This window comes from Lathyrus oleraceus, chromosome 5 (genome assembly GCF_024323335.1).
Source record: "Lathyrus oleraceus cultivar Zhongwan6 chromosome 5, CAAS_Psat_ZW6_1.0, whole genome shotgun sequence".
In the NCBI taxonomy this organism is placed as follows: Eukaryota; Viridiplantae; Streptophyta; class Magnoliopsida; order Fabales; family Fabaceae; genus Lathyrus; species Lathyrus oleraceus.
This window is the reverse complement of record NC_066583.1, coordinates 121623697-121695785: the sequence shown is the minus strand read 5'-3', so window position 1 is coordinate 121695785 and position 72089 is coordinate 121623697. Positions and strand designations below refer to the sequence as shown.

Genomic DNA, 72089 nt, shown 5'->3' with positions numbered 1-72089 from the left:
TTCATCTATGTGCAACAAGCTGGAAATCTCTCGAGCAGACAGAATACTCTCTAGGCCACTGAACGGCACCTGATCCAGAATCGGAATCCCAATGAGGTGAGAGTATTCTTCCAAGGTTGGCAATAACTGGAAGTCCGGGAATAAGAAGCAATGATAGAGCGGATCATAGAACTGAGCAAGAGTGCTCATCAATCCCTCATCCACTTGAGTAGTTAACAGCGGCAGAAGCTTCCCATATCGAGCCTTGAAACCCAAGGGATCTAATACATACGATGTCAGATTCCTTAACTCTTTTACATCAGGCTGCTTAAAGCTGTACTTCTTCGTATGCCTTTTCGGTCTTTCCATGTCTGAAAATTTTGCAAATAACCCTTTAAGTTCCTTGAAAATTTTCTCTTTTTTGATGACATGAATGTGGATGAATGCGTGAATGCATGAATGCAACAAACACACTCAAGGATCAAACAAAGCACACCAAACAAAGGTCGTGGGAAAGCTCTATGTATCCCTAATATCAATCATCCATTTTGGTGGATTTAGGTTTTCACCTTATCGACACCCAAGTTCCATTGATATTAACGGTACACGAACCGGTTCAAACATTCCTAATATCAACCAGCCGCTTTGGTGGATTTTAGGTTTTACACCTGATCCGGGATCCATTGATATTAACAATGTTTGAACGACTCAACCACGAATCACGGGTTTGTTGAGAGTCACGAGCATGGAGTCTCGGTTAAGAACCACCCAAAGGGAGTGTACTAGGGTTTAAACCTGCCAGACATGTTCTATCAGAGGTTCCCATAATCATCGTTCCATCTTTCGAATATTTTCGGAGGAACGAATACTCGTAGTCCAAGAATATTCTCAAGAGAAACTCTTATGAGTGTAGTATCGCGTGACAATCGTATCAGAACTGACATCTGAACGACCTCCGCACTACGGTCCTAAAAATAGGCCAGGATGGGTTTGGTAAACTAAGGTCCTTGGCTTCTGCGGCACATGATTGAAAGAATAATGCCTAACCACAAATAACTTGTGTGACATTATTAGTTCAACATGACCTCCACCAAGTGAATGGACTCGCAAGTCAACCGGCTAAGGACTACTCCACACCAGTCGACAAGACTATGCCATTCTCCTATCCTAGAGTGCACTCGAGTTCGGGTATAGAACTCATCTCACAGATCACCAAAGCAAACAAGCAAATGTATATCAAGCAATTCACACATTACAATCAATACAGTCATCCCAAATTGTACAAAAATATGTCAGATAAACAATAACAATATAGCACAACAAGGGTGAAAAGTAGGCAATACCACCAAGGATTCTGGTGAGATCTCCCCAGCAGAGTCGCCACTTTTCTGTAGCGGTGTATTCGTCGCTATATGATCTATCGATTAAATCATAAGCTAAGAGATACATTGAAAAATTTCGAGTCGCCACCGCACTTTTATTTATCCAAAGGACTGGCTAAAAAGCGAACAAAAGCCTAAGAAGTTTTACACGTAGAAAACTAATAAAAAGATCAGAGAGTCTGGGTAAGGGGTAAATTACGCAATGGGAAGGTGTTAAGCACCCACTACGTCCTAGGTACTCCTAGGGAGCCCTTTTCACACTTGTTATGCTAAATTATTATTTGTTATGACAAAAGTATTGTGCAAACATGATTGGGATGATGGGAAAAGAATATACATTTTTATTATTATTGGGTATTGGGTTCGAACGGATGAACCCGTTGCCTACGTACCTTCCATCAAAGGTAAGGATCAGAACGCCGTAGTTCGGCTAAAAGATTTCCAAAAGTGGGTTAGGTTCAATTTTAAACACGAACCCTAGGTCTTACGTTATCCACGGGAGAAAACTCAACCTTATACAAACAACAACGTCCACCATGTGAGAACAGCTTCAACTTGCCAGGGAGGGGTTAGCCCTATAATAGGCAAGGAAGGCTTACAATTCAATCACTAAAGACAGAAGGTGAGATTAACATCAACCACTAAGATAAATCAAACCTATAGCTCATGTATGAAAACAATAATGGACAAAGCCAAAACAAGTGAATGAGTGAAGTTACTGATTATGATTATAAAAATGGAGTCAAAGTATGATTAAGATCAATTTAAATAAGTATTATGAAATGGAGTTTTGAAAAAAAGGTCAAGGACTTGAGTCCAGGTTTTTAATTTGAAAACATGAAGATGTTTGCACAACACTTATGTCAAATTTAAAAGATAAAGTGTGAAAAAGTCTAGGACATAATGAATGATGAATGGATGGAGATGGATAGTAAAACTTCTTAGAAGGTTCACTTCTTGAAATCATATAGCAGATGATTCAAGTGTGTCCTTTGGAATAGCAATGGGTAATAATAAACAAACAAAGCAAAGGCGGATATCGGATGCCAATCAATGGTCTTATACCAATCTCCTAAAACAAAATGGGATATCAGATGCCACTCAATGGTCTTATACTAATCTCCACAGGTAAAGAAATAAAAAGCGGATACCGGATACCAATAGATGGATTTACACCAGTCTCCTAAGACAGAATAGGATATCAGAAGCCACTCAATGGACTTACACCAATCTCCTCAAAAGAATAACAAAGACGAAATATGAAAGTCAACTGCCAATCTATCTGGACTTAGGTCAACTCCACAGTATGGTCCTAGGAAATCCAATGCCACGTCACTGGGACTTATAATGGATCCTCACATACAAGAACAAAAACAACGATATGATCACAGGAATGCAAATGCCAACTTACAGGGACTTATAATTGCAACCTCTCACACAAACAGATGAAACAAACTATGATCACAGGAAAGCAGATGCCAACTTACAGGGACTTATAACTGCAACCTCACATACAAATCAAACAGATCAAATTATGATCACAGGATAACAGATGCCAACTTACAGGGACTTATAACTGTATCCTCACATACAAACAGATAAACAGAAGATATGAGTGACCAATGAGGTCTTACACTCTATCCTTCCATATCATAGGAGCAAATGCCAAAGCAATGGACTTACAATTGTCCTCAATGGGCAAACAACAATGATAGCATCACAAAACAAATGAGATGATCATGCATTAATGGCAATTGATGATGATGATAAATGCATAGCATATAGGCAAACAAGTGCACATGAAGCAATCAATCAATCAATGAATAACAAACAGCACACTCTATAGCCAAACAATGGGGGCTCACACAAGAGGGTTTGACTTTAAAAGTCCACTGTAATAGGTAAGAGTAGCTCTTAACCTGGCCATTGAGGGGCTCAGGTGAAGCAGATGAATAGGAAATGAGGGGTGTGCCTCATTGCTTCTATCTCAAATCAGAGAGAGCATAACAGAAAGTGTGGGAGTTCAGAAAGTAGGAACTCTCTCCACATTATTGACTCGATTAGATCTTGGGTATTTATCTCATTGCTTCAACCAGGTACTGGGAGCAAAGAGAGGACACACTGAATAGTGGGGGATAGATTACTTATCCCTACCTTCCACCAATTGCCTTACTTGAAGGACTTTTCCTGCTTGGGACAAAATTAAACACACACAGGCATTGCCTCTTAAGGAGGACTTCAGACAGTTTGCCCGGTCAAATAACAGACCGGGTCTCCAGACTACATGAAGAAGAATTATTTATACCTCAAAGCAAATGCTAAAAAGCAAAGCAAGCAAGTAAGTTCAAAGAACTTAGGCAACTAAAGTACCTGAAAAAGTCAAACTCATTAGTAAACAAGTCAACAGTCAAAACCAAAAGGAAATGAACCAATAGTCACACAGAGGGACCAATTGTGCAAGGCACAAAGACTCAAGTATGAGTCATCTACAAAACAAATTGTTAGCACATGATAAACAAACCAACTCAATCAAAATTGAAAGGTCTTTGGGGCATTGATGCTCAACCTGAAACAGATGAACTCAACATAAGCTTAGAAGACCACTAGGACTAGCCTAGGGTCAAAGATGAAAGAAAAAGGTCAAGGCAGCAAGAAAAAGTCAACCCAAACCAAGTCTAAACATTCAAGAAGCATTCTCAATTGGATTCATAACCAAATCATGCATCATGGTCATTTCATATGCAAAAGGATGCAAAGCATGGCAAGAGAAGCATACAAAAGTCAACAGCAAAGACTTCATTCAAAAGTCAACTCAAACATTCTCAAAAATTATGAAATAAATCACACTCAATCCTAACATCTAACATGGTATACATGTAAAATTTCATGGCATTTGGATGAGAGGAAGGCAGTCAATTAAAATCATGAATTCAAATCAAATTCAAGTAAGCATGGTGAAAGTCAACAAGCATAGGTCTACTTCAAAAAATCATATCAATTTGAAAACAGAAGATAAATGAATGAGAATAACACCAATGCAAAGCTTGAGATGTCTAGTTATCACATATGAAATTTCAAGGTCATACAATAAGATTTGAGAATTTCACAAAAGATTTGGCAAGGCATAGCACAAAAAGTCAACAAATGACCACATATGGAAGAAAATTCTTAATCAAATGGAAAAACAGCAAGATTAATTCCAAGAAAATTCATACATCAATTAGACATACAAGGGATCATTCATGCAAAATTTCAAGTGATTTGGATAAGAGGAAGCATGTGAACAAAAATCATACATTTGCAAATCATTGGTGTGACACAAATTGTCACACCCTAATTCAAAAATTCATATCTATCAAACCACAAATGAGAAATCCACAAACTTTATATGGAAATGAAGATCAATGTGTCTAGTTTTACCACAAAAATTTCAAAGGCAATGGATGTAATATGACAATTTCACAAAGAGAATGGCACAAGGTATTATTTATGCATACATGTCAAGAAAATAATTATCAATTAAAAACCAGCCAATGGAAAATTCATTAAAAATCACAATTAAATGAAGGACACATTCATGATCATGAGGAAAAAATTTCGTAATTTTTTGATGAAAATTGAATGAGAAATAAATTTGTGAAGTTGGATGAAATAATGATGCAAACATGAACAAGATGGTATGGCAATTGGTCAACATGAGAGTCAATGATGGCAGACTTGTAATTTCTGCCAACTTAAGTGAAACGACACAGCTTTGGCAAGGCAAATAAAATGTTGTGATTGGTTCTCATATCAATAGAACAGTGGCATGCGCATGGAATCAACAACAACAACCAATCAGCTCCAACATTCTGGGAATTATCATGCATTTAGGGTTTGGAAAGCATGGCATTAACATCTTCATGTTCATACAACATTCAACCAGCATAAAACCAACAACATGCAATTAAATTCAAACACTAAACACACGACAGCATAGTATTCATGATGGTGTTCACACAACAAACAGACAACAGTAAGACATCCTTATGATATTTCCAAAATCAACACCCAAAACTCGATTAGCAGACAACCTATTCATGAGATTTCCTGGCAGGGTTTAGGGTTAGGACAGCAGCATGCTTCATCAATAATGTTTATCATCATGGACTCAGTTAAAACAAACATCAAGCAAGCAGCATTTCATGTTCAGTTTCATGATCATCAACCAAGTTCAGCATCACCAAACCAAACAAAACAAGCAAATAACAGCATATCATTTAGCAGCATATAACCACACAATCCTCATGCAAAATTCTGAGCAACAACAGCAACAACATGGTAGTAGCACAACAGCAGAATGGCATGTTCAGGTCACTACCAACATCAAAAAAGAATTCGACCAACAGACAAACAACATGGTGTTGGTGCAGGCAACAATATGCAGCAGCAAAGCACACATAAACATAGGCATTCTCTGGACAAAAATTACAGTTGCAAAACAACAGCAAGTATCATCATCTGACAGGTTTTAAGCACAAACACATAACAGCATGGCCTTGGTACAGCAGATTCATGTAACACACAAACAGCACAAACCATATGGATTTTTGGGAAAATATGTTAGGTTTCATGAACAACAGCAAGTATGTTCAAGCTATCAGCATCATTCGACCAACAAAACCAAAAACAGCATGGTATTCATCAACATGTAACCAAACAAAGCAAACAAACAAACACATAGCAGCATAGCAGGTTCACATAACAGCTTCCAACATGGTTCATGTGAATTTTCTAAGCATGTTCAGGTTCAGCATACAAACATCATCATCATGTTTCATCATACACAACAGCAAGCAGCCAACAGGATATAGCACAAAACATGTGGTTTTTTGGGTTCAAGCATAACAGCAGCTGGGCATGCTTCATGATATCATATCAAACAGAACAACAGCACACGACAGCATGTAAACAGCATGAGAAAATTACTGAACAGCTCAAGGTTAATCAGCAGCATATTATCATCATTCAAACATAAACCAATACAACAAAACAACATTCATATTCCAAAACTGTATCAGGATTTTAGCTAGCATGATTCATGTTATCAACATTGAGGTCATGGCAAGTTTCGAAACAACAGCATTAGCATCAAGGCTCATCATCAAAGAAAAAACGAATTCCAACAGTACCACATAAACAAGCATGGCCATGAACAATCGTGCAATCATCAAACAGCCACAAACAAAACTAAATTCATGCAAGGTTTGGTCAAGACAAAGTTTCAGCTGCAGGGTGTTATCATCATCAACATCATAATATGAGCAAAAGCCAAAGTGACCAAAACCCAAAATCAAGCATACCAACATGGTACCACAAACATGATATTCATGCAGCATAGAACAACATCAGCTAACAACAAAAACTAGGAAATGGCTCTAGAATTTCAGCAGCAAACATCATGTGTTCATCATTATAAAACAATCTTCAAACAAAGTCATACAATAACATAGCATTGGTGTTCAGGCCACAACATTTAGCAACAACCAAACACACACACCACATGAATTTCTGGACAGAAACATGGATTATGCAACAGCAGTACTCATCATCATCATGTAAAATCAGCATGACCAAATAGGCCCAAAGAATGAAACTATACCCACCAACATGTCAAACAAACATCATTCATGCATATTCTAGCAGCTATCATCACTAAATCGAGCTAAAACAACAAAAACATACCAAGGCAACTTTGGACATATTACTTTGAAATCAGATTTTTCATGTATAACTCTACTATTTTTCATGCCACAAATTGCAATGGGCTCAGCACATCATGAACAATACAAGGCATAGCATGGATTTAGAAAATGAAGGATTCGAAAGTTTACCAATGTGAAGAGCAGAAGTAGAGGCAATGCTGTTTTGGTTGATTTGAGTGCAAACAGGTGCAGGTCCACGTTTATGATGATGCTGCTTGAAACCTCTTAGCTCAACAAAGCTTGATTAGGTCCAAATCTCAATCTGTCATTGGAGTGCTCTTAGAGAAAACAGAATTCGATCTGCAAAACAGGTGGTGAATCATACTTGCAAAAGGTTCCAGATGATGGTTATGTCGTGGAGGAATCAAGGGTATTTGAGGTTTGTTGATGGTTTATGCAGAAAAAAGCCAATTGCCAAAAATGCAAGAAGAGAGAATGAGGGTTTTTGGTCTGTGGAGGCTGTGAACTCTAGGGCTGCAAATGTCAGAAAAGAGACTTTATATGTCTGTTTAAGTTTTGCTAATGATGTACTATCAAGGATTAGCTCAAATGGAAACAATTGCAATTTTACTAATTTGGAAATGAGTGAGTAGGGAGGTGTAGTGGCTGCACGATTTTGGGCCTGCTACAGCTGCCAAGGACCTTGCCAATTGCTGTTTTTAAACTGCTGCAGAATGCTGTCCTTGTTGTACTCTCTTTTACTCTTATGCTCTCCTTTGCAAAACCAACAAATTATGCACTTTTGCCAAAATTATGGTATAGTAATGGTATGGACATGAATTTGGGATTGGAGCAAGTCACAAATATGGTTTAAAGCATTTCCCAATTGGCCAATTTAAGAAAAAGTCAAAAACTCAAAAAGTCAAACTTGAGTCAAACTTGATTTTAAGGTCCAAAAATGCCATTTTGAATGGTGAGGTTTTAGGTCATGAAATTTATATTTTTGGAAAGAGGATGAAAAATGTGGTTTGTAGGAAAAAACCCCACCAAATTTGGCCTTATGGTTTGAGAGTTATGGCTTGTTGAAGTTCAAAATTTGGTGAAAATGATTTGATCATATCTTGACAACCACACATGAGATTTTGATGTTCTTGGACTTTTTGAAAATGGGAAGACAAGATCTTCAACTTTCATGTTGGGCAAAAATTCATTTGGAGCTTGTATCATGATGCAAGTTTAAGATCAAGAAGTTTCCATTTTTGGCAGTTGAAATTACAGGTCCACTTTCTATTTCTGGAAAATTTTCTGATTTGACTTGATTTTCTTCCATGATGAGGTTTGGCATGATATATGAGGCTTGTACAAGCATGAATGAACTCCTTCAAATCAATTCTATCCATCAAATCTTGATTAAATCAATAGTTGACCAAGTTTGACTTTCTGTTGACTTTTCTAGGGTTTTGGACTGATTGAACTTCTTCTGATGATTTCCAAACCCTAATTCCTTGAGAACTTGACTTCAAATGATGTCTCAAGATGTATGAACTTTTGATTATTGATCATGATGCCCAAATTCTGCAAGAATGGCCACCATCCATTGCTTTGACTGACCAATGACTGATTTTGACCTAATTGCTGATGATTGCTTCCACTGCAAGCAACAAGGTTAAACAGACAATATTTTTGTACTTTTTGAATGATAAACATATGAAAGCAAAGATATACAAATGCAAAGAATGCTTGGTGATCAAGAAATCAACCCACAAGGCAATCTATCCACTAAGAGGAAAGCAAAGGCATGCATTGATCTTTGAGGTTATGATATGAATGATATGGGCCATGAGGGATCTTAGGGCCCAAAATTGGGGTCTTACACACGGCTGACGAAGTCCAATTATGAGAATTGGAGCATCCAGATGAAAGCGTTGCTGGGCTCATTGGATGCGTGGGAAGTCACCAATGATGGCTTTGAAGATCCAGGTAACACAACAGGTCTCAATGCCGCCCAGACGAAGGCGTTGAAAGAGACGCGGTCGAAAGACAAAACAGCATTATACATGCTGTTCAGAGCAGTGGACGAATCAGCATTCGAGAAGATTGCTGGTTCAACCACGTCGAAGGGGGCCTGGGACACTTTAGAGAAAGCGTACAGAGGAGCAGACAGAGTGAAGCAAGTTAGATTGCAAACTCTTCGAGGGGAGATGGAGAGGATGAAGATGAAGAAGACAGAGTCCGTAGCGGACTATATTACGCGCGTGCAGACAGTGGCGAATCAGATGAGTCGAAATGGAGAGGCAATGACAGAGGGCCGAATTGTCGAAAAGATTCTAAGATCTTTAACGGACAAGTTCGAAAACATTGTGTGCGCTATAGAGGAAGCAAAGGACCTTTCGACAATCACTGTCGAAGAGGTTGCTGGGTCGCTCGAAGCACATGAGCAGCGAAAAATGAAAAAGAAAGAAGAGGCAATCGAAGAGGCAGATTCGAGCAGAGATGAAAAGGCACTTTTCTCTCAAAACTGGAGAGGGAGAGGACGTGGTCATGGAGGACGTGATGGCGGTCGAAGCTACCAAAACTATAGTTTCGACAGAGGACAATCTAGCCAACAAAACTGGCATGGTAGAGGTCGAAATCAAAGAGGTGGAAGAACAAATTACAACAGTATCGAATGCTATAAGTGCAACAAACAGGGGCATTACGCGAAGGATTGCAATTCCTACAGTTGCCACAACTGTGGAAAGATGGGACATCTTGCTAGAGACTGTCGATCGAGGAGGAGAGTTGAAGAAACGTCTAACTTTGCCCTAGAATCAGAATCGAATGAAGGATTCTTGTTAATGGCGCAGAAGGAAGAAGATGCAGAGAGTGACACAATGTGGTACCTCGACTCAGGTGCAAGCAATCACATGTGTGGTCACAAACACCTGTTCAAAGAATTAAAGACTGTCGAAGATGGACACGTCTCATTTGGAGATGCCTCGAAGGTGAAGGTCGAAGGAAAAGGAACTGTATGTTTCTTACAGAAAAAAGGTGTAGTAGGATCAATCGAAGGAGTCTACTATGTACCAAACCTCAAAGCAAATATCTTGAGTTTGGGACAACTAACAGAGAAGGGGTATTCGATACTCATGGAGGATCGAAACCTGCAGCTGAAGGACAAGACAGGACGTCTAGTTGCCTTAGTCGAAATGGGGAAGAATCGAATGTATAAGCTGAACCTGAAGAGCATTCGAGAGAAATGCTTGCATGTTAATGTCGAAGACCAAGCATCCCTATGGCACTTGCGTTTTGGACACTTACATCAGGCTGGACTAAGAAGACTGTCGAAGAAGAATATGGTGCATGGACTACCAGACGTGGAGTTCGATGAAAAATTCTGTGAAGACTGTGTTTTTGGCAAGCAAACCAGAACATCCTTTCAAAAGAAGGCAGAATATCAGGCAAAGAAAATTCTGGAACTAATCCACACTGACATATGTGGACCAATCACTCCAGAATCATTCAGTGGCAAGAAATACTTCATTTCTTTCATCGATGACTATTCGAGAAAGACTTGGGTGTATTTTCTGAAGGAGAAGTCTGAAGCATTCGAGACATTTAGAAAGTTTAAAGTGATGGTTGAAAATGCAACTGACAGACGCATCAAGGCGCTTCGATCAGACAGAGGAGGAGAATATACTTCGACAGCATTCATGAAGTACTGTGAGGAACAAGGCATAAGAAGATTTCTGACCACAGCATACTCACCTCAACAAAATGGAGTAGCTGAGAGGAAGAATCGAACAGTGCTTGATATGGTTTGATCAATGCTGAAGAGCAAGAACATGTCGAAGGAATTTTGGGCAGAAGCTGTACAATGTGCAGTTTATGTCCAGAATAGATGTCCTCACTCGAAGCTTGGAGACATAACACCTCAAGAAGCCTGGAGTGGACAGAAGCCAACTGTGTCTCACTTTAGAATTTTTGGAAGCGTGGCTTATGCACATGTGCCTGATCAAAGGAGAACGAAGCTGGAGGATAAGAGTCAGAAGTATATACTTATTGGGTATGATGAGAAATCGAAAGGCTATAGGCTTTTCGACCCAATAAACAAAAAGGTGATTGTAAGCAGGGACGTTCGAGTAAATGAAGCAAGCAGATGGGACTGGAGCAGTTCGATTGAAGCTCTCGTCGAAGAAGAAGAAGCAGCACCAGTTGTTGTGCCAACAGACACTTCGATAGAACCTGAAGATTCCGATGATGAAAATGAGCCTTCACAACCCAGATTAAGAAGTCTGCAAGATTTGTATGAAAACACAGAAGAGGTACACCTTGTATGCTTGCTGGCAGATACTGAAGATGTAAGTTTCGAAGAAGCTATGAGAAATCGAAACTGGAAGAATGCAATGGATGAAGAAATCAAAGCCATCGAAAAGAACAATACTTGGGAACTAGCAGAGTTACCAAAAGGAAGTCAGACTATTGGCGTGAAGTGGGTATTTAAGAAGAAGATGAATGCTGAAGGCGAGATCGAAAGATACAAAGCAAGGCTGGTAGCGAAAGGCTATAAGCAGAAAGCAGGAATTGATTATGATGAAGTGTTTGCGCCTGTTGCCAGAATGGAAACTATTCGATTACTCATTTCACATGCAGCTCAATACAAATGGCCAATACAACAGATGGATGTCAAGTCAGCGTTCCTGAATGGTGTGCTCGAAGAAGAAGTGTACGTCGAACAGCCACCAGGATATATGAAGATCGAAAGCGAAGGCAAAGTGCTGAAATTAAAGAAAGCACTCTATGGGCTGAAGCAAGCGCCAAGAGCGTGGAATACTCGAATAGACACGTACTTCAAAGAAAATGGATTTCAGCAATGTCCTTATGAACATGCTGTATATGTAAAGAAGGCTGGAGAAAGATTGCTGCTTGTTGCCCTCTACGTCGATGACCTGATTTTTCTGGGCAACAACAAACAGTTAATTGAAGAATTCAAAAGAGAAATGACACAGGAATTCGAGATGACAGACTTAGGTCTGATGAAATATTTTCTTGGACTGGAGGTTCGACAAGAAGAAGATGGCATTTTTGTCTCTCAGGAAAAGTATGCCAAAGATATTCTGAAGAGGTTCAACATGGATAGCTGCAATCCAATCTCGACACCAATGGAACCTGGAGCAAAGCTTTCGAAATTTGATGGGGGAGAACGCGTCGAAGCGAACAAATTTCGAAGCTTGGTTGGAAGCCTCCGATACCTTACTTGCACAAGGCCTGACCTCTCACTAAGTGTGGGAATTGTGAGTCGATTCATGGAGGAACCAATCTATGCTCACTGGAAAGCTTTAAAGAGAATTCTTCGATACGTCCAAGGAACTGTGTCACTTGGAATGTTTTATTCGAAGGCAGAAGAGTACAAGCTAACTGGATACTCAGATAGTGATTGGTGCGGGGATGTTGATGATCGAAAGAGCACCTCAGGCTATGTTTTCTTCATGGGAAACACTGCTTTCACATGGCTTTCGAGGAAGCAGCCAATTGTGACTCTCTCGACGTGTGAAGCTGAATACGTTGCAGCATCTTGGTGCGTGTGTCATGCAATTTGGCTAAGGAGATTGCTAAACAAAATAGAATCGAAACAGGAAGACGCAACATTGATAAGAGTTGATAACAAATCTGCTATCGAACTGGCGAAGAATCCAGTAAATCACGAAAGGAGCAAACACATTGACGTCCGCTTCCATTTCATTCGAGAACACGTGAAGGAAGGAAGTGTCGAACTTAAACATGTTGCAAGCAAGGACCAAGCAGCAGACATTTTGACCAAACCACTATCGAAGGAGCTGTTCGATAGAGGCAAGAAGATGTTGGGCATGATTGATCGGAAGAGCATTTAAATTTATGGGGGAGTTTTGTTGGAATAAATTTAAATGTGTATGGGGGAGTTCAAAAGTTTATTCTCTTGGGTAATCAAACTATCCTAGGGACCTGATAGTATCCATTACTGCATTTAATTACTTGTCCTTTCTTGTCTGGCCCTATCTCTATATAAGGACCAGACCTCTTTGTAAAACATTAAGACATTTGAATATAAGTGAAGATTGTAGAGAAAAGTCTGTTCCTCCTCCCTCCGTCTAAAACCCTATATCTTGAGTCTTCACTTTTGTCCCCTAAACCTATTATATATTTTACGAGGTTGTGAACCTTCAAACTTAGCACTTAGTTCTCTTCCTTCAGCAACCACTTGGTCAACGGTTTTTCGGTTAATCATGGATGGTGTAATATCAGCAAGGGGTCTTCTTAAAAACTTTGTAGTTGGTGTGAACATGGTATGATCCATAGCAATTGGAAAATGAGAAGTTGGTGCTTCAATGTTGATACTCATGGGATTTGGCAATTGTAGCTATATAATAGAAAGCAAGAACAACCTCAACATGTTGATGTGAGCATGAACAATAAATTGCATTAAATAACATGATTTTACATATGGAAAGCATGTTAAAAAGTTCAGGAAATAGGAAGCAAACATGTAAAAATTGTCATCTTGCACCTATTAAAATAATACAATAGATAATGCATATTCTGAAAATAGCAGTAGGATTATGTGGCTTTCTAGTACTGCTGCTATGACAGTCTATATATACATTGATGAGCAACTGTAGTATATTTAAATTATACATCAGACAATGTATATTGAGCTGCATAACAAAAAAGTATAAAGCAATTTCCATAAGAGATTTTTATGGTGATTTCCAGAAGATAGCACAACTCTTGATTTACATGTTATGCAATGGTTAATATTTTAAAAGAACTTTTTTTTACAATAATGTGCCTATTTCAAGCAAAAATCTCCAACCATTTCTGGTTTACATGTGAAATGTCCAATATACATTTCATAACAGACATGTCCAAATCGTGTGTTTCATTTAATTTAAATTTGTAATGTATTTGAAGAGTTGTAAGATTACTTGGATAGAAAAGTATAAATGGTCTTAGAGAAATCTATACACTTCTTTCATGATATCTCTCCACTTGGCAGATGTCATTCCAACAATTAGGATACAGTCTTTGTCCCTAAACATAAAGGTACAAACATAACTGACATGTTGAACATCAATTTCAATTTTATATCTACAAAATTCAATAGTGACAATAAGTATGAAGCAAATATAGTTGAGACCATAAGCATAAATTATCAGTTGAGGGTTTACTTTGTGACTTCGATGACATTCTGACCATCATGGTTGCATTAAAAGGCAGTGCAGGGTTCTTGTTTGAACGATTGCATCCTGAGCAACAATTATAGTACCAGCCAGATGATGTGGTTAACATACTTTGTGAGGAAGACAAGGCTTAGTGGATTCAATGTTCTTTTGGTTGAATGAAGATTTCAAAAAGAGATCATGAAAATTCTGAGAGAGATAAAGAGAGAGTGAATGTAGGATTGAAATGAAATAAACTTTAGAAAAAGAGGGAAATGTGATGAGACACGTGGCTGCATGAGAGTGAAAGAAAAGTGTGAAAAAATAGATAATTTGACCCATTTGTCCTTTGGCGTGTGTAATTTTATTTGAACATAAAAGGATAATTAAGGTTTAGTGGTAGCATCTTATCTTAGTGGATAGATAGTTCATGGTAAAAACATAATCATGAAATTCTATTTGAAAAATTAAAAGGAGGTATGAAAAGAAAAGATTACATCAGGAATTATACTCCTTCAATGCGCTTGTCATCACTTTGTACCTAATCTAGTCTCTAATGGCAAGCTATTGAAAATTCACAATCTTCCACTATTTTGACAATTATATAGCATATGTTTTATACAATCAAGAAATCAGATGCTAAAGTTAAAGACGAAATAACATCTACAATCTAAATATTTCATTCTTCTATTGTACACAGCCCACTCAATTGAAATTCCCAAGACGTACACTCAATATTGATCATACTCTTACTCAGATCCAAGATCTGCTCTAAGCATCTGTTCTACGACGATCTTTACTCGACTCTATAAATCCCTTGTTTGAGCTCCTGATTCAATCTGACGGGACATAAACTCCCAACTTTGTTCTACAACTACCTTCCCTTGGCACTATCGAGGAGAAGAAATCCTTTTCTTTTTGCTTCTACTGGATTATCAATTTTTCACAACATCATGCAATCCTAATATTGACATGCACTTCAATAACTTCACAAACATCAATGATAAAAAAAAACACTTCTTCTATGACGGATTTCACTATCTCTAAGAAATTATGAGAAACAACCAATTTATGGTATCATGCAAGATGTGTTGTACAAGTGACTCAAAACACAAGAGGGAGTGAATTGTGTGGGTTTGAAAAACAATGTCAAACTAAAATAATCTATGCAAAATATAGCTGAGTAAAACAGACAGTCGCAGATCAAATCTCGTAGTAAAAAGTACCTAGTTGAAAAGGCTCATACATATCAAAATGTGAGCGACACATATGATTAAATGAGTACACCGGGTTGAACTATGCGAGCCTTAGATCAATAAAACAAACATTTCTAGGCCCGGAGTTAAAAAATTCCGCCCGCTAGTTTTACTCGCAATTGAAAATTTCTTCAATCGGTTTGTTTGTAAAACCGAAATTTTATTTTAGTTGACTTTTTATGCATTATGCTTAAAGAAATGCATGTAATAATATACAGATGATGCAAATGTCATGATGAATGGATTGGTTTATTGATCTCAGGGGAAAATTGGGTATGACAAATACGAGTAGAGGTCGATTCCAATGGTATCATGAATGTAACAAATGATTCGTTTTAAGGCATACATGTGTTGTATTTTTTGATCATGCATAAAGAGACATAATTGCTGAAATGAATATGATATATCAGGTCTTGTAAATGTCAAATATTGTAATGAACCTGCAAGACTTTGATATTATGTTGGATCATGATAGGGATTACCTAAGGACCCACTGTGTTTTGATTTGGTATCCACTAGTGTTAGGGCTAGCTTGCATGAGGATATCCATGCATGTTTAATAATCTCTTTTGCATATTATCCTAATAAAGAAAAATACCTCGTGAATGTCGAGTAAAAGTGATGCCTAGAAAATAACTTAGAGGACCTAGATCATTAATTGCAAATTCAGAACTCAGCTTGGACATAATATACTCATAAAGAGAGTTGGATGAAGCAATGAGGATAATACCATCTACATAGAGAAGAATGTAGATCGTGTCATTCCCATTATGATATATAAATAATGAGTGATCAGAAATGTTGTGAGAGAATCCCATTGCGGAGACATAATTAGCGAACCACTGATACCATGAGTGTGGTGCTTGTTTAAGTCCATAGATAGACTTTTTAAGCAAACACACATTGTCCAGGAATTGAGGACGATGAAAACCTGGAGGTTGGTGCATGTACATGGTATCATCAAGTTTTACATGCAATAAGGAATTTTAAACATCCGCAATTGATAAAGACACCATGATTTTGACACGACAATGTTGAGCATTGTGCAAATATTAGCTGATTTGACTACGGGGCTGAAGGTTTCACCACAATCAACGTCTGTTTGTTGGTTTGCTCCATTACCTACAAGGTGGAATTTGAACCGCTTGAATGATCCATCTGATTTCTTTATATGCCTGAAAAATCCTCAAACTTTAAATATTATTAGCATTAGATGGATGAGGAACTAAGTCCGACGTCTTATTTTAAATAAGAGCATCATATTCATCTTTCTTGGTCATTTTCCAATTAGGGTCATGTAATGCCTCTATAGGGTTTGTAGGTAAGGTGGATATGGAATTTTTAGATGAAGTATGTAGGTTAAAAAGCTTGTGAGGTTTGACTATACCATGTTGGGCTCAGGTAGTCATTTGAGGTGAGAATTATGGTAATATTGGTGAAAAAGAAGGTGTGGGCGTTAATGTAGTACCCGAGGCTTGTTGTTTGTCCTGAGTTCAAGGGGAAGAAGATATAGGTGTGGAGAAAGAGGTTGGTGGGGAGGGTTGGTTGGGAGAGGGTGTAAATGAAGGTAGGTTTGAGGTTATTGTTTGTGACTTGTTAGATTAAAGGTTAGTTAGGGTTTGAGTATTTGGTGTATGGGTGACATAAGGGTAGGAAGGAAGGAAAGGTGTGGAGTCATTATCTAAAAAAATTTAGTCAACCGTGTTAAGACCATTTAAGGTAGAAAAGGGAAACTTTTTTTCTTCAATTGTGACATGTTAAGAAATAAAGATCTTGCGATTGGACAACTCATAACACTTATATCCTCTATGATTAGGTGTAAAGCCAAAGAATACATATGATGTTAACTGAGGTTGTAATTTTTTTCTAGAGGTTGAGGGAATTAGAGAATATCATAGACACCTGGAGACTCGAAGACGTGAATAGGAAAGATATTTTTGGTAGAGTATCTTAGAGCGTGAATGGAGGGAAATCTTTTTGGTTGGGAGAATGTTATATAAGTATGTTGCCATTTGCAAGACATGGTGTCAAATGGGTGGTAGGATAGAGGCATGGGATAGAAGGGTGCAAACAATATTATTTATAGTACAAATTTTTCTTTCAACTTTTCCATTTTGATGGGAAGTATGGGGACATGAAAACCTAAATGACATGCCATTGAGTTCACATAATTTTTGAAAGATAGCATTGTGATATTCTTTCATATTATCATATTGAAAACATTTGATTTCTCGTTTAAATTGGATTTTGATGTGAGCGCGATATTCAAGAAACATAGAATGAACTTGAGATTTCTTTTGTAATGGAAACGTCCATAGAAAACACGTGAAATCATCTAAAAATAACACATAATAAGAGTGTCGTCCTAAACTAAGAACAAGTGATGTCCAAACATCGCTATGGAAAATATCAAAAGGCATTAAATTATAAGACAAAGAATTAGAAAAGGGAAATTTTATTTGTTTTCCAAGTGGACATGAGTGACAAAAGAAATTGTTTCGAAAATTATTACATGTAAGAAAATTGTTTCAGTGTAGATAATTTAAGACATGTGCTCCAGGGTTTCATAAACGGTTGTGCCATGCTTCATTAGATAATGCGGAAAAGTTATACGGTGGTTGGGTTATAGAGTAAGGTCTGGTGGTAAGTGGGTAGAGGTCGTCGGAGTTGTTACATCTCATTAAATGCATTCCTGTCTGAAAATCATTCACAGGGGAAACCAAAGGGGTCAAATTCAACGGAAAGATCATTTTAATGATAAATTTTCTAACAGAGGCGGAATTTTATTATTATTTTAGGGTCATGTAATAAATTATGTAAATTAAAATAGTATGGAGAGGTAGGTAATGATGCATGTCCATAACCAAGAACTGGAATATTATGACGAATAATAATATTGTTGCTCGTATTGAAATAAGATATAAGATTGCCTTTATTCACCGTCATATGCGAAGTAGTCCCGATGTCCATATACCATTGATCATCTAGAGGAGAAATAGAGAATTCATAGCAGCCTGAATATCTGTTAGGGCATACTGAGAGGATCCCTAGTAACTGGCCTGGTACAGTGCAGTGGTCGCTACATGAGCCTGATGATTTGGCTTTTTCCCAAGAATACCAGCTTGTTTATTCAAGTTTCCAGTTGTCGGGTACAGACATTACGGAGTGGGATAATGTTGTTGCCATGGTGGAAAATTCCACTGATGATTTTGTTTGGGATGTGATGGATAAGTCCATTGCTACTATTGATATGAGTATGGTGGTAAAGTTCATTGTGGATGTTAAGAGCGACCGCCACCACGTTCGTTGTTTCGTCCTCTGCCACGGTAGTTGCGACCATTACCTCTTCTTCCATGATTGTTATTACCTCCTCTGCAGTCGGTGTATTTGGAAGGAGTGGGAGTTGATACATCAATGTGTGAGGTGATGGAGACATCGTTGTCAGTGGTGTTGACTGCCTTTTTCGCTCTGATCGTTACTTCTAAGATGATCATGGAGTGTGCTTTTTAAAAGGATGAAAGAGAGTCAATGTGACAAATTTGCGAGCCTATATTAGCATATGCATCAGTTAGACCTGGGGTGAGTTGGGGAACCAGACGTTCATTGAAGACAGGAGCCCTGACATTAGATAGTTGGTTAGAGAGGGATTTTAGATGGTGACGGTAAGAGGATGCATTAAAGAAATTTTTTCATATGAGCGCATGAAAACTCTTGCTCTAGGTAAAGAGCCCTAGAATTTTTGTTGTCGTAGAATATGTAAAACAACTTATTCCAAGCAAGTTCTACAGTAGATTCATGTCCAATGATGGTATGGAGAAGATCATTAGAAATCATGTTGTATATCCATTGTAGCATGACGACATGAAGGTGAAGCCAGAGTTCAGGATCAATGTCTTTGAGTGAGGAAGTTGTGGATACTGTAGAGGGGGGATGTGAGATTATATGATCAATCACTTGATAGACACGAGCATGGTTTTTGAATTATTTGGACCACATATTATAGTGTCCTTTTTCAATACTCTATGTGGTTTTGATGAAATTTGTGATATTGGGTACAGTTGAAGCATGATGAATAGAAGTATGTGTGGGAGGAGGGGGCTTAGATTGGACCGTGGAACCATTGTTATTAGAGTGAGTGAGAGAATCGTTGTTACTTTTATCGGTCATGGGAGAATGGAGGGGAAGAAGATACGATTGAGTAGGAGGGGTGGAGGAGGTTAGGCAGTTTAGAGATTAAGATTAAGATTAAGGGGGGTGATAGAACTAAGGTTTAGTGGGAGAATAGAGAGATTAATATTGGTCATGTCTTTTCATTGATATGGATACAATATATATACATGATTATAATGTATCCCTAATAATCATGAACAACTAATGAATATCTCTAATGATCATCAACAAACTATTGAATAATTATTTACAATAAACTCTAATAATACCATTTATATGTGATTAAACATTCTCTTAGAATATTGAGAATTTATTTGAATAGGATGGTATAAAGAATAAAGAGGATAATAGAATGTAAAACAGTGGTATTTTAATATATTGAGATAAAGTTAAATAATGGATGTAATTTGCATGCCAGTTATAATATAATGTTAAAGTCAGAGATAATACATTTGGACCATGTAAACAGGAAAACATATTCTTCATTCAACCCACAAGAAAAATAGTTTGAATTGAAAAATTGGTGTTTGCTTCCTTCAGGTGTCTTGGTCTCCAATTTCATGGCAAAACATACTCTATGAAATGCTAATAAATACACCACTTCTCTCTCTCTCACACACATCACACGAATCATTCATCCATGACTCCTACTACTAACAAACCTTCATCTCCGAACCAATCGATTCAGCAGCGTAGACTTGCTAGACAGAGGATGTTGTGTTACCCTAACGATCAAGAAGGTGAAACCTTTCATTCAACGGTGGCTGTTACTATTTCGTTACCGGCTTCTCCTCGTCGTTCTAGCTCTTACAGTAGGTCTTCTTCTCCTGTTTTTCCTCAACCGCTTCCGTTACCGTTACCGGAATCGCCGTTGACCAGACGACCTGATAATCTTGCTACGTTACCGACTTCAAGGTTATTAATTAGTAAAGATACTAGAAAACACTCTCATGACCATTTAGATGAAGCTATTTCCAACTTGAAGATGCAATTTACTGCTACGAGTACCCCAACTAGCATATTCTCCAGTCCTATTACTAGTTCTGGCAGATTAAGCAGTGGAAATTTATCCGATCCTGCCATCAATTTTCCTCGAGATTTTAATGACATTTCGAGGCTTCCCGCTAAAACTTCTCATAGCTCGGGGAGCCACAGTCCTAAACAGCAAAACACTATCCAAGGGGGGTCTCATTCTCACCACTCTAAGATTTACTCCAGGGTGTCGTCTGAAAATAACCGTGCCGATGCACATCCACTGCCCCTTCCACCTCCAACGAGAGCTTTACCACGGCCACAACAACCAATGAAGAGTCAATGGCAGAAAGGAAAACTAATTGGACGAGGATCGTTTGGAAATGTTTATCATGCAACTAACCTGTACGCAGACATTTTTCTGTTCGTCGAGTCTAATCTACTTTAAAGTTTTTCATTTCTGTTGTTACTCACCCGCGTGTCTGTTTTTCTAACAGAGAGACTGGAGCCTCATGTGCCATGAAAGAGGTGTATCTGTTTCCCGAAGATCCTAAATCGGATGACTATTTAAAGCAACTCAGCCAGGAAATCGGGACTCTTGGTCTGCTACACCACCCCAACGTTATGCAATATTATGGCAGTGAATTAGTGAGTTGTTTGGTCCCTCTCCTTCCCACGTATGCTTAAACAGAAAACGTTACGACTGTGAATCTTCTTTGTTTTCAGGTTGGTGATCAATTGTGCATGTATATGGAATATGTCAATCCTGGATCACTTCTGAAGTTTATGCAAGAACATAATGGGGCTCTGACAGAACCCGTGGTTCGCAATTTCACTAGGCATATTCTCTCTGGATTGGCGTACTTGCATAGTACCGAGACTATCCACATGTAACAACTATGTCTGCTGAAAGAACATTTGTTTAGTCTGATTTTTCAGTAATGAGGTCTGATTGCCTTTTCTATGTATGGTTCTTTAGGGACATTAAAGTTGCGAACTTGCTAGTGGATCCATCAGGCATTGTCAAGCTTGCAGATTTTGGGGTGTCAAAAACTGTGAGTTTCAAATTCTGTTTTTTTATTTACATTTTAATTATGTATGCACATATATAAATTGCTTTCTAATCATTCAACCATTGTGCTCCTTTTAGATGACAGAGAAATCATATGAACTATCGCTGAAAAGAAGTCCCTACTGGATGTCGCCAGAGGTATTTTGTTACCCTTATTCCGTCGAGTTTTAAATGACATGTCCCATTTTAACTTTAACTTGATGACTGAAGCTCATGATGGCCACCTTCATGAAAAAGACCGATCCCAGCGTCACCACGGCTGTTGATATATGGAGCTTAGGATGCACCGTCATCGAAATGCTGACCGGAAAATCCCCATGGAGCGAGTTTTCAGGGGTGAGCATCTTTCCTATGCTTGTTAACCTATTGTAGTCCAGGATGGCACATATTACTTCATTTATAACGGCTTCTTTGTATTCTGTCTATTAGAATCAAGTCGTGTTCAAGGCACTGAACAGATCCCCGGACATACCCGAGACATTATCGCCGGAAGGGCAGGATTTCCTTGAGCAGTGTTTCCAAAGGAACCCTGCAAACCGACCATCTGCAGCAGTGCTTCTAACACATGCCTTTGTACAAAATCTGCATGAACAAGATGCTATAGTTCAGTCACTAGGCAGCCATAAAGAACAGACCCTGCTCAAAGTAAGTGCTAGTTATATTTAAACTCATTGATCATGAACTATTGGCAATCATTTTGAATATGTTAATAATCAGCCGATGAGACGATGTCTAATGGTTTCTTTTTGTAGGATGAATCGCGTAAACATGATCCAGGAAACAGTTCAAAAGTTAGCCGTGGTGTAGCTCCAGCTTTCTTTCGTGCACGAATTTTTCGCAAAATTCAAAATTTAATCGGGGTAATGTTTTGGTCACTATGCTGTTAGTATTTCACCTATGATATCAGGTTACTGAATTGATATCATTCTTAGTTTTTCTGTTCATGACAGTAATACTTGCAACCATGATACTCCTAGTCTTGTCACCTTCTATATTTCACACAAGCACCTTCTATAATGTTCTTCATTATTGTAAAAATATAGACTAATTTGATAATTAGGTGTACATTATAAAATCAAGAAACTACTATATTGACTAATATTAAGTGTATTATGTTGATTTAGGGAACTGGAATACGGAGCAAACAAGCACTCGATAGGACCACTTCCATGTTTTGAAGTAGCTTTTCTACCACTACCATGAATAGGAACTTCATCATGGCACAATCCACAAAAAATGTCATATCATACCTTTAGTTTTATAGAGGATTTCAATATTTTGGATGTTAGGTTAGATCTATATGGCATGTTTAAGCTTTTAGCTTACGAGTTATCATTATGTTTGAGATGTTTTGTTGGATGCAATTGTTTTGATATTTTGGGTGTTATGTTGGATGTTATTTTGGATAAATAATGTTATTTAAAACTCAATTATGTTGGATAAATAATGTTATTTAAAACTCAATTATGTTGATGTTGAAAGTTTTTTATTTGTTAATATTGTGTGCATTCATCTTTCAAACTAAAATATAAATTTATCAATTTAGTTAGAGCATAAATGTCTGAGTTGTATGGATGTTTTCACTTTTAATATTTTAATATGGTTCTTTAATTTTATAAAGTTGTTACACTAAAGAATGTTCTTTACTCTTTCAATTCAATAAAATTGAATAGAAAAATATGTAGAGTTAATTTTCTTAGATGTATTAAAAGGTCAAGTGGAACTCATTTTAAATTTTTTAACGAGTTGTATGGATATTTATCAGATGTAGTTGAGTTGTTTATATTTTTAAAGAATATAAAATATTAATTTAGACCCATTTAAAGAATTTAGATGAATTTGATGGATATGGATCCTTTTATTGAATTTGACCACTTATTATTAAAATTAAATATTTTTTTAAGGCATGCATCTTTGATTTGAGATTCACTTTAATCTATTAACTTAAAAAGAAAAATCAAGTCTTTTAACTATACAAATTGAATCACATTAGTCATTTATGTCTCTTCTATTAGCCAAAATAAATTAAGAAGGGTGCGATGTCGAAAAACATGATTAGCGGAGGAAAAATTAGTCACTAATCTTCCTCCCTAAATCCATAAAATTTAATATTTTAAAATTTTATTGATTGCAATTTATTTTTTCCTGTACAATGATACATTTATCCCTCAATTTAACACCATTAATAATCCTTGATTCCATAAATTTCTTTGTAGAAGAAATTCAATTCCTCTTTCAAAATCAGCACCAACCCTAATAAAAGTATAGACTTAGAACTTGCCTTAACCAATACAATTTGTCTTGATTAGCCATAAAAAAAGATTCATCTTATAATATTCATTTTCAAAGATGTAGAACATAGAACAAAACCATGTAAAACAGAGTGCAACTAAAATACATTAACAAAGATGTAGCCCTGAAGAAAACAACATTTTATGTTTATTTGATCCTATAAAAAATAGAATGATATATTAAAGTAAATACTATCCGAAAATCACATCGGATTATAAAAGTAAAATTAAAATAAAAAAAAGTAAATACTGTCATAAACCAAATCTCATGGAGGATGCATCTTGCTTGCTGGAATTGAAAAACTACAAACTTTTAGTAATATACATGCACTTCTAACTACCAGGTTAAATCCTCTGAAATTGGAAAATATACTGATATTTTCAGCTACAAATCATCATTAGGATACCTGAAATTAGCATTGAACTCATAATTAAGATGATAAAATTCACATTATAATCACTTATTATATGATAAAACAAATAAAGAATAAAAGTAGCAAATATATCGTGTAAATTTTATCTAAATAACCCATTTTTTTAAATAAATATTCAAAATAATTTATTTTTCAAAGTAATTCATTTTCAAAAAAAAAATCAAAATAAAGGAGACGTCAATTCAATTGAGACTTGTGTACAACACATAAGAGGAGATGTCAATCCAATTCGTGGTGTACAAACACATAGGAGGCGTCTATTTGTACAATGTTGTCAATTAGATTAACGTCTCCTCTTATATGTTGTACATAAGCGTCAATTGGATTCGCGTCTCATTTGTTTTGAGGATTTTTTTTTGTTTGAAAATAGATTACTTTAGAAAATAGATGGAAAAGTGGGTTATTTTGGATATTTATTTGAAAAAACGGATTATTTAGATCAAAATTTTGTATCTCGTGAACATTTACACTCCAATATATGTTGGCTTGAAATGGAAGTGTTTAATATATGAACTCTTCAAGTTAAACCCACAACCATTTCATTCAAAATCAATAAGGGAAATTTATTCCCCTACATCACATTGGTACTAGTAAGAAAGATATGTCAAACTATTCATGTCAAATTTGTTGGAAATCCACCACAATCTATGGAAAATCAATCTTGATGAACAAGATTGTTATCACCCACACAATGACAATAAAAGAAAAGAACAATGGAGAAAGAAAGAAAGAAAGAACGTTGGAGAAGAAGAATATTTTTTGCAAAGTTTCTCTCTGCCAACAACCTGTGGAAAACTTCTTATTCACTTTGCAACTACAAAATTCTGTGAATACAATGTTATGAATACAATATTTTAAGAATAAGGGTTACTCCCTCCATTTATAGATTTATGTTAGCTTGCACCCCAATCCAAAGTCCAAAACTATAAAAATCCAAAATAGTTAACACTATTAAAAATAGGCCTAAGTCGAAATAATGTGTGAAGCAACATGCTTCGACACTTCAACACACTAATACAACTCGAAACACTAGGTGATTCGATACTTTCTTGCTTTTGTCAAGCAACCTGCTTCGACGCACGGAATTATAATTCAACACACCGCATCTGCCTTTGTTGCCGTTCTAGCTTCCTTTGTCTTTCCTTTCTTTTGTTGATTGCGCCTGCAAAGCCATATCACTCTTCGACTTTCCTGCAGCTCTTTCAGCCATTCTTTGTTCATGAGATTCAAGCGTCCCTTGAAGCTCTTCCTTTCTCAGTTTTGACAAATCTTTCGACTCTTTTATGACTACTACCTGTAGCACCTCAAATTTGCACCCATCATTGTACATGCATTTTCATATTAGGTCATAGCATATTATGGTCCATTGCATAGCATTGCATTGCCTCTTTTGCCTCAAGTGCAAGCCAATCAAGAGAATTAGGTCAAACTGATCAGGAGATCAGTCAATCAAGCAAGCAAGCACAATTCTCAAGGAGCCAAGGCCCTAGGGTTTGTCCATCAAGTTCACATGACTTGGAGGTCCATTTGAAGTGTTCAAGTCAAAGGTTGAAGGCTCAGAGGTCATCAGTTCATACACAGACAGTCAAAAACCCTAGAAAGTCAAAGACAGTCAACAGTCAGTCAAAGCAGTGGATGGTGGCCATTCTTGTGGAATTTGGGCACCATGATCAATAATCAAGAGTCCATACAACTTGGGACATCATTTGAAGTCAAGGTCTCAAGGAATTAGGGTTTAGAATTCATCAGTCAATGCACAATCAGTCAGAAGCCCTAAAAGTCAACTGTTGGTCAACTGTCCATTTAATCAGTGATTTGATGATTGGAATTGGTTTGTGAGAGCTCATTCATGGCCAAATAGTCCTCATATATCATGTCAAACACCATCATGGAAGAATTTGAAGCCAGATCAGAAATTTCCAAAAATGGAAACTGGACCTGTAACTGAAACTTACCAAAAATGGAAAGTCTTGATCCTCAAACTTACATCATGATACAAGCTTCAAATGAATTTTTGCCCAACATGAAAGTTGAAGATCTTGTTCTCCCATTTCCAAAAAGTCCAAGAACTCTCAATTCCCATGTATGGTTGGCAAGTTATGATCGAATCGATTTCAGAAATTTTGGAACTTCAAAAGGCCATATCTCTCAAACCATTTGGCCAATTTTAGTGGGGTTTTTTCCTACAAGTCACATTTGATCCCCTCTTTCCAAAAATATAAATTTCATGTGCCAAAACTTCACCAATCAAAATGGCATTTTTTGACTTGTCTCATTTAAATTCAAGTTTGACCAAGGGTTGACTTTTTGATATAATCATTTTTTTACCACTTGGCCATTGGAATATGTTCAGAAATGTTATTTAAAATATGTTTGCAAGGTCATTTTATGCAGTACATACAGCCCATGCTAGTTTGCTTGAATTTTGGAAAGAAAGTACCATTTCACCAAACCTATCCCACAAATCCATGAACCATGCCTTGTACTAGCAAGCAGCAGATGTTATGGTCATGTTCTGTCATTGAAAAAACCGGCTGCAGCCACATTGGACAGCAGACACAAACCAACTTCATTCATTGAAAAATCACTTTGGCCATTTTCCAATTTTCTGTCAAACTCCAAAGAGAAGGCTTTGCTCAAGACCATACCCTCCATCATGTTTCTGTCATGAGTAACACTTAGCAGCCATCAAAAACACATTTGCATACAGAAATCCAACTCATGCTGAAAACTTCATTTTGGCATTTTCTTCCAAAACAGTCCAAAACTTCCAATGAGCTTGGCCATGGATTTGTTTCACCAACACAACAGAACATCAAAACATCATTTTCCTGTCATTGAAAACACTGGTAGCAGCAGCCATACCACCTTCACTCACTCCCTCAAGAATGGACCTTGCTTGGCATTTATCTAAAATCTGTCACAACTCCAAAGTTACAAAAGCATTGCAGGACCACTAAGCAACCATACACAGCAGAATTTCATTCACTCCAAAAACCTCATCTTTTGCATTTATCATTTGCTGTCCAAAACTTCAAAAGACAAAAGCCTTGCACTGTATTTTTTTTCACCCTCCATTCATAACTTTGGAACCCTGCTAGCACCATCTAACACAGCCAAAAAACCATTGTTCACTCATTTGTCAAAAAACTCATCTTTTGCCATTTTCCAAAACTCAGTCCAAAACACTCAATGAACTAAGCCTGGCCTTTGTTTCCTCACCACCCAAGCATCATTGTGGACTCTTTGGAACCACATTTTCACACCTGGAAGCACTTGTTCTAGCATTGCATTAACAGCCATTCAGCCATGACAGTCCAAGGTTGAAGCCAAACCAAGCATCCATAAGTCAAAGGGCCTTCACCAATCATCATTTGGAGGATTGTGCTTCATCTGTTTCACTCCAAAAGCGCCAAACAACAGCTATTTCTCCATTGGCTTCAAAAACTGGTTGACCAACAAATGACCAATGAGACCAATTCTTTTTGATTGAGCTTGATTAAATATCATTGTCTAACTTATTTGTTTTGTAGGTGGCTTGGCTCACATGCCTTGAGCCTTGTGCCTTGCACATTCATCTACCTCCTGATTAACTGTTAATGTCTGTTCTCTTTTGCTTTGTTTGAAGTTGCATACTAACATCTGCTTGACTGTTTCAGGTGTTTTAGTTGCTTAGTTCCTTGTGAACTTTTTGCTTTGCTTTGCTTGTATAAGCAATTTGCATTGAGGTATGTCTCTTTTACTTCATGTAGTCTGGAAGACCTGGCCTGTTACTTGGCCAGGCAACTGTCTGAAGTCCTCCTTAAGAGGCAATGTTTGTGACTGTTTACTTTTGTCCTTGCATAGAGTCAAAGTCCTCCTAAGTGAAGAGGCAATTGGTGGAAGGTAGGGATATGCAATCTATCCCCCACTATTCATGTTGTGTCATCTGCTTTGTTCACACCACTGTGTTGATGCATTGCAGATACAAACCCAAGATCTTGTACAATTGTACAGTTGAGTCAGTTTTAAATGTGTAGAAGGGTTCCCACTTTCTGAACCCACACATTCTTGTCTTATGCTCTCCCAGGCCAGGGATAGAAGCAATGAGGCACACCCCTCATCTCCTTTCATCTGCTTCACCTTAGCCCCGCAATGGCAAGGTTAAGAGCAACATTCACCCAGTTCCAGAGGTTTGTTTGTTGAGGTTGATATGACCCCTCGACTAAAACCTAACCCTTGTTTGAGCCACTTGCTTGTGTATAGTGTGTGCTATCTGTGCTTGTAGGATTGTTTGACTTGCTTCCTGTGCAAGTTAGGATTGTTTGACTTGCTTCCTGTGCAAGTTAGGATTGTTTGACTTGCTTCCTGTGCAAGTTAGGTTTAGTTTAGACTTGCTTCCTGTGCAAGTAGGTTCTGCTTGGCTTGCTTCCTGTGCAAGTTAAGTGTGTGTGTGGCTTGCTTCCTGTGCAAGTCATGATTAGGATAGGCTGGCTCCCTGTGCCAGTTAGCTAGAAACCTTAACTTAGGGATGAATTTGCATGATAACATCTAGGCTCGAGTCGTAGTCTCCCTAGTTGTGTCTCCCTCTGTTATCTGGTTAGGCTAGTCCTTTGTCCCTCCGTAGGGGAACTACATCGCCCTGATCTTCATACCAGATGAAGTATGTAGGCAGGAGATTGAGCTGATCTCTCCGGGCGCCTTTTCTTTTCTTTCGTGTGTGTTGTTTGACAGTTATAGGCTCGAGTCCCCGACTCCCTATTAACTTGTTGTGTTGTTGCGTGTTTGGAAGCCGATGTAAGTCCATCGAGTGGCATTTGGGTTCCAGTGTGCGTGTGTTTTGGTTCGGATGCTGATGTAAGTCCAGCAATTGGCATTCAGGCTCCACGTTTGCCTTTGCCTGTGTTTGTTTGTGTGCGTGTCAGCCGAGCTACGAATGCTCTGATTCTTCTCTCGTCCGAGAAGATACGTATGCATAGGATGCGATATCCTAGCGAGCATGTGTCGTCTCCCCAGTCCGAACTACTTCGACTCTGATGTCTATGCTTGATAGACTAAGTAGGCCCAGGATGCGATATCCTGCTGAGTCTGTCTTGTTTGTTTTCTTGTGTCTCTTTCAGCCAGTGTGTGTGTGTGTTTGAGCAGTGTTTTAGCAACCATTTCCTTCCTTTTGTGCGTGGATCCCGTAGAGTACTACGGATGCGTAGGGGTGCTAATACCTTCCCTTCGCATAACCGACTCCCGAACCCATACTCTTTGGTCGCGAGACCATGTTCTTTCCTAGGTTTACTCTGAGCGTTTCCTTTCCCTCTTTTGGGATAAATAACGCACGGTGGCGGCTCTATTGTTTCTTCTTTTCCCGCCGGTTTTTCGCGTGATGCGACACTACCACGTGGTCGAACTTTGGAGCCAACGACTTCAAGATCTTTCCAATAACAGATCTTGATGTCAACACTTCTCCACGTACCTTGATTTGATTCACCAGTTTTGTAACTTTGGTGAAGAAATCAGTTATGTTTTCATTGTCTTCCATCTGAAGCAATTCATACGTCCTTTTATGAGTTTGTAACCTTACCTCTTTCACCTTATCCGCGCCTCCAAACGATTTCTTCAGAATTTCCCATGCTTTTTTCACTGACTCTACATCACTAACATTTTCAAAGTTATTTGCATCAACATATTGATGGATTATAAAGAGAGTTTCATAATCTTTCTTCTTCAACTCTTTATGTGCATCCTTTTCTTTATCTGTCGCGTTTTCTACAAGCGTTGTTACTCCTTCCTTCACAAGATCCCAAAGATCTTGATAACAGAACGCAATCTTTATCTGCTTGCACCAATTCTCATAATTGTTGTTCTTGAGAATCGGAAGGTTCGCTGGAAAATACATGTTTGGATGATTCATTGCCATCGTGATTTTCTTCCCACAAATCGTTTAAATCGGAGCTCTTGATACCAGATGTTGGAAATCCACCACAACTTATGGAGAATTTCTACCAATCTTGATGAACAATATTGTTATCACCCACACAATGATAATAAAAGAAAAGAACAATGGAGAAAGAAAGAAAGAACGTTGGAGAAGAAGAATATTTTCTGCAGAGTTTCTCTCTGTCCATAACCTGTGGAAAACTTCTTATTCACTTTGCAACTGTAAAATTCTATGAATGCAATATTATGAATACAATATTTTAAGAATAATGGTTACTCCCTATATTTATAGATTTAGGTTAGCTTGCACCCCAAGCCAAAGCGCAAAACTATAAAAGCCAAAAATAGTTAACACTACTAAAAATAAGCCTAAGTCGAAATCATGTGTGGAGCAGCATACTTCGACACTTCAACACACTAATACAACTCGACACATTAGGTGATTCGACACTTCCTTGCTTCTGTCGAGCAACCTACTTCGACATAAGGAATTACAATTCAACACAATTGTCCACGTATATCAACATTGAGACTCGAGTTTAGTTTATAATAATTATAATAATAATGGGTTCACAACTGATCAAAAAAATAGCAAGTGTACTATTTTGTCGATGTCGTAATAATAGGGAACTTTCCCAAATATCGATCTCGAGGAATGCGTAGTAATATCTAGTTTAAATTGTAATTTAATTAAACAAAAACAGAAGTTTTGGTTTGGAATAAATCCGTACAATAATAAAAATATGCGGAATGTAAAATTAGGCTTTTTCACAAATATGAGAATTATGCTAGGGTACAATGTGTGGTTTTTCCCTGCAATGACCTTGAATTTAGATCTCTTCAACATGTTCCTATATTCAATTACCAAATCTTAGTTTTGTTTCCTCCTAAAACCTTAGAGGTAAACCTTTGGTCATTCATCCTAATATCTAAGTCCTTAGAGAATTATGATGAAATTAAGCCTTTGTTTTAACAAGATATACTTGGTAACTATAGGGTATCCCTAGTCCTAGATGATATCTATTATAGTTTAATCGTGCAAAAACTTTCACAATTACGATCCAACTAATTGTTAACCGTAAAATAATCCTTATTTGTCCGATAAAGAAAGCATTAAACAAATTACACAGTTGAATTGAATAACAAAACCTAAAATTGAGGGAATTAGGAATTCAAAATCATTACACAATCAAATCAGGGACACCCCTAGCATTGGGGGGTTTAGCCGCTCATAATATTCAAATAAAATACAATATTAAAATTAGACATTACAAGATAAGTGGATTCTGTGATCTTCAATCACGATTGCTCTTGAAGAATCTCCATTCTCCGAATCCCTTAACAACACCAATCTTAATTGATGAATTCTTTGTCATGCAAAAAAGTCTCTTCTCTTTTCCCAAAAAGTAGTATAAATAGTCACTGATCGATTAACAGATGTAGCAAATACCCAAAATGCCCTCCGGAGTCATAAACTATAAAAATCCAAGAAAAACAGAAGATGCAGCGTCCAAGCCAACACTTGTCGTGTCAGGCAACACGCCTAACCGTGTTGGCTCACTATTTCTCTACTCAACTTCTCCAAGTGACAGGCTTGCTGACACGGGCAATGTTAGCTGACACGGGCACCCGTGTCAACCCACTGTTTTTCTTCTCAACCATTGATTTCATCCTTCTCCTGACACGGGTCGTGTCAGGTGACACGGGTGGCCGTGTCAGGGCCACTGTATCCTTCAAAAATACTTTTCTGCGAGTCTAGAACGCCCAATTTCCTTGCACGAGTCCTTTGGGATTTTTGCTTGAATCTGAAAACAAATAGAACTACCAAGAGAACGCATAAAACGTAATAAACAGACATAAACTAATAATAATAATAAAGCGAGAATGGAAATGCTAACATTAAACTTAACTTGAAAAAATAAGAAGAAGATAGAACAAAGTGTTACCGATTTTGCGGATTCATGCCGAATAAGTGATAGAAAACTAGTAGAGTTGGTGACCGATCACATCCTCAAACTTATCTCATTGTTTATCCACGAGTAATGCTCGGGACAGTAGGAATGTCACTCCCAAGTTCTTCCAATTCATCTTACCATAATACTGATGTGATCTTTCGTGACTCTCTTTCCACTTTTCTTTCATTGTTTCCTTCTTCCCCGACTTTTGAAGTTCTGCCACACTTCCACATCGAAGTACCTCTTCACCTGTCAGCTTTTCATACCAAATCTCTTCGGGTTAAGGTGTTTACACTCAATAGTCAGAGCATACAAAGTCAACTCATAAGTTTGAATAACATCTATTTTCATCTCAAACACACACCACACACACTATTTGAGGGCTTTTATGGTTGTAATGGGGCTAAGGGACAAGGTGGGAGAAACAAACAAAAGGGAAAAACGAGTGGTTTTAGGCTCAAAGTCTGTGTTGTCACTCTCATCACTGTGTTCTTTGCATTATTCACAGACAAGAGTTTTGGACACCGTTCTTATTTGGATTCTTTAGTTTTTACTCAAGTGTTTCTTTGAGCTCGCTTTTCGGAAAAAAAAATTTAAACTAAATTCTCCTTTAGGTAAGTGCTTTATTCTATTTCTCTTTTTTTTTTTCTCTTTTTTTATGCTTTTCAAATTTTTCTTTTTATCTTTTTTTTTTCGATTTGCACTTATCTAGTTCTTACCAGTGTCCCAACCCCAAACATAGAATTGTTTCACAGATCAAAAATCCATAACACTTATCTGAGCAGGGTAAGGGAGTGTTCGGGCTTATGGTTAATTCATGCAGTTAATAAACAAACAAAGGGGTTATAAGGCTCGAGATGGGTGAACGGAGGATAATATTGAATGGTTGGCCGGAAAGGCTCGGGGTTAAAAAACAAACAAGTGCCTCAGTGTGTATACGTGTGCATTGAAATTCCAACATCTAATTACACAAACTAAGAGTGACTGAGACATACCTGAAGAATTCTCATGATGATACAATGTTTGGCTTTTTATGACCCTCACCATGTTTGGTATAACCTACAGATTCCAAGATACCTCTAGTGTGATGTAGCTTCATCTTCGTTTCGGGTGCAAAGTATTCTCGTATCCGTCCAGTGTCGGAAAGTCGTATCTGATCATCCACTTCAGCGGTACCAACTTTCGGGGGTTTCCTGGAAAACAAGTATGGGTTGTGTCTTTCATCCACTAACTACAAGCCTCATCATTCATCTGGCACAAATACGCTCGATTTGTAACACACGAAATACAAAACAATTAAAGTAACAATAAACGAACTGAAAATGAAATAACAGAAATAAAAATACTGAAAGTAATAAAAAACCCCACACACTTGAACCAAACATTGACCGCAATGTTTAAGTCCAAGATAGAGATATGACTCACAAAGTCTCACTGCGACGGAGGAAATTGCAACATTAATTGTTGCATCAGTGCATGCATCTCATCCATCACCATTCCCTGACAAGCCTGCTCCACCCCTTGACGTGCCTGCTCCGCTCGGAGATCACCAATCTCGATATGTATGCACGTCCATTAGTCATGGGTCATAGATGATGACCCGACACCTGTATGAGTGGTCTCCTCGTATGGAGGGACAAACTTCTCTTGCTTATATGCATCCTTCTCATGCTGGTCACTTGCAACAAAAGTCTCAGCATTGTGCTCGTCCATATCATCATGGACGATACTCTCGTATAACCAGTTAGCAGTTTCAGTAATGCATATCCTAGCAGGGTCAAGAAGTGTCATAATAAACTGGTTAGAACTCATCACAGCATAATAATCTGAAATTTGAGAAATCATACCTTGCTGAACTAGAGCATTCATGTCCAACTTATTCTTACCGGAAACCGGTGTCTCATTCAGGGCAGCAGGGTCGTAGCCAAAATGGTGGGCTATCTGTGTAATTATACCCCCAATGGAGATTTCGTCCTGAGTAGCTCGACCAACTCTACCTAGGTAGTCAGCTGCAAATGCAACAACACTCACATCAACCCTGTTCGCCATGGAAAAAAGAAAGAACATCTCCCTTTGGGTAGCTACCCCAGTACTATCACCTCTACCAAAGAGTGTGAAAGCTAGCATCTTTTGGGTGTAGCGGAAACAGGGGTTCTAAATCCTCGATGCCTTAGCACCCTTTGCCACATAATCGAATCGATATGTGATGGTTGACCAAAAAGCCTTAGTATCAAAACTATTTGGAACAACTCTGGGACCATATAGAGGTAATCGGAGAATACCGCCTAACTGCTCAACCGTCAACTCATGATCAACGTTATACAACTTGAACTGCATAGTACCAAAATAGTACATCGTGGCCCCTGTCCACTCTTTCTTCAATTTAAACTCAATTGTGCTAAAAAATCCAGGGTTATACGCTCAAAAGTTGGCGCTTCACAATGCACAAATTCTAACATGCCTAGCACGTGAAACATTCAATCTATTTCTTTAAACAAACCCAATTGAGATAGTGTGTTAGAGCACGAATACCTTATTGGCGTGATCTTACACTTAACATGAGACGAATAACGTCTCTCATGATCGGGGTTGTCAAAGATTATGTTTTGAGCATTGGGATGGCGAATGGTTCTCTTCCGAGGCCTCGACGGCTCAGCATCTGCTTACTTTCCCTTAACAATTCGTCTTGGAGGCATATTTGGTACCTGAACAAAAAGTTTGAGCGAAAATAAAATATGGAGTTAGTAGAAAAGATTACTGGTATGTTGTAGAGGGCAGAAAATGGAGCACTTTTTGTGAAGGGAGTAAGCGGTTTGGGTAGGTTAAGGTGGAAAAAGCTTGAGCTTTTAATGGTGGTGGCTACGGGGTTTTTTAGAGAAAGAGAAGGAAGAAGGAGAGTTAGGTGGAAAAGAGAGAAAAAAGGGGTGAAAAATCTGATTATTGGAAGTAAATATGAGTTAAGAGGTGGTAATTAGGGTAAAACTCGGGTGGGTTCACACAAGGGGAAGACCAAGTAAAACAAGTCTTGACCACGCGCTCCCTGACACGGGCCGTGTCAGGCTTCTGGCCCTCCAAATTCGCCTGCTTCAGTAGGGCAGACACGGGCCGTGTCAGCTGACACGGGCGGCCGTGTCATCCTACTGGAAAACCCAACTTCTTTTCTTTTGAGCACATCCTGACACGGGTCGTGTCAGCTGACACAGGCACCCGTGTCAGGCCCCTGTTTTTTCACACTTTTGTCATTTTTCGACCTTTTTCTCCCTTTTCTCCTAGCATACTGAATTTTGCTGATTGACTTCAAACGTCTCCTACTTTCCTAAGGGATCACTGTGTGAACCTACAAAAAACTAAAACACACCAAAATAAAGGAAATTGTTAGAAATAAAAAGTGTGGGTTGCCTCTCACTAAGCGCTTCGTTTAACGTCGCATGTCTCGACGGTCGTCCATCTTATCCTGTAAGACGAACATTGTCTATCAACCCACTCTCTTGTCCTTTATAATAATGCTTCAATCTTTGTTTGTTCACTTTAAATGTGTCCCCATTAGTTTGATTTTTTAGTTCTATCCCTCCATGGGGAAACACTCTATGAACCAAAAACAGACCGGACCATCTGGACTTCAATTTTCCAGGAAAAAGTTTCAACCTGGAATTAAACAATAATACCAATTGTCCCTCCATAAATTCCTTTCTTAGGATCTTCTGATCATGCCACTTTTTTGTTTGCTCTTTATAAAGTTTGGCATTCTCATGAGCCAGATTCCTAAATTCTTCTAGCTCATGGAGTTGAAGAATTCGGGATTCACCAGCTTTGACAAGATCATAATTCAAGAATTTGGAAGCCCAAAATGCGTTGTGCTCTAACTCGAGCAACAAGTGACAAGCTTTACCATACACTAACTAATATGGGGACATACCTATAGGAGTTTTGAATGTTATTCTGTATGCCCACAGTGCATCTTCCAGCTTCACTGCCCAGTCTTTTCGAGATGCACAAACAGTCTTTTCAAGGATTTGCTTTATCTGCCTGTTAGACACTTCAACCTGACCACTCGTTTGAGGATGATACGGAGTGATAATCTTGTGCTTAACATTGTACTTATTTAGAAAATTTTCCATCAACTTGTTTATGAAACGGGTACCTTCATCACTGATAAGTGCTCTCGATACTCCAAATCTTGAGAAAATATTGTTCTTCAGGAAATTCACTATAACTCTGGAATCATTAATGGGCAAACGCTACCTCTTCTACCCACTTTGACACATAATCCACTGCTACCAAGATGTAATTCTTTCCATATGAGGATGGAAACGGTCCCATGAAGTCTATTCACCACACATCAAACAATTCCACCTTCAGCATGGCATTCTGCGGCATCTGATTCCTCTTAGAAAATATTCCTGTTCTTTGACATTCGTCGCACTCCTTAACCATATTTTGAGCATCTTTTAATAGTGTAGGCCAGTATAAATCTGATTGGAGGACTTTAGCTGCAGTTCTATCACCACTAAAGTGTCCTCCATAGTTCGAGTCATGATAAGCTATAAGAACATCCCTTTATTCCTCCTCTGGGACACATCTTCTGACCAATCCATCTACTCCTTTATTGTATAGGAATGAGTCATCCCACAAGTAGAACCTGCAATCATGTAAAACCTTTTTCTTCTTGTTAGAATCAAAATCATTAGGGATTACACCATCAACTAGATAATTCGTGTAGTATGCGAACCAATGGATACCAATAACAACAAGGATATGTTCATCAGCAAACTCGTCCTTTATTGGTATTTTGTCTTTCATTTCTTCAATTGGCGACATTCGAGACAAATGATCGGCAATGGTGTTTTCACATCCCCTTTTGTCCCTAATTTCCACATCAAACTCTTGGAGGAGCAAAATCCATCTCAAAAGCCTCGGCTTAAAATCCTATTTAGCAAATCAATATTTCAAAGCAGAGTGGTCAGTATAAATAACCACCTTAGATCCTAACAGGTATTGCCGGAATTTATCAAATGCATAAACCACTGCTAATAACTCCTTCTCGGTTAGTACAAGAATGGCTATTATGGGTACCAAGGTAACTCGAACCTGCATCCAGGACCTCGACAGGGCAATCCCAATAAGTCAGGGTGTAACATGTTGATTCAACTGCTCTCTTTTCTCATCACATGGGTTAATAACCCCGAGATGACAATTGATTCTACCGCCGACCTACTAGTGAAATACCAGGTCACCACTATTTTGGAGCAATATATTTAGAAGAATAAGTCCCAGACCCGAATACAATCAGAACAACAAAAATATATGGGGTTAGTCAACCATGAAATCAGTTAGAAGACACACCAAATTCTGGTCGTAATCCCAGACTTTGGACAGACATCTATGTCCCAAAGGAAAAATTAGAATGGGTTCTTCTAGAGAACATTATCGACATCCAACCTTCCTACAGGGTCCAAAGTGGGTCGACCGCAAGACCGGATCACCCTTAAGCAGTGTGTCATATGGAGGTACATACCAATTATGAAGTAAGACATGGTTCGAGACGCTTGGTCCCTCTAAATGGAAAAGCGCTTCGCCAAGGCATTGGACATAACATTTTGAGGAGCTCAAAATTCAGCTATCAGCCTCAAGCTACATTCCTAGAGAGGCCGACCATCCAATCATCACCAGTCAAGTGCAAGGCGGGACACCCCGGTGCCCCATTTGATTAACAAAAATGCTCAGCAATGCGAATTGCACTTATCCCGATGTCTCATGGAAAGACAACAATCAAAGACCTCAAACAATGTCCATCTACGCCAAAGTCACTGCTAAAGGTTTATCTGCCCGACCTTTATATATATATATATATATATATATATATATATATATATATATATATATATATATATATATATATATATATATATATATATATATATATATATATATATATATATATATATATATATATATATATATATTGTTGTGACAAATGTCACATCAGGAACGAAGTAATTCTGTGAGAAAGAGAGGTTTTCTTGAACAAACACAAGAAGTTGATTCAGTTACGAAAAGATATATATATATATATATATATATATATATATATATATATATATATATATATATATATATATATATATATATATATATAGAGAGAGAGAGAGAGAGAGAGAGAGAGAGAGAGAGAGAGAGAGAGAGAGAGAGAGATGGTTACAACAATTTTTCTATTCATTTTCTCTAAAATTTGGGTTTACATATTACTAGTGAATAACAACGTAACCACTACTCTAACACACTAGAGTACAAGTTATATATAGACTCATAATATATGTATGATGATAACACCCATATACGACATACGTAATTATCACATAACAAAGTACATAACTAACTTAGGTCATTTGCATTCTCAAGCCGACTTTGACTAAAACACGCGCATCTTCGACTATTGCACGCTTCAACCGAATTTGACTACAACATTCACATCTCAGTCGAACGATGAAGCTTCCCCTTTCGAGACTAGAGTTTGATCCTAAATACCACATATCTCCACCTTAGAATAAACTCTATATCATCAAGGGAACAAGCTAACTATCATCACCGACCTTTATCAGTTGTATACAGTGAAATAACTTGTTACTAGGCAATGACTTGGTGATCATATCAGCAAAATTATATTAAGTTGAAACCTTCAGCACTTTCACTTTTCCTTTATTGATTTTCTCCCTAACAAAATGAAAACTAATATCAATGTGCTTGTTTCTCTCATTATAGGATGAATTCTTCGACATGTGTATGACACATTGACTATCACATTTAACAATGATAACTTAACCTTGAAGTTTTAGTTCCTTAATAAACCGTCAAGCCATAATGTTTCTTTCACGATTTCAGTGAGGGAATCTGTATGGATTCATTGGTTAATAAGGCAAAAACCTTCTTAAGAGAAGCTTTCCAACTAATTGTTGTATCAAACATTGTGAAAACATATCCAAAAAGAGATTTGTTGGTATCCATACATCCTGCATAATTAGAGTCGACAAATACTTCGACTTCAGTTTTGTCATCACTCATGGCTCCATCATAAACCAGGACCATACTCAATGATCCTTTTATGTATCTTAGAATCCACTTCAAGGCTTGTCAGTGTGCCTTCCCATGATTGGACATATACCTGTTTACCAAGTTCACTATGTACGATATGTCTGACCTCGTACAAACCATAACATACATTAAAGAATCTACTATATTAGCATATGAAATTCTACTCATATAAGATCTTTTGAATTTAGTACTAAGACTTTGAGTTGCACACAACTTGGATTAATGATTTTCCGGTGTTACAACAAGATTTGAATTTGAGATACCAAATTTGTCGAGAATCTTCTTCATGTATGTCTTTTGAGATAAGCATAATATCGACTGCTTTCTATCTCTCCGGATGTGAATCCCAAGAATCCTGGTGGCAACTCCCAAATCCTTCATGTCAAACTCCTTATCAATTCTGCATTCACCTTCATAACATCCTCAACATTGTTGCTTTCTATGAGGATGTCATCCACATAAAGCAAAAAAATAACAAGTGGCCTTCCAAGTCGAAATCTGAAGTAAACACATTCATTGAATTGACTCCTAGTAAAACCTATGTGTGTCATGAACTTGTCGAATCTCCTATTCCATTGTCGAAGAGATTGTTTCATGCCATATAATGACCTATTCAACTTGCATACATAATCTTCCTTTCCTCTTTCTGCATACCCTTCAGGCTGCGTCATCAAGATTGTTTAATCTAGATCGTCATACAAGAAGACGGTATTCACATACATTTGTTCAAGTTCTAGGTTGAACTTTTCCACCATGGCTAACAACATTCTAATATTTGATAAAATAAGTTGTTTGAAATAATCATGTAAATCAAACAAATAGTATGTAGTTGAATAAGTAAAGAAAACGAAATCATAGTAAAGAAATGATTTAAGTACAATAGAAATAAATAAACAGCGGAAATATAAAGAGACAAGGGTTGAAATAATTTCATCAAATATTTATAGAGGTTTTGCCTAACCATTTGGCCTACTCCTCTCCCAAAGAATTTCCACTATAGATATGAGTTTTTCATATGTTATGCCCACAAATCTTCTTACAATCAAACTGTAATCTTACGCTGGCTATCCTCAAAACCAAACACAAGATTTTACACCAGACTAATCTTGGAACCAAGTGAGAGCTTTTACATCAAGCTAAATTCATGAACCAAACAAATATTTCCACAGATAATTCATGAACCAAATGATAGCTTTTACATTAGGAGAAACTCATGAACCAAATGGATATTTTTACAAACAATCTCATGAACCAAATGAGAGTTTTACACCGGGCAAAACTCATGAACCAAACACATATTGTCGGACAATCTCGCAAACCAAACAAGAGCTTTTATTGTCTAAGCTTACAAACTAAATAATACTTTCTCACAAAAGATCAGCTCTTTTTGGGTAAATTACAAAAATACCTCAAACACCAAAAAACATAAGATATTCCTCACTGGTATTTTTCACTTTCAAAGCACTAAGGCATTTTAGTGAAAAATAAATAAATGAGAAGGGGGAGAGTAAATAGTGGTAAAAATATGTTTTCTGTTGTGTTTTGAAAGTGAGGAGAAGCCCTCTATTTATAGGTAAAAGAATTGGCTCAAATAGGAAAATGATCCACGGGCCTATAAATGTCATAATCGATTACACCATAAGGTTAATCGATTAAGCGCTTTAAAAATACGACAACCCTAATTCAAAACAAGGAAAACCTATAATGACTAGTGTCTTAATCGATTAAGGGTGTTCTTAATCGGTTAAGAAGCTTTATGCCTTGCTCTAATCAATTGGCTAAATGTAGAAACAAGTGACTATTTTATATATATAATATTGAGGATATTCCAACTGCACTCTCCAATGGGTTTATTCTCCGTCTATATAAAGAGGTATTGGAAGCTTGGAAAACCATCGATTCATGAATAATAACATTGCAAAACGCTCATACGTGAGAAAGAAAAAGAAAAGTGTTTTCAGTCATAGTAAAACTATATTACGTTCATACACTTACACTTTTATTAAATATATTTATTAAGTGTAATATTTGATTATAAATTATGTATCTGCTTATTTTTAGAAGCATCTTATAAATATAACTTGTACTATTAACCTTTGGTTAAGTTCTTTGAGAGATTGGGGTATAGTCAGAATTCTCAAGAAGTCTTTGATAAGTTATAATTGAATTTGTAATCAATTCTTTTATTAGTGTATTAAGTACTTATTGAGAAAGAGAAATAACTCTGGCGGGTGGACTGGATGTAACTTAGTTAGCAGCGAACCAGTATAAAAATAATTGTGTCTTCTATCATTGTTGAATATTTTCTAGTTGTGTTCTTGAGTTAGGAAAAAGTTTTAATTTAGAAACCCAATTCAAACCCCCATCTATTATGTTTCTTAAACCTCCAGTCGTTTCTATCCCGATTGATGTGAAAGTGTCAACTTATGGGGCTCATGCATCTCCGCCTTCGTCTTCTCGTAGAAGACAAGTGTCACCTACTAAGGCACCTGAGGGGTTTGAAGGAGTCTCATCTGATTTATCGCTGCTACCTCTATATTCTGACCATGCCGCTAGACATGTCTGAGTTAGAGAGGTAAAATTCAATTGTATTCATTCTTTGAAAAACATATTTGTTATAATATTTGAAGTTTCTGTCGATGATTTATTTTTTATAGGACCATGATGCTTTAAAATGCACCAATCATGACCGAAAGATTACAGGTCTGCTGTAGCCTACTGAGCAGTGGTTTTAGGATGTAATGTAACTATATGGGTTGACAAACTTGTGCATGATCAATTGTGTTATAGTTAACCATGTTATGTTGTTCGCGTTTGTAGAGAGACTACACTCAGAGATGTCATATTTTCATCTTCCACACGGTGAGATATCCATCACACTAGACGATGTCTCATGTCTGCTGCATCTTCCGATCAGGAGGGAGACTATTATACCATAACATGATTAACATATATGACATGGTGGATATGATGGTAGACTATATGGGAGATGATCTAGTAAATGCCATTTAGGAATTCGAATCTACCAGAAGATGTCATGCTAGGTTTTGATTCCTGGAGATATTGTATACACAATAACTACATGCGACATAACATACCACTGGTGATGATGAACAGGTTATGCAACATAGATCATACGCTCTGAGAGCACACCTCTTATATTTGGTTGGCACATTCATTTTTATGGACAAGAGTGCCACTTATGTGGATGTGGTATACCTGAGATACTTCGCTGACTTGGAACAAATTCATGAGTACAACTAGGGGGTTGCTTGTTTGGTCTACATGTACTTCAAGTTAGCTAAAGGTTGTATGTGGAAGACCAAACAAATGACAGGCAACATCACACAATTGACGATAATATTTTTACATCTTTTAGTGTTTGTGTTTCATTTTCATAACACTTTTTCTACGACATCACTAATGATTCATATTTCCCATATGCCATATGCTTCTGCATTCACCCCACTCAAAGGGAATTAGGCGACATAGCCATATAGAGTGTATATTAACTGTATGGTAGCAGAGGATATGCATTTTCATATGTACGTCGATCACTGTGATACATGTCCCTTGGAAGACATAATCTTCTAATATGGAGGGTTGACTTGCAGTTCACGTCTGATGTATCCTCACCTTCCCGAGTGTGTCATGCAGCAATTTAGCTACATTTAGTTTATTCCTAGTGACCCCTCAGAGTTTGCTCATCCCGTTATGACACAAAGATATGTAGATGCCATATTTGATGATTACCTTAATCACTAGGTACCGAATGAGGAATGAAGTACCATAGTTGCTAGCGAATAGAATGCTGCACACGACTAAATCCAATGGTATTTCATGGTGTCACATCCTTATATAATATCAGATTCTCCAAGAGATCCACCTAAGCTAGCTCATTAGAATATGCTAGAGGAGGAATAAGTTAGGACAAATCATGTTGGTGATGTGTTGCCTAAATGTTGGCGTATAATGGATATTACGCAGATCGATATAGATAAAAGTCTTTTTAAAAGGCTCTTAGGCGAGGGACATTCTAGATGCCATCATAAAGGAGGCACAAGAGGCACTGTAGTACATGAGACAATATACGAACAAAGGGGCCCGAGTCCTTCATATGTAGTAGTATATAATATTTGTATTTTATTTTGATTTCATTATCTACGAATTTATTCATTTATATATGTCATTTTCATATCATTTGACTAATGTATGGGTTAATTTATATAAAATTGAATATGATAGTATAACTATAATGCATCGTCAATTAAATTAGTACACCTCTAAAGCAAAGTCAAAATTACGATCTAGTGAGAATTTGGAGATGCATCTTCGATTTTTGTCTATTATGATTTCAAAAATGCATCTTCGTATCAATTTATGTCAAAATGAGGGCGTTTCAGTGAGGAATTTATATGGTGTGTATGAGGAAACATATGGAGTGAGACTCACTTGGAGCGTGTTTTAGTGTGTTGAAGGTGAGTTTGGAAATGAATTTTTAAATTCAGAGGAACATTTTCGAATTTCCTTATGGTATTTTCCCACCACTTAAAGTGGAATATCAAATGAGAAAAATATGATATACATTAACAATATAAATAAATTTTACACTATCAACGAATTACAATAATGTATTTCGTAAAGTAAAATTGTAATTTTTAAAGTATTAATATAACATGACTAAATAATATATTCTCAATGAATGTTAACGTAAAACTATTTTATATTGTATAACCATTAAACTCGTAAACAAATCCCTCCTTTTCAATTTAAAAAAATAATAATTTCACAACGGGAGGAAAGAGAAATTCTTCTTTTGTAATTTTGGTAATGAAACCGGGCTAAAATCCCCACCATTTCCAATTTCACTATACACTATAGACAGTGATCTCCACAGCGAGAGAGTCTTCACTTTCCTTTCTTCACTCTTCTTATTTCATCTTCCCGCGCTCTACCCAAAAATGGGGGCAGAGCCACACCATTCCAGAAGCTTAATCAACAAAATCTACGCTCCAATGGCAAACGAGTTCCCCTTTGCAACCCCTCTTCCGTCTCTCCGAACAAACGAACTTCAACTCGTATTCTTCTCTCTCTATCTCTATCCCCAATTCCCCAATTTCCACTATCTTTTATTTTCGCATTTCTAATCACACTTTACTACTAATTTCACAACAGGTGCGATGCGTTTTACGAATGCTGCAAGGGTTTTCGTCTTCCTTATTCTCATGGGATCATACTGAAAACCGTTTTCGTATCAATAGCGGAGTCTACGTGACGCATTTGTCCTTGAAGAGTCTACATTCACTCCTCAATCAATTCATTCACGCTGCAACGTGTCTTCAACTCGTGGAGATTACAATCAAGAGGATTGAAACTGCTCTGCCGAGACCTCCTCCCACTTTGAAAGCGTTTGTTACTTCTGCTTCGGCGTGGCTTAAGGTTTTTTTTTTTTTTTTTTTTTTTGCAATTCCATATAAGATCTGTCTTTATCCAGTTTTCTATCAAAATTTTCTCTTTTATTGATTAAATTGAGTTGAATTTTGGTGATGCAGCGGTTACGGAATATTGCATTGAAGGAGGAAGTGTCTACAAGCAATGCAGATGGCATATCCACTCCAACTTTGTTAGGGTTCAAAAATTCTTTATCAAGGTTTCTTTATTTTTTTCTTTTAAAATCTAGCACACTTAAGATTTTATTCGTGTCTATTCTAGTGGGTGTTGCTTTGAGGATGTTGGGTTGGATTTGGATGTGTGGTAATACTAAGATTAGAAATGACAATATTAGAGAGAGTGTTGGGATAACACCTATAGTAGAAAAGATGGTGGAAAATAGACTTAGGTGGTTTGGGTATGTAGAGAGAAGACTTATAGATTATGTGGTAAGGAGAGCAGATCAGATGGAGAAGAGTCAAACAACTAAAGATAGAGGAAGACCTAGAAAAGTTATAAGAGCAGCCGTTAAGAAAGATCTCGAGATTAACAATTTGGATAAAAACATGGTCCTGAATAGAACATTATGACGAAAGTTGATCTATGATATGAAGCAGACCCCACTTAATGAGATAAGACTTGGTTGATGGTTGGTATTCTAGTGGGTTTCCATTTATTGTCTCACTGCAATTTGTTTTTTTGGGAAAACTAGCTTAGATTTGGATTAGTTCTCCTAAGGTAAAAACTTAGGTGCATTTGTTATGTGTTTTTTGTGTGGTTCTTCACTTATAATGCACTTTTTGTGGTTATAACAAACTATGAGGAAATCATTGGTAAATATGAATATTTAAGTGAATACCAACTCGAAAAGCATCTAAATATACGAACCTAAGTTTTGTTTTTTACCTTCAAATTATAATTGTCTCCGAAGTTAATTTATTTCGGCGATTGCGAGTTTGTGACAGTATCTGATGTTCATTTGTTGGCTTTTAGTCTTTGCTCGGGTGCTGAGTTCCTATTGCTATTAGTTCATGAGGCCATCCCTGATGTATATTTCGAGTTTGGGGCATCTGTACCTGCAGCAGACTTGGCTGTTCATGTTCTTGACTATCTTCATAAGAAGCTTGAAGAAATGTGTCTTGTACAAGGTGGTGAGGTCGTGAATCTTTTTCGTGCAGCACATTATGCATTTTTACACATTTTTCTTGGTTCATGATGTTGAGTTTTTAAAACCTTATACTGATCACAGGAGGAGGCTTATCTTATGGTGCTTTACATGTATGTGGGAAGCTTGTTGCCATATATTGAGGGTCTTGATTCCTGGCTTTTTGACGGAATACTTGATGATCCTTCTGATGAGGTAATCATTAATGAGTCTCTCAATTGCTAGGGGATGAAGAAGTTGTTTTTCAATGTCGTGCTAAAACTGTCATATAAATGCCCGTGTTATATTGTTTAACAAAAACATACTTTCATTTTTTTTTCATTTGGTGCAAAAATGTTTTTACTAAAGATTGTCTTTCTGACCTGCTGTATTCTTCTAGTGGTTTTGTTGGATTTGTATAGCTTGAAAGTCACTTAAGGGAATCATTTGCATGCATATTTTTTAATGTAGATAGTCTAAAATAACTTTTAGCTCATATTGATACTGCAATTTCTTTTGTTTGTGGTTTATACCCATACTGGTTAAGAGCATATTGGGTTTTAGTTAATCTTTACACAAAAATGCATTTTAGCAAACAAACAACTTTCTGTAGCGTGATCATTATAAAGTTTTTAAAACTTAAAATAAGCTAATCTAGATACACAATAAAATGTTGTATTTATTATGTCATCTATCTCTTCAGATGTTCTTTTTTGCTAATAAAGAAGTCTCAGTTGCTGAGGCTGAGTTCTGGGAGAAGAGTTATCTAATAAAAAAGCTACAACATGGTAAGTTAGATACCGAGTTGTCCTCCACAAATTATGCTGGCGATTCCATGTCAGCATCAAATGAGAAGAAAGAAACAGGCATGAGGGGTTCCATCTCTTTGTCTAGTACAATTAAAGGAAAAGGGCAAAGCATTAGAGACTGTCCAGCTTGTCCTTTGTTTATTAAGGAATTAGCTAAGTCAATTGTTTCTGCTGGAAAATCTTTGCAGCTGATGCGCCATGTCCCGAATTCCTTAGCAGTATGTAGCAAAGGAAGTAGTTGTAAGTTTGGAAGTACCAAATCATTAAACAATGGTTTGCCTCCTTCTCATAGAGTGGCCGGGCTAACGCTGTCAGAAATTTTTTCTGTATCACTAGCTGGACTTATTGGCCATGGTGACCATGTTTGTAAATACTTTTGGCAAGATGATTGGCACGAATCTGTTTCTGTTTCTTCTTTTGTATCTAATTTAAATTTAAATGTGGAAAAATCAGACAATGAAAACTTAACTGCTCCACCATACTTGGAGAAGATTTGGTATAAGTTTTTGATTGATACATTATTTCAAAAAGGATCAGCTGGTTTGAAGCCAAAATATGAAGACATAAATAGTGACAATGGAGATTCAGCAGGGAATAAAGTTGTTAAAGACGAATTGTTTCTCTTGAGATCATGCTTACGAAATCCAGTGGTTACTGTTTGTCGCAAAACAATTGGAAACAATGAGGATGCCTTGAAAACATTGAATTTATCTCGAAAATTCTGCTTGCCTTCTTTAAATGATGAGGGTTTAAGAAAGGCTATATTTGGTGGAGAAAGTACACCGTTTTCTGATAGTGAAGGAACAAACTATACTTTTGGTTTTCAGTATGATGAATCCAAATACACTCACTTACAAGATAAGAGAAGGCTGTTAGAAAAGCTGTTTCCTTTTCCCACCATATTGCCTTCAGTTCAGGTATTTCTACTTAGTAACCTGAACAGCTTTTGATGAAGTATGCAGTACATTAGTGTGATAAACAAATATTTAATTGAAACAGGATGATCTTCCTGTGTCAGAGCTCTTGCCTTTCCAGAGAAACAGCACTCTTCCTTCAAGAGTTCTTCACTGGGTGCAAAATGTTGACCTAAGAACAACTCCACTACCTCTGGTTATTATGCAGTACTGTTTAACTGCCTACATTCAGAAACAGGTGAATAAAGATAAACCATCTGACAATTCCAGGATTAACACTATGATAATATTATATTTGCTTTATTTTGAATAGAACAGGTAGATTATATTGGAGTGAATATGTTGTTAAAGTTGATGAATGAATGGAGGTTGATGGATGAGCTTGCAGTGTTGCGAGCTATATACTTGTTAGGTTCAGGTATTTGCATATTATATTTTGTTGTGTTCTATATGGATGCAGTTGATACACTCTGAGACACAGTCACACACAACAACATAGAACAAACACGAGTCACATAAATTTTCCCCTATACTACTCCGTAACAATTTATAGGCAAAAAAAGTAATATTTCACGCTTATTAAGAAAGTTTAAATTTGTGTCTTTTTTGAAGTATGTTTTATGGAAAGATGTAAAAACAGTTTTGATTGGTTGTTGTTTATGTAAAAGATGAGAAAAACCAAATTAAATGTAATTTGCATTTAATTTTACTTTGGAAAAGATGCATTTTTTAGAAAAAGCTGCTAAAATGAAATAAAGTTGATGTTTTTTGCTTTAAAATTTGTTACAAGAAAAATGAGTGTTTTTTTTGCTTATAAACCGTTACGGAGGAAGTATATTGTTTGATGTGCTATCCCTCGACCATTATTTTGTTTTGATGCATGATCAGGTTTTAAATTGAATATGTAATAATTACCTTTGTGTTATTCAATTTTAGCTTCTTGCAAATCAAACGAATCCATAGTATATTGTGCATCATATTTTTTTAATAACATTATGTTGGCTAAGAGACCTATCATATTGGCATCTGTGTTCAGTTTCTTACTTTCTTGCAAATCAAATGGACCCATAATATATTGTACTTCAAAATATTGTGCAACTTTAGGTTGGGTAGGAGGCATATTGGTATACTATCAATATCTTATGTATTGACATTTTTTCTTGTGCAGGTGATTTGCTACAACACTTTTCAACTGTAATTTTTGATAAGTTGGATAAGCGTGAAACATGGGATGATGATTTTGAATTAAACACAATATTACAGGTAGAGTTTCTTGATTTTGCTTGATTGTGTACTTTGGTATACTTTTGGCTGTTATTAGAATTTGGGTTAGCCTATTCTTAACCCAAAAGCTAGCTCAAGAGATGGGGATTATGCAAGTCCTATAAATACTTTATTGGCCATACCTCCTGTTAAAATGGAATCTCAACACCCTCACACCTGAGGTTGGATATCTGGACCGTTAAGTTTGTTGGATGGGACATCTATAGGTTGCCCAATATTTGGTCTAGGATAGGCATTATACCATCTTAAAATTTGGGTTAAACCTAACCTGCGTTGCAAAGGTATGGGTACGTACCCGGTACCCGGTACGTGTATTGGTACAGAATACGGCATTTTAAAAAGAACAAGGTACGGGTGCGCAAGTATAAATCCATATGTACTCCGATTTTTCTCAGCAGAAGATGAAGAACTTGGTTGTGCAAGGAGTTTCAATGCAATGGATTGAAGTTTAGGGATTGAAGATCCATAAGTTATCCACCATTCCTTTGGTTTCAAGATCCACCGATCTTGCAACAAATCAAATTGGCCAAACTCTACATCAACACTTGAAAAACCCATTAAAAAAAAGCCTAAAGCTATACCATTAGACGAAAAATATTGAGTTTGTGTACCCAATATGTACCCGCTGGAGTACCGACTTAAAAAAAAAGGTACGGTGTCAATACGTACCATACGAGTACCGTACGTGTATCGGTACCCGGTACCGGTACTTTGCCTAACATGGAGTAGCCGTGCTTCACAGAACCTAACTCAATTTTCAAAGTTGGCTCAAGAGGTGGGGATTGCTCAAGACTTGTAAGAACTACTATACCCCCATTGATTAGTAAAGTTGGACCAGAAAATTACTTCTAAGTTCTAGTTTCTTGTATCAAATTATATGTAAATTTATTCCCAAGTTTGATGATTAAAGGAATGGATCATAATTCAAATGCTTCATAGTTTGCTGGCTAGCTGGGTATGGATAGAGTATATTTATAGTGTGTAAGAAAATTAGACAACCTCAGCACCCAATTTATGTTTGGACAATTTTTCATTAAGATAAGTGACATTTTACCGACAATTTATTCCCCATGCATGTGTGACTTTGTCTAATAGAACCACTGTTCCATGACAAAGAACAACTACCACAGGACATTGCACACTGATAGAAAATTTGAAATTATATCATAATACTTGTGTCTTTCTTAGAGTAACTTAGTATATATTAGATTATCCCTAGGATTGTGAGTCTAGTTTTTGTCATGACTCAAGACTAGTTTCCTTGTTTAATTAGAATCACGAATCTAGTATTAGCGTGGAAAATGGTTACTACTAAGATTTATATAATGTTATAAAACAATAACCACAGCTCAAACTCTATATTGTTTCTCTTTCTTCATTTTTTATTATATAAAACCCTATAACTTCTATATGGAATCAAGCAGCGCCATCCTCCATGACTTGGATTGTCACTTTTCTGTTGTCTGATGATAGGATCCCAATTTTGTAACATGGGCCCAAAGAGTGATGTGGGATGGTATAGGGAAGGCTGAGGTTAGTAGGTTGCCTAGCTTACAGTTTGTTATAAGTAGTGAGAAGGGAATAAAGGGGATTCATGTTAGCTTTCTGTTAGAAAAAGGGTAAAGGGCAGAGAAATCTTTCTCCGAGGAGCCATAGACTCTGGGTCAGTTTAGTAGAGTCTCTCTCGATCCTGAATTTACATCAATACAGTTTCTTTTTTCAACTTTAATTGTTCTCTGTTCTATAGTCCGAGATCTCTAAAATCTTAAAATCAACTCTATGATTCTGTTTTATCAGGCTTGCACAAATTTTCGCCACTCTTTTTTTCTCAAGTTCTTTGTCATGGTTTTTTTTTCTGCTTATCATTTCCACAATCTATCTCAAAAACCTTAGATCAATTTGTTTCACTACAGTGTATCCTCTTTCTAGCAGCCTTCAGATATATAGCAGATGAAATCTGCCCTTGGCTATTACATATGCAAATTGGACCTAATGGGTTGATTTGAAGAAGTTTTAATCCTTGTTTGAAATTTGTTTGCAAGGAAGTTTGCGTCAATGATTAATTATTCCAAAGAAGTCTCCTCTTTCATGGTCATACAGTGTCCCAACTAGCTCCTCAAGTTGATAATTATTCCAACTATCTTGTTGGGTTTTCTTTCCAACAAGGTCATCTCTTTGATGTCTCCAACCTCCCTGAGTTGCCTTGCCTACAATGTTTTGTGGGGTACATATTATGTATCTTATCAAGGGTTTATTTGTAACAAGCTTTAGCGTTAAGGGGAATAAATAGTAATTAATAATATCTTAAATTACCTCTTAGGACTAGTAATTGGTTTCCATATTTCCTTTACACTTCATGATTTGTTTCCTTAGTTAATTAGGATTAGGATTTATGAGCCTAGAATTCGCATAAATAAGTTTTAGTGCTTAGTATTTTGTATATATTAAATAGTGATTTATGAGTCTTCTATTAGAATAAATACGGTTTAATCTATGATGCATAGGTACGGGTATGATGCCCGGTGCGGGTACCGGTACGGGTTACGGCATTTAAAGAAAATCAAGGTACGGGTACGTTAATAAAAAAAATAAGTTTTCTATAAAATGTATGAGTAAATAATTAAATTGTTAGGTTCGCAACAAAACATCATTATAAAAGATTAAAAAAATAAAAAATAATGTTAAAGATGCAATAACGAAGAAACAAAAATACATAAATATACTATATATTGATATTTGAGAAAATCACAAATTTCACTCGATATCGAATAATAAAGAAAAATGAATTACCACGAGTATGGTACGTGTACCCGGTACCGGTATTTTACCATTTTAAAAGTACCCATGCTTCAGAGGGTTTAGTGCTAAGTAATTTTGTTGAAGTTGTATTTGTGTTGGAGTTCTACATTGCTTAGGTTCCTGGGCGGTTGGATGTATAAATATGTTGGGGCAACCTCATCCTTTGAGCTAGCTTTTGGAATGAGATCCAAGTCTATTTAACATGATATCAGAGCCGGGTTAAGGCTACAATGTTGGAGTTGGACCCTGACCCATGGCAGGTGTGAGAGTGTGTGTTGAAGTTATGTTTGGACAACATCATTTGAGTTAGCTTTTGGGATGAGATCCAAACCCATTTAACAAATTTATATAATAAAACAATAATCACAATTATCAGCTTTTTCTGTTTCTTCTCTTTCCTCCTTCCTCATCAAAAACCTTATATCGTAAACATGTTAATTGTCTAATTATAGATTTTACTTCCTCTAGTTTCTGTCATATGATTTTGAGTGGTCATATTTGGTTGTGTTGCTTTACTGAGCATGTTTATGGTTCTTACTTCTTATATTCTATAATTTTTCTTTAATGGTCCTAATCTTTCTCTATTATAACTGCACACATGTTGCTGTCTACTAGTTTGGAATTTATTAGAGTCCTATAATATTTTGATTCAAATTTTGCCTTGCATTCAAAATTAAACCACACGGAACCATTTCCTTTTATAACGGTTTGTTCTCCTAGAATTTCTTGTCACAGCATTCCGGAGTTAAAACAAGATAAATCAGTACAAAAGAGTTCTGTTTTATATTTGGTACATATTAAAAGTGAAACAGAACCCGGCTGACAGAGTTGTCCACATATAGTGTCCGACAATGTCTCGGATAGGATTATCTCCAATAGAGGAACGTATGAGAAACCAAAAAAAGAAGAAACTGTACTGGACAGTACATAAAACAAATAGTGATGCATTTGATTTTACAAAAAATGGTAGAACCAAACAAACAAAACAGAACAGGCTGTCCTGTTCCGTTCTAACCATGTACCAAATGCCTACCTATATAAAGCCCATTTGTTATTGATATTATTCAAGACATGTTGAATCAGTGGAATTTTTGAGGGAGGCTGTTTCTCACAAATAACTATTGAATGTTTTGAAAATAGATTATGGAAATATTAATTGTGGTGACTACCTCCTATAATGGTTTCGCAAAGTGGTAGTGAATAAATGATTGTGATCATGTGCTATGTAGGACTATTGTGTTGTATAAACTGAAAGAAACTGGCAATATTATAACTATGGACTCTGTTGTGTGCATGGGTTTATTATTAGAAACTAGCAATATTATCACAACAGACTCTGTTGTATGCATGGGTTTATTTCATAACTCCTTTGATTTTTAAAGCCATTTTCTATTCATAATCTATCGGTGCATATTAATTACAGGAATCAATCAGAAATTCTGCTGATTGTATGCTGTTAAGTGCTCCGGATTCATTGGTGGTGTCACTAACCAAAAATATTGTTGAGAGTAATGTCAATAACTTCGGGATTAACGGCCTTGATATGCTAAAATTCACATATAAGGTCATTCTTCCGTAAATTTATTATCCTTTCTGTCTAACTCTTCTTTATTAAGAATATTGGTTTCCATAGATAATTTTTTGCGCAAAGATTACTAAAAATTTGGAACTGGCAGGTACCTTGGCCTCTTGAACTCATTGCAAACACAGAGGCAATTAAGAAGTACAACCAGGTATCTGACATGTTTGTACAATCCTTTGTTTCTTTCTTAGCCTATTAGTTCTAATCTTCTATCGGATGATGATGTTTCTTCGTGCTCTCTGGTTGGTTCTATTTGCCTATGTTGATCTTCTCCTTTATATATATTCACATGTATATTAGGTTATGCGGTTTTTGCTGAAGGTCAAGCGTGCAAAATTTGTTTTAGATAAAGTGCGGAGATGGATGTGGAAGGTGACTCTTTATATTACTCCCGACTTCTCTTCAGTGGAGTATGTCCTCCCTCAGCTACATTTTCCTTAATTCTTGATACTTACTCTGACGTTTGAAACTGCAATCATCCTTTGCAGGGTAGGGGGTCTACAACCAATAACAAAAAACGTCATTGGTTAGTGGAGCAGAAACTCCTTCATTTTGTGGATGCTTTTCACCAATATGTGATGGATCGGGTATGTACATTGCTTTAAGATAAGTACAAAAAGTAATTTCTCTAATAGAAGATCTACTAATACTATAGTAATTTCTATCATAAATGCAAATAATATAGTAGGGATAGCTATTATTAATACTGACCCTTTTTGCTAGATTTTGGAGGGAGAAGGGGAGAATATAAATATATCATTGGGCTACGGAACCTTCACATTAGTCATACACTCCTACTTATATGGTTCAGCATATTGGCAACGGAACCTAAGTGTTTTACCTGTCACTACAATTTTTATGCAGGTATATCACAGTGCATGGCGTGAACTATGTGAAGGTATGACTGTGGCCAAGTCTCTGGATGAGGTCATTGAAGCCCATGAGGCTTATATTTTGTCGATTCAGCGGCAGTGCTTTGTGGTTCCTGATAAACTGGTGATTTATCGTGTCTCATAATTTGAAATCTTGTGTTCTTGTATCTTGTTTTGACTGTTGTATTTATGACGGAGCAAAGCTTGAGTAGTTTCAAACTTCTTTATTGTGTTCAGGGGGCTTTGATTGCCAGCCGCGTTAATATCATTCTTGGTTTAGCTTTAGACTTCTATACCATACAACAGACATTAAAAAGTGGCGGAGCTGTTTCTGCAATAAAGACAAAGTGTGAGATGGAAGTCGATCGAATAGAGAAACAGTTTGATGATTGCATTGCATTCCTACTTAGGGTATTCTTCTTCAGAATTTATTCTAAAGTTCTAATTACGCTGCTACTTTGTGACGCTAGCTCTACGTTATGGTCTGGATGAAAATAATGAATTTTCTTATGAAGATGCTGTGAAATTGAAGGGAAAATGATTAATAACCAATAGAAAGCCTCGACTTGAGGAGTTGATAACACAATAATTAGGGGTAGAGAAAGAATAAGATGAACACTGAGTGAAACCATTGAGAATATTTTTTTTTACGTTGGCTATTTGAATAGTTAGTTTTTAGGGTTTAGGAGAAGTTTAGATCTGAATTGTCTACTTTAAAATACTTATCTATATGTGAGTACATGAATGTGTAATGTTTATCTTGGCTTTTTTCAGGTTTTATCGTTCAAACTAAATGTAGGGCATTTCCCTCATTTGGCTGATTTAGTCACCAGAATTAACTACAACTATTTCTATATGTCTGCTAATGGGAATTAATGACCAATTCCGGTCCTGGAAGTATTACTTCAAGATTGGAGAAAGCCACCGGGTAAAACTGTTGGATTTAAGGTGAATCGTTTTGAGATTTATCTCAATATCAGAACAGTTCTATGCCTGCTTTGATATTGTGCAGCATTCTTAGAGAATGTCACACGTGATTGGCCTTTGAGCTCACCGAAGAGCGAAAAAGATTGAAGGTTGTTTGTTGCCTGTGCTGGTAATTGCAGGATGCATTAGTGCACAGCGTAAGTTGTATAGAGTGTTGTCTATTTTTCTTACATGATACAAAATCCTATTCCTTGTATATGATTGTGAAAGCCTATGCTAATTTATTTCCTTCCTTTTTAACTTTTGCACAGTGTTATCTGTGGGATTGGACTTCATAATTTTTTAATGACAAATATTAGTAATATGTGTGCAATCAAATTTGCGATCTCCTTAGTACGAGCTTGATTTTAGATTCCCTTCAAAAGTAGTAAGAGCTTGATTTTGCGACTTCATGAATCCGAGTTCAAATCTCATATTAGGCAGCTGTAAAATTACTATTATTAATAATAAAATTTCCTTTTGTATTTATTTTATAATTTTTTTCCCAGCAACTCATTGTTTATTTGGTACACCTACATACTCCTAACAACGTGACACTAAATGATAGTACTATACACTTTAAAAAAGTTTATCGAATCTTTATACTCATGAAAATCTATGCTTACAAAGGAGAGGTGAATGTGGTCGAGTAAGCTAGTGTTGTACTTGTAAACTTTGGTTTCTAGTTGATGAACCAGCTATGACTGTCTAGTGCTATTCACACAGATGACCCAGAAGACAGAAGACGTATTACAAACTGTTGATGGGCATGGTAGTTGGCTGCATGTAAAACAAAAAAAGTGGTCCAGTGTAGCATTCACAAGGGCATCCTCAAAAACATTGATCGAACAAAAACAAGCCACTAGTGAAAATGTTGATCCCAACTATACACAAGAGATACAAGAGATTGTAGACGGCAATGAGAAGAAATTCCCAATATGTATGACAATGGTGGAATAACTGTTGGCCATCACAATTATACAAAACTGTAATTTAACCCTAAACCCATAGACACATGTGAAAGGCAAGAAAAGGTGGATTTGAGAGGGATGGTAGGTTAGCAGTTGGTTCTACTTAGTTTGTACCGTATTGTTAAGGTTATTCCCTGATGGCTTTGACACAGTAGGCAATCTCCTGAAAAAGTTGTTTTGAAAAGGGCTTCTCGAGAAAAGGGTATTCACTTTACTCTCCAAAGATTCCACTTTTCTCATCTCTTTTTCGCCTTTCCTTTCGTCCTTTTACTGTCCCTCGGGGTTCCCCAATACTCAAATCATTTTAAACAAGACTTTTAACTCCTTCTTCCATTTTAATTAAAATTTTAAAATAAAAAAATAAAAAAAAACAATTTTTTAATGAGAAACGACACTTAAAAAGGAAGAGTGAAAGCTCTGTTTCTGAAGAGAGTAGAAGCAAAGCATATACTATCTCTCTTTATCTGCAACAATATATAAGACATCCTTTGTAAACAGAGTTTCAGAATGAGAATGTCTCACACCAACAACATCTCATCAACTCACCAAGTGGTTTCCATTTCTGTATTACATTCAATCTAACCCCAATCCAAACAACACTGTACTAAGAAATTCTTCTGGTTTACTACCTAGCAGGAATCACAATGTCATCATCCTCTTCATCAATGCCAATGTATCCCCAACAACAACAACCTCCTCCTTTTGATGAAGTCACACAACAATCCCACAATGGTGCATCACATCATGACTCCATTGGTCCTGTAATTGGAGTTCTTGTAGTGATAATTGTGTTGGGAATAATTGCTGTAATGATTGGAAGACTTTGCTCAGGAAGAAGAATCATGGGTCATGGACAATATGATATTGAAAGCTGGGCAGAGAGAAAATGTTCTACTTGTATCGATGGAAGAATTAACCTTTCAATACCTACGAGGGTCACTGAACCCAACACCTCACTTCCTGCAACGCCCATCAATACTACTCATCATCAAGCAGAGCAATCTTCGTCTCAAAACTCACCACCTAACACTTGATTTAGTTTCTTTCCATGACCAGTATAATGTCCGACACTAATATAACATTGATCAGGATTAGTGTCAATATTGTGTCTGGTGTCAGGGTAATGTTCGGCTCCTATGTTATTAGTTTTAAATTTTGTTGTATTTAGTTTTCTAGTCCAATTGAATCATCCTTATGATTATGATTAAAGTGAGTGTTTTGCTGCAGAGGATATTAGTAGTACAATTATTCTGATATACTGTAACTTTTAAGAATGTGATTGTTGCAGAATGGCAAAAGAAAGAAACAAAAGAAAATGAGAGTTAATAATAAATTGGTAGTAATAGTACTTGAAAGAGAGAGAAAATAAAGCATCTTGGAAGTTGGAACTTTGAAGTGTGCAAATACTGTTTGAGGAAAAAAGATGCGTGCTAAAGAAGGGAGGAGCCCACACCTCGTCTGTTGTCTTGTGTTCTGTCTAACAAAATCTGCCATACTCTCCAATCACAATAATGTTATGCAACAACTGGTCACTCATTCAGTGCTTACTTTTTGTTGCTATGTAATATTAGATCTAAAACTCTAGTAAAAGTTAATTACACTATTTAAGTTACTTATACTAGGTTAATTAATTACACTAACAGTTTTATCCAACTCATCTGTATAAAACTAATTTTATAAGGTTGAATTAGACTCGATCATAATTTTTAACATGATACAATCTCGTTTAAAATTCGATCATAACTTAATCATTTTTCCGCCCCCGTGTATTGAAATTAAAATCAACCAACACATACTTATCTTTTTACGAACTATAAATCTCTGATTTTCTTATTGCACAATAAGAATACGTAGACACGAGATTTTTAAACCTTGACCGAATTCAATAATTAAAAAATTTCTTTTTTCTCTTTTCTTTTATAATTAATTTATCTTTTTCATAAATCTTTTAAATAAAATAAAATAAGACGAACACCTGCAAATAAACCTTTAACCCTAACATTAGAGGAGGTTTCCGTTGAATACAACAGATGCGAGGGGTGTTAATACTTTTCCTTCCCATAACCGACTCTTGAATTCATATTTGATTGCGATGATCATCTCATCCATTTCTTTTCTTTAGGATTTTATCGTCATTTCTCCTTTCATTAGAAATAAATAAAGAATGATGACGACTCTCTTAATTATCCGCGAGCGTGCAATGTGTTTCGCGAGATCATATTTTTCGAGATGCATCAATAGTCCCTAACAAATCTACCCCCAATTGAAACTAAAACTCACCATTGAAAATTTCACCTATGATTTTCATGTACAAACACCAAAAAGGATGAAAAGAACCAACTTTACCTCAATCACAAGCTCCCATTCGTCTATCAATGTTGAAGGAATTTCGAACATGGATAATAGATAAAACGCGTATTCCTTTAGTCTTCCTCAATTATCTACCTCAATCGAATGATGTCTTCTTCTACCAAGCTCCCCTCATCTACCACAATCGCCTCCCTTTGAGTTTCAAATTTTTTCAACCCTAGTTATAAGGACTACATGTGAAAGATTATTTGAGAATTTTTTTGGGGAACTATAAAGCAAAGCCACATAAGCAAATGGAATTTAAAAAGATAAAGCCTCATCAACATCGTTTGCCACATTACTTTGTTTTGTAACGGAGAATTGACGTCAAGAACAAAAATAAAATGAAATTCAACATTTAAAGACTTTTTCATAAAAAAGAAAGAAGTAAACCTTACCAATTTAGTGAGATAAATGAACTATTTAAATCTTAAAAATATATTTGGTATTGAATACCTATTCATATCCCACTAGAAAAAATTATGTAATTATAATTAACATCTACTTGTTTAAGATTATAATATAAATAGTATTTTATATTAGTTGAGCTTTAGAGAAATATTTGTTGAAATATTTTGAAAAGAATCCATTCAAGATAATTGTGTATGATTGAAACAATGCTTTCATAGTTGTTGTTGTAAAAGTTTTCTTCAAATCTATTGCTCTAGTAAATATTAGAACAAGATGTAAATTGGATGTGAAAAATAAAAGATTTAAAATTTAAGGATGGAAAAGAGATCAAACTAGTGGAAATATGGAAAATCGTAATGATTATATGATAAACTATAATGAAGTCTGATTTGGAGGAAACATTCAACCCATTCGTTTGTTCGAAATTGCACGTACGAATTCTTTAAATTTTTGGTAATATGTGGAAGATAATAATATTGAAACCAGTGATGAAGAAAGCAGTATGGGCTAGACAGACCACATTATGCATATTGAAAATACAATAATCTATAGAGTTGAATTTGTTCATAATAGATTAAAAATATATATCATGCTGAGATATTTAAAAATTGAGATTCAATTAATAGCATAATAATACAAACTTCATTCTAGAAGAGCCTTATTCTAAGGAAACACAAATTCAATAAAAAATGTTATGGTTCCTGTTTATTAATATAAGATTTGGGGTCTAGGATTTAGTGTAGGAATAAAATTATTCTATTGAAAAAGATACTCAATGTGAATTCCATATTGTTTTTGGGCTACTTGTGTTATCTTACAAGATAACTAAATAGTTGTATCGGTAGAAATACAAAATTCTCATGGTTCTACTCAAGCTGGTATGTATAATAATATAATATATATAAAGGTAAAATTTAATTTTGATGTAGTTTATTTTTTATTATTTTTATTCTTAAATAACTTACCTATTAATTTATAATAGTTTTTATTAAAATCATTACTATTATCTTTTACACTAGCTTTTAGACGGACACAACCAATCTGTCTATTAGACGGATAAAAATGTAAATAATATTTTTGTGTGTTTATTTTTTATTTTAATTTAAATTATTTATAAAATAAAAAATAATAATTGAATGAAAAAGATATATAAACCGCTTATTAAAAGAGAAGTTAAGGTTTAAAATATAAACTGAAAAGAGAATAATTAAAACAAAAATAGACTAGATCAAAATTAAGTTTAGATAATTTTTTACTATTAATTTTTTATATAATTTCTATTTAAAATTAATATTAAATAAAATAATACCATATATATATTTTATGTGTATTCGTTAAAAAGAACGGATAAACTAATACGATAATACGAAAATGCTCATTAGGAAGCTAGTAGGTTCTTAAAAGAAATACTTTACCCTACGAGGCACATCAAAAGAAAAAGAGGCGAGGCACTTGACTTGGATATATAGTCATTTCATTATTATTCTTTTTTTAAATTTGTATTTTGTATTATTGTTTAGAGATACATTTGGAATTTTTGATTCAAATAACCTAATTTTTTAATTTTCTTTCTAAAATAATTCACTTTTTAGATTATTTTCCAAAGCACCCTACTTTGAAGAGGTAATACCAGATGAATTATCGTCTGCTCTTTAATTTAGATAGGTAACACCAATTGAATTTGTTAGTGCACCTAGTGCTGCCAATCTAATTGGCGCCTATCTGTTAAGTTATAAAGGAGGTGCCAATTGATCTGACACCTATGTGTGTTTCGTAATTTTTTTTGAAAAACAATGTACATTTTAGATAAAAGTCAAAATCCAACGAATTGATATTAATATTAATATGCGTTTACATACGTTAACCAAAAGACTAATGTCGTTGATCGGGATGACCTAACCGACCTCCGGTCCCACATCCCCTAGCCACCCGAACGCGTGACCCTAACCCACGTTGATAATTCACCTCAGGTGTTTGAGTATTTGAGGGTCCAAGAACATCACCACAATCTGCAGGAGATTCCCTAAGATATTCAGACAAATCCGCGTAGTCCAGTGTATGCAATGAAGCGCTACCGTCATAGCTGAGTTCGTGACCCATGCCAGAGTAGTTGAGTTGTGTTTGAGTTATTGGAGGACGACCAAGATGATTGAAGGTAGACATTGGTGTGAATGATGCGTCAAGCAAAAGTTGAAATGATTGTCGTGGTGTTTGGTAGCCATATGGTTGTTGCATGTTTTAGTTTTGTGATGTTTGAGCTTCTTGGTTATAGTAGGAGGAGGGACGGTTAGTGTTAAATGATCGCTGAGTGATTTGGCTAAGACGACTATGGTAGGGTGATGTGTTGGGTGCATAACGATGTCGGGTGTCTTGATGATGATCTACTTGTTGGTGGTGGTACGGGGTATGCTCTTGGTATTATGGTTGAGTGTTTGGCATGTAAGGGTCGTAGGTTTGTGTGTCTGTGGACCGAAAATTTTGATGGATAAGGGGTTGTGAATAACCGGTCTGACAATGTTGTCTGGGTTAGATGTTGAACCTTCTTGTGTGTAAGTTACCTGGCGTGGGTCGTATAAGTACATATCCATATCCTCGGCGAGGAACTCAAATCCAACCGATCTGTACCAAGCCATATAATTACGAGTTGGTTTTTCTTCGGTTGGCATCACAACGTCAGTTAAGACACGGTCTTGCCGGTGCTTCCATTTTCGATACTCGGATCTAGCGAAGCTTTGCCAAGGGTTAAAGTTCTATTGATCGTTAACTTTTCGTAGATGCCATTCTCCGAGGTTTGTCGGGGGATCTGGGATATGTTGAAGCATACCGAACTGCAATTTAACACGACCACTATGGCGCATCTCCACAGTGGTGAATCTTATGATCAGTGTGCATGCAGTACAAACGACTGCGTCTTGTTCGTTGACTTCATGGTCATGATCCAAGTTTAGATATGGACGCCAAATGAACTGAAATGTGAAGATATATTAGATTATAAATTTGTTAGAAGAAATTAACAAATTATTACAAATTAATTAAATTAATGGCAATACATCTGTTGGTTGAAGGTGATCCAAGAGATTGCGATACTGGGTAATACAATGTTTAGGACATTTGTTATAACTCATACCACGTGCCGACCATCTGCGATACGAGAATGTCAATGGGTTGTGGTTGACGGGCGCTAGGGACGATAGTCTGGACCAATTTAGGTTGACATCTACCTTTGAGGTGAAAGATGGAGTGCAATGTTAATGTCAGGTCAATTATTCAGTGATTGTTGTATGAAAGTGATGAAAGAGGAAACTATCAAAGCTAGCACACACGCGGTTATAGTCTTTGACCGTTATATGCAAAATTTCAGTGTATAGGAAATAATGGACCACAATGAGGGGAAACCAAATTTATCCTATGCTGTCAGACTAAACAGAAGTTGGTGAGACTGTGGAAAGTTCCAGGCCTCCCGTATTCCTTGCTCCCATGTCATTACGGCATATGCACACATACTCGCCATGATGCTTATAACCATCTATCCGATGTTAACAAGACCATTACCGTAGTATATGTCACCAGAACGCTTACAACCATCTATCCGATATTAGAACAGAAATGAATACAAATGATAAAATGATAAGATTATGTAGTATATGTCGTCAACCTGGACACAATAAGAAAAAATGTCTCAATCTATGAGAAACTTTTGCATCATAATTTAGTACATCCTTTCAATTGTTGTAACCTTTGATTTTGGTATATTAATAACTTTTTGTTACAACAAGGTTAACAACAAACATCACTCCAACTTAAGCACACTTAAAACCGAACAGGTCTAAATAAACAACAAATATCAAAACAGATGAAAATACTTAACCACAACATTTAAAAACATTTCTAACTGATTACAACAATCAAAATGATGTCATCTGGTCCAAACATCACTTCCCTAACATCCTTATCATTTTTTACTCGCATCCAACCACGTACGCCATCGAGCCTCTCAATATTTCTAATTTTTTTCCCTTCTGGTATGTTTCCATCTAACCAACGAACCAACTCCCTCTTTAGTTGCTCGAAATGACATATGTTCCAAAACATCATCTCCATCGGAGACTTGTCTCTCGAATAAATCACTTTTCCATAGCGGCGACGAAGACGAAACATGTTTGCAATGAAAAGAGATGTAAAAAAATGAATTACCCAACACATCTATTTATACAAAAAAAATTACACAATACACAGAGGCGCTAGACCAATTGGCGTCTCCTCTCAGTATATACACATGGACGTCAATTGGATTGGTAATACCATGTGCTGTAGGCAATTCAATTGACGCCCCTCTTAAAAATTAAGGGTAGGCGCCAATTGATCTGACACGTACGCCTTAAAGGTGTTTTTTATTTAAAATTGGGATAGTTTGAGAAATTATTTGAAAAATGGATTATTTTGGAATTTTTTTAAAGTGGAACATTTGAATAAAAAATTCATACATCTGAAGAATCATTATTCAATATCTCTTTTATCCCGAAGCATCAAAGTTGAAGCGTTATATCTTACTAGAATCGTTAAATATAATAAATCCAATTTCACTCAAGTGATATTAACATCTAATAATTTATATTTAATTTTATATAATCAAAATCACATAATTTTTTAAAGAAAAGTGCTAGAAATACTATTTTTCAACCGTCTTTTTTTACATTTATTCTTTTATTGAATAATACAATTTATGTGACTTCTACCCATTTATGTGATAATACCCTTTTATTGGCACCTCCACTTAATGCTTGTACATGGTCGCCAATTCAAGTGGCGACCCCATGCAATCAGACCTCGAAACCAAGCATTCAGACCTAGCCTTGCATGCATGTCCCTATGGAGGCGCCAATTTGAATGGCGACCCCTCTTTAGGATTGTACATGGTCGCCAAATGAGGTGGAGACACCATGCAAACACAAATTTTTATGCTCTCATCCATTTGCCTATAAATACATCCACTCCTTCAACACTTCTTCCACACCAACATTCTCACTACTTCCTTTACAATACTTCTTTTACAATTTCATCTTCAACAACATCTTCCAATTTCATCTACACCAACTCCCCAACAATATGTCTTTACTCACAATGGGCGAAGCACACAGAGGAACAGTTGCAAACATCGCAACATATGTAAGTTTTTTCTTTTGTTAACTTTTTATCATTCATCTTCACCAACCCCATTTTATTTTGAAATACCAACTTAGTCAAGTGTTATATTATTTCTATTATAGGATGTATCAAGGTTTTGAACTCGAGTCCACAAATTTGTCCCAATGGACCCGATGATTCAACCTTATGTTAAACTCGCCGGTTTTGGTCATATTAGCAAGATTATGTCTTGGTCTATAGATAACAAGTTCATTCTAGCCTTATGCGAAAGATGGAGGCCAGAGACACACACATTTTGGTTTCCAACCGGTGAGTGTACCGTGACGTTAGAAGACGTCTACATGATCGCTGAGTGATTTGGCTAAGACGACTATGGTAGGGTGATGTGTTGGGTGCATAACTATGTCGGGTGTCTTGATGATGATCTACTTGTTGGTGGTGGTACGGGGTATGCTCTTGGTATTATGGTTGAGTGTTTGGCATGTAAGGGTCGTAGGTTTGTGTGTTTGTGGACCGAAAATTTTGATGGATAAGGGGTTGTGAATAACCGGTCTGACAATGTTGTTTGGGTTAGATAATGAACCTTCTTGTGTGTAAGTTACCTGGCGTGGGTCGTATAAGTACATATCCATATCCTCGGCGAGGAACTCAAATCCAACCGATCTGTACCAAGCCATATAATTACGAGTTGGTTTTTCTTCGATTGGCATCACAACGTCAGTTAAGACATGGTCTTGCCGGTGCTTCCATTTTCGATACTCGGATCTAGCGAAGCTTTGCCAAGGGTTAAAGTTCTATTGATCGTTAACTTTTCGTAGATGCCATTCTCCGAGGTTTGTCGGGGGATCTGGGATATGTTGAAGCATACCGAACTGCAATTTAACACGACCACTATGGCGCATCTCCACAGTGGTGAATCTTATGATCAGTGTGCATGCAGTACAAACGACTGCGTCTTGTTCGTTGACTTCATGGTCATGATCCAAGTTTAGATATGGACGCCAAATGAACTGAAATGTGAAGATATATTAGATTATAAATTTGTTAGAAGAAATTAACAAATTATTACAAATTAATTAAATTAATGGCAATACATCTGTTGGTTGAAGGTGATCCAAGAGATTGCGATACTGGGTAATACAATGTTTAGGACATTTGTTATAACTCATACCACGTGCCGACCATCTGCGATACGGGAATGTCAACGGGTTATGGTTGACGGGCGCTAGGGACGATAGTCTGGACCAATTTAGGTTGACATCTACCTTTGAGGTGAAAGATGGAGTGCAATGTTAATGTCAGGTCAATTATTCAGTGATTGTTGTATGAAAGTGATGAAAGAGGAAACTATCAAAGCTAGCACACACGCGGTTATAGTCTTTGACCGTTATATGCAAAATTTCAGTGTATAGGAAATAATGGACCACAATGAGGGGAAACCAAATTTATCCTATGCTGTCAGACTAAACAGAAGTTGGTGAGACATTGGAAAGTTCCAGGCCTCCCGTATTCCTTGCTCCCATGTCATTACGGCATATGCACACATACTCGCCATGATGCTTATAACCATCTATCCGATGTTAACAAGACCATTACCGTAGTATATGTCACCAGAACGCTTACAACCATCTATCCGATATTAGAACAGAAATGAATACAGATGATAAAATGATAAGATTATGTAGTATATGTCGTCAACCTGGACACAATAAGAAAAAATGTCTCAATCTATGAGAAACTTTTGCATCATAATTTAGTACATCCTTTCAATTGTTGTAACCTTTGATTTTGGTATATTAATAACTTTTTGTTACAACAAGGTTAACAACAAACATCATTCCAACTTAGGCACACTTAAAACCGAACAGGTCTAAATAAACAACAAATATCAAAACAGATGAAAATACTTAACCACAACATTTAAAAACATTTCTAACTGATTACAACAATCAAAATGATGTCATCTGGTCCAAACATCACTTCCCTAACATCCTTATCATTTTTTACTCGCATCCAACCACGTACGCCATCGAGCCTCTCAATATTTCTAATTTTTTTCCCTTCTGGTATGTTTCCATCTAACCAACGAACCAACTCCCTCTTTAGTTGCTCGAAATGACATATATTCCAAAACATCATCTCCATCGGAGACTTGTCTCTCGAATAAATCACTTTTCCATAGCGGCGACGAAGACGAAACATGTTTGCAATGAAAAGAGATGTAAAAAAATGAATTACCCAACACATCTATTTATACAAAAAAAATTACACAATACACAGAGGCGCTAGACCAATTGGCGTCTCCTCTCAGTATATACACATGGACGTCAATTGGATTGGTAATACCATGTGCTGTAGGCAATTCAATTGACGCCCCTCTTAAAAATTAAGGGTAGGCGCCAATTGATCTGACACGTACGCCTTAAAGGTGTTTTTTATTTAAAATTGGGATAGTTTGAGAAATTATTTGAAAAATGGATTATTTTGGAATTTTTTTAAAGTGGAACATTTGAATAAAAAATTCATACATCTGAAGAATCATTATTCAATATCTCTTTTATCCCGAAGCATCAAAGTTGAAGCGTTATATCTTACTAGAATCGTTAAATATAATAAATCCAATTTCACTCAAGTGATATTAACATCTAATAATTTATATTTAATTTTATATAATCAAAATCACATAATTTTTTAAAGAAAAGTGCTAGAAATACTATTTTTTCAACCGTCTTTTTTTACATTTATTCTTTTATTGAATAATACAATTTATGTGACTTCTACCCATTTATGTGATAATACCCTTTTATTGGCACCTCCACTTAATGCTTGTACATGGTCGCCAATTCAAGTGGCGACCCCATGCAATCAGACCTCGAAACCAAGCATTCAGACCTAGCCTTGCATGCATGTCCCTATGGAGGCGCCAATTTGAATGGCGACCCCTCTTTAGGATTGTACATGGTCGCCAAATGAGGTGGAGACACCATGCAAACACAAATTTTTATGCTCTCATCCATTTGCCTATAAATACATCCACTCCTTCAACACTTCTTCCACACCAACATTCTCACTACTTCCTTTACAATACTTCTTTTACAATTTCATCTTCAACAACATCTTCCAATTTCATCTACACCAACTCCCCAACAATATGTCTTTACTCACAATGGGCGAAGCACACAGAGGAACAGTTGCAAACATCGCAACATATGTAAGTTTTTTCTTTTGTTAACTTTTTATCATTCATCTTCACCAACCCCATTTTATTTTGAAATACCAACTTAGTCAAGTGTTATATTATTTCTATTATAGGATGTATCAAGGTTTTGAACTCGAGTCCACAAATTTGTCCCAATGGACCCGATGATTCAACCTTATGTTAAACTCGCCGGTTTTGGTCATATTAGCAAGATTATGTCTTGGTCTATAGATAACAAGTTCATTCTAGCCTTATGCGAAAGATGGAGGCCAGAGACACACACATTTTGGTTTCCAACCGGTGAGTGTACCGTGACGTTAGAAGACGTCTACATGATCGCTGAGTGATTTGGCTAAGACGACTATGGTAGGGTGATGCGTTGGGTGCATAACTATGTCGGGTGTCTTGATGATGATCTACTTGTTGGTGGTGGTACGGGGTATGCTCTTGGTATTATGGTTGAGTGTTTGGCATGTAAGGGTCGTAGGTTTGTGTGTTTGTGGACCGAAAATTTTGATGGATAAGGGGTTGTGAATAACCGGTCTGACAATGTTGTTTGGGTTAGATAATGAACCTTCTTGTGTGTAAGTTACCTGGCGTGGGTCGTATAAGTACATATCCATATCCTCGGCGAGGAACTCAAATCCAACCGATCTGTACCAAGCCATATAATTACGAGTTGGTTTTTCTTCGATTGGCATCACAACGTCAGTTAAGACATGGTCTTGCCGGTGCTTCCATTTTCGATACTCGGATCTAGCGAAGCTTTGCCAAGGGTTAAAGTTCTATTGATCGTTAACTTTTCGTAGATGCCATTCTCCGAGGTTTGTCGGGGGATCTGGGATATGTTGAAGCATACCGAACTGCAATTTAACACGACCACTATGGCGCATCTCCACAGTGGTGAATCTTATGATCAGTGTGCATGCAGTACAAACGACTGCGTCTTGTTCGTTGACTTCATGGTCATGATCCAAGTTTAGATATGGACGCCAAATGAACTGAAATGTGAAGATATATTAGATTATAAATTTGTTAGAAGAAATTAACAAATTATTACAAATTAATTAAATTAATGGCAATACATCTGTTGGTTGAAGGTGATCCAAGAGATTGCGATACTGGGTAATACAATGTTTAGGACATTTGTTATAACTCATACCACGTGCCGACCATCTGCGATACGGGAATGTCAACGGGTTATGGTTGACGGGCGCTAGGGACGATAGTCTGGACCAATTTAGGTTGACATCTACCTTTGAGGTGAAAGATGGAGTGCAATGTTAATGTCAGGTCAATTATTCAGTGATTGTTGTATGAAAGTGATGAAAGAGGAAACTATCAAAGCTAGCACACACGCGGTTATAATCTTTGACCGTTATATGCAAAATTTCAGTGTATAGGAAATAATGGACCATAATGAGGGGAAACCAAATTTATCCTATGCTGTCAGACTAAACAGAAGTTGGTGAGACTGTGGAAAGTTCCAGGCCTCCCGTATTCCTTGCTCCCATGTCATTACGGCATATGCACACATACTCGCCATGATGCTTATAACCATCTATCCGATGTTAACAAGACCATTACCGTAGTATATGTCACCAGAACGCTTACAACCATCTATCCGATATTAGAATAGAAATGAATACAGATGATAAAATGATAAGATTATGTAGTATATGTCGTCAACCTGGACACAATAAGAAAAAATGTCTCAATCTATGAGAAACTTTTGCATCATAATTTAGTACATCCTTTCAATTGTTGCAACCTTTGATTTTGATATATTAATAACTTTTTGTTACAACAAGGTTAACAACAAACATCACTCCAACTTAGGCACACTTAAAACCGAACAGGTCTAAATAAACAACAAATATCAAAACAGATGAAAATACTTAACCACAATATTTAAAAACATTTCTAACTGATTACAACAATCAAACTGATGTCATGTGGTCCAAACATCACTTCCCTAACATCCTTATCATTTTTTACTCGCATCCAACCACGTACGCCATCGAGCCTCTCAATATTTCTATTTTTTTTCCCTTCTGGTATGTTTCCATCTAACCAACGAACCAACTCCCTCTTTAGTTGCTCGAAATGACATATGTTCCAAAACATCATCTCCATCGGAGACTTGTCTCTCGAACAAATCACTTTTCCATAGCAGCGACGAAGACGAAACATGTTTGCAATGAAAAGAGATGTAAAAAATGAATTACCCAACACATCTATTTATACAAAAAAAATTACACAATACACAGAGGCGCCAGACCAATTGGCGTCTCCTCTCAGTATATACACATGGACGTCAATTGGATTGGTAATACCGTGTGCTGTAGGCAATTCAATTGACGTCCCTCTTAAAAATTAAGGGTAGGTGCCAATTGATCTGACACGTACGCCTTAAAGGTGTTTTTTTTTTGAAAATTGGGATAGTTTGAGAAATTATTTGAAAAATGGATTATTTTGGAATTTTTTTAAAGTGGAATATTTGAATAAAAAATTCATACATCTGAAGAATCATTATTCAATATCTCTTTTATCCCGAAGCATCAAAGTTGAAGCGTTATATCTTACTAGAATCGTTAAATATAATAAATCCAATTTCACTCAAGTGATATTAACATCTAATAATTTATATTTAATTTTATATAATCAAAATCACATAATTTTTTAAAGAAAAGTGCTAGAAATACTATTTTTTCAACCGTCTTTTTTTTACATTTATTCTTTTATTGAATAATACTATTTATGTGACTTCTACCCATTTATGTGATAATACCCTTTTATTGGCACCTCCACTTAATGCTTGTACATGGTCGCCAATTCAAGTGGCGACCCCATGCAATCAGACCTCGAAACCAAGCATTCAGACTTAGCCTTGCATGCATGTCCCTATGGAGGCGCCAATTTGAATGGCGACCCCTCTTTAGGATTGTACATGGTCGCCAAATGAGGTGGAGACACCATGCAAACACAAATTTTTATGCTCTCATCCATTTGCCTATAAATACATCCACTCCTTCAACACTTCTTCCACACCAACATTCTCACTACTTCCTCTACAATACTTCTTTTACAATTTCATCTTCAACAACATCTTCCAATTTCATCTACACCAACTCCCCAACAATATGTCTTTACTCACAATGGGCGAAGCACACAGAGGAACAGTTGCAAACATCGCAACATATGTAAGTTTTTTCTTTTGTTAACTTTTTATCATTCATCTTCACCAACCCCATTTTATTTTGAAATACCAACTTAGTCAAGTGTTATATTATTTCTATTATAGGATGTATCAAGGTTTCGAACTCGAGTCCACAAATTTGTCCCAATGGACCCGATGATTCAACCTTATGTTGAACTCGCCGGTTTTGGTCATATTAGCAAGATTATGTCTTGGTCTATAGATAACAAGTTCATTCTAGCCTTATGCGAAAGATGGAGGCCAGAGACACACACATTTTGGTTTCCAACCGGTGAGTGTACCGTGACGTTAGAAGACGTCTACATGATCGCTGAGTGATTTGGCTAAGACGACTATGGTAGGGTGATGCGTTGGGTGCATAACTATGTCGGGTGTCTTGATGATGATCTACTTGTTGGTGGTGGTACGGGGTATGCTCTTGGTATTATGGTTGAGTGTTTGGCATGTAAGGGTCGTAGGTTTGTGTGTTTGTGGACCGAAAATTTTGATGGATAAGGGGTTGTGAATAACCGGTCTGACAATGTTGTTTGGGTTAGATGTTGAACCTTCTTGTGTGTAAGTTACCTGGCGTGGGTCGTATAAGTACATATCCATATCCTCGGCGAGGAACTCAAATCCAACCGATCTGTACCAAGCCATATAATTACGAGTTGGTTTTTCTTCGATTGGCATCACAACGTCAGTTAAGACATGGTCTTGCCGGTGCTTCCATTTTCGATACTCGGATCTAGCGAAGCTTTGCCAAGGGTTAAAGTTCTATTGATCGTTAACTTTTCGTAGATGCCATTCTCCGAGGTTTGTCGGGGGATCTGGGATATGTTGAAGCATACCGAACTGCAATTTAACACGACCACTATGGCGCATCTCCACAGTGGTGAATCTTATGATCAGTGTGCATGCAGTACAAACGACTGCGTCTTGTTCGTTGACTTCATGGTCATGATCCAAGTTTAGATATGGACGCCAAATGAACTGAAATGTGAAGATATATTAGATTATAAATTTGTTAGAAGAAATTAACAAATTATTACAAATTAATTAAATTAATGGCAATACATCTGTTGGTTGAAGGTGATCCAAGAGATTGCGATACTGGGTAATACAATGTTTAGGACATCTGTTATAACTCATACCACGTGCCGACCATCTGCGATACGGGAATGTCAACGGGTTATGGTTGACGGGCGCTAGGGACGATAGTCTGGACCAATTTAGGTTGACATCTACCTTTGAGGTGAAAGATGGAGTGCAATGTTAATGTCAGGTCAATTATTCAGTGATTGTTGTATGAAAGTGATGAAAGAGGAAACTATCAAAGCTAGCACACACGCGGTTATAATCTTTGACCGTTATATGCAAAATTTCAGTGTATAGGAAATAATGGACCATAATGAGGGGAAACCAAATTTATCCTATGATGTCAGACTAAACAGAAGTTGGTGAGACTGTGGAAAGTTCCAGGCCTCCCGTATTCCTTGCTCCCATGTCATTACGGCATATGCACACATACTCGCCATGATGCTTATAACCATCTATCCGATGTTAACAAGACCATTACCGTAGTATATGTCACCAGAACGCTTACAACCATCTATCCGATATTAGAACAGAAATGAATACAGATG

At 36.7% G+C, this 72089-nt stretch overlaps 3 protein-coding genes across 3 annotated transcripts; all 3 read left to right on the top strand.

Moving 5' to 3' along the window:
- Window positions 1-20122: 20122 nt before the first annotated feature.
- On the top strand, window positions 20123-23096 carry LOC127088187 (mitogen-activated protein kinase kinase kinase 5). The gene is made up of 9 exons (XM_051029106.1): window positions 20123-21023; window positions 21116-21266; window positions 21345-21508; window positions 21598-21673; window positions 21769-21828; window positions 21901-22026; window positions 22120-22335; window positions 22443-22550; window positions 22815-23096. The coding sequence occupies exons 1-9, from the start codon at window positions 20287-20289 to the stop codon at window positions 22866-22868; spliced, it is 1692 nt and encodes a 563-aa protein (XP_050885063.1). The 5' UTR covers window positions 20123-20286; the 3' UTR covers window positions 22869-23096.
- Window positions 23097-44179: 21083 nt separating this feature from the next.
- LOC127088185 (uncharacterized) lies at window positions 44180-55526 on the top strand. Its single transcript, XM_051029104.1, is given in 17 exon segments — window positions 44180-44447; window positions 44545-44808; window positions 44922-45019; window positions 45793-45955; window positions 46049-46159; window positions 46647-47669; window positions 47752-47904; window positions 47985-48084; window positions 48835-48929; window positions 53173-53313; window positions 53426-53482; window positions 53632-53703; window positions 53820-53918; window positions 54196-54327; window positions 54441-54614; window positions 54978-55071; window positions 55074-55526. Coding segments are annotated over 17 exon segments (2955 nt in total). The 5' UTR covers window positions 44180-44330; the 3' UTR covers window positions 55136-55526.
- A 1032-nt stretch (window positions 55527-56558) lies between these two features.
- Window positions 56559-57756, top strand: LOC127088186 (uncharacterized). The gene has a single exon (XM_051029105.1). The coding sequence runs from the start codon at window positions 56785-56787 to the stop codon at window positions 57172-57174; it is 390 nt and encodes a 129-aa protein (XP_050885062.1). The 5' UTR covers window positions 56559-56784; the 3' UTR covers window positions 57175-57756.
- The last annotated feature ends 14333 nt before the right edge of the window (window positions 57757-72089 follow it).

Coding starts and splice junctions, on each gene's coding strand:
- LOC127088186 (XM_051029105.1), top strand. CDS start 56,785: ATGTCATCATCCTCTTCATCAATGCCAATGTATCCCCAACAACAACAA.
- LOC127088187 (XM_051029106.1), top strand. CDS start 20,287: ATGACTCCTACTACTAACAAACCTTCATCTCCGAACCAATCGATTCAG. Junction 21,829..21,900: donor CCTACTGGATGTCGCCAGAG/GTATTTTGTTAC, acceptor TGATGACTGAAG/CTCATGATGGCCACCTTCAT. Junction 22,336..22,442: donor AAGAACAGACCCTGCTCAAA/GTAAGTGCTAGT, acceptor TTCTTTTTGTAG/GATGAATCGCGTAAACATGA.